Source organism: Nicotiana attenuata, unplaced genomic scaffold (assembly GCF_001879085.1).
Source record: "Nicotiana attenuata strain UT unplaced genomic scaffold, NIATTr2, whole genome shotgun sequence".
Classification (NCBI taxonomy): Eukaryota; Viridiplantae; Streptophyta; class Magnoliopsida; order Solanales; family Solanaceae; genus Nicotiana; species Nicotiana attenuata.
The window spans coordinates 64,610-136,698 of record NW_017672315.1 but is presented as its reverse complement, the minus strand read 5'-3'; the positions used below and the strand labels follow the sequence as shown (position 1 = coordinate 136,698).

At 38.8% G+C, this 72,089-nt stretch overlaps 2 protein-coding genes across 3 annotated transcripts; one reads left to right on the top strand and one right to left on the bottom strand.

The window, feature by feature from the left end:
- Positions 1 to 23,473: 23,473 nt before the first annotated feature.
- LOC109212702 lies at positions 23,474 to 27,824 on the top strand. 2 transcript variants are annotated; one of them, XM_019376372.1, is made up of 6 exons: positions 23,474 to 24,047; positions 25,018 to 25,108; positions 25,213 to 25,373; positions 26,216 to 26,243; positions 26,403 to 26,511; positions 26,634 to 26,818. In XM_019376372.1, exons 1-6 carry the CDS (start codon positions 23,781 to 23,783, stop codon positions 26,677 to 26,679), a joined length of 702 nt encoding a protein of 233 aa, XP_019231917.1. In that variant the 5' UTR covers positions 23,474 to 23,780; the 3' UTR covers positions 26,680 to 26,818. The 2 variants fall into 2 exon arrangements, with proteins under 2 accessions (XP_019231917.1, XP_019231916.1); XM_019376371.1 differs by lacking the exon at positions 26,634 to 26,818 and adding an exon at positions 27,478 to 27,824 and having other exon boundaries at positions 23,476 to 24,047.
- Positions 27,825 to 29,021: 1,197 nt separating this feature from the next.
- On the bottom strand, positions 29,022 to 45,127 carry LOC109212700. The gene is made up of 23 exons (XM_019376370.1): positions 44,934 to 45,127; positions 44,775 to 44,838; positions 43,889 to 44,524; positions 42,119 to 42,360; positions 41,917 to 41,991; positions 41,698 to 41,832; positions 41,471 to 41,589; positions 41,084 to 41,389; positions 40,759 to 40,846; positions 40,531 to 40,636; positions 40,334 to 40,447; positions 39,629 to 39,792; positions 39,408 to 39,528; positions 38,966 to 39,190; positions 38,697 to 38,887; positions 34,597 to 34,764; positions 34,406 to 34,511; positions 32,868 to 33,005; positions 32,075 to 32,236; positions 31,798 to 31,998; positions 29,784 to 29,978; positions 29,642 to 29,713; positions 29,022 to 29,536 (listed from the first exon to the last, which is right to left on the bottom strand). The coding sequence occupies exons 2-23, from the start codon at positions 44,820 to 44,822 to the stop codon at positions 29,384 to 29,386; spliced, it is 3,765 nt and encodes a 1,254-aa protein (XP_019231915.1). The 5' UTR covers positions 44,823 to 44,838; positions 44,934 to 45,127; the 3' UTR covers positions 29,022 to 29,383.
- Between the last annotated feature and the right edge of the window lie 26,962 nt (positions 45,128 to 72,089).

The window sequence follows — 72,089 nt, the reverse complement described above, 5'->3', positions numbered from 1 at the left end:
ATGTTGATTTAACGCAAACCGTGATCGGGGAGCACGTTGCGCCTTTCGGGAGGTACTTCTTCTTCCACCGGGTTACCAGCATTTCCAGCAACTTCTTCTTGTACTGGAGAAGAATGAAACTCTCTTCTAGACACCGCGACGCAGCATACGTTCTCGGGTAGAGGAACGTACTGAGGAGGAGGATTCGCCGATAGGGGTGCAACCACTAGTGGAGGCGCATCCGGCCTCACACTACGGGGTTGGTTGGCCGCACCGACGGATCGTCCCGCTACTAATGATCCTTCCCCCGCAGCCAACATGCTACTCTTGCAGTATTTTGGGAGCAGGTTCTTTTTAAGGTTTTGGACAAGCATGTTAGCGTTTTGGTCTTTTTCAACCTAATTAATTAAAAGAATGTACATTAGCTTGTTACGCACATATATTATTAATTTAGAGAAAATGACTCACTTTAGTATTTTAAGAAAGTAATTAATCGTCATCAATGATAAAATAATGATGAAATTATTAGAGCACTTTAATCTATGGGCTAACCAGAAAGGAACCAAAATCAGCAAAAGTTGAATCAAGCATGTTTTGATTATTATTGTTGGTGCTTTCTTATGAAAATGCTTCTCCATTCGACATTTTAGTTCCAAAAAAATCCTGTATATTATGTTGGGGGTCACAAAATAGAAAAAGAATTAGTAATGTCAAGCAATTTACCATGTCACAAAAAAAAGCCTATAGTAAGCATATTTAATCGAATCAACAGAAATTGTTCTTGCTTGTAATATGCTAATATGGAAATATGAAAATAAGGATACATATAGAATCTATGTTAGGATTACTGAAATTAATTAAAAATATAAAGTAATCACTAAATTAAGGTCCACATTTCAGTTTAACTACTATTAATTTTCTGACATAGCTGTTCCAGAAAGAAAAAACGCATTATTCAAATTTATAGAAAAACTGTTTTATATTATATGGAAGGTTTTGGTGGTTAGTCCCTTTTTTCCCAAAATTTTTTATACAAATTTGGAATTATAGAATTAATTGATTAAGAAATAAAATATAATTCATGTAACAATATACCTAACAAAAGAAGAAGTGTATGAACTGCTTCGATATGCAATAAAGAAATACTTAGCAACCTTAAGTGGAGCAAGTTCACGTAACAATAACTCCAACATGGACCTATAAAAAAAAAAAGGAATATTAGAACGAAGGTATCAATCAAGATCATCTAATAAAATAAAATCAAAATCAGGAAATATAAAATTAAAATGTTACTTTTAATCTTTGGAATTATTTTTCCAAAAGATTTTCTAATTCAAAATGAGGAATGCCACCTGAAATGTGGAATTTTTGGATAATCTGTGCTCCGTTGTCTATATTCTTGCTCAACAACTTCTCTCTGCATTCATTCCATAAAAATGGAAAACTAGAAACATGTTTTCTTTAAGAAATAAATTAGAAATATGTTACTTACACGTATAAACCATTACATATATAAATCTACTGATAACTATAAATTCAAATAAAAAATGGTTAAATTACTGAAAATAAATTAAGGATGGCATATACTTGAACGAGAAGATGATTGACGCAACTTTCTTGCCATTTTTTGGTATGCATAGTTAGCCTGCATTTATTTAAATAAAGAAAATTGACTATTCCTGTGATGACCCAAAAGGTCATCACTCGTTTTGAAAGTAAATTCTGTATTCCGAGGCCTTAAAACCTCCCTTTTTGTCTCACATAGATTTGCATGCGCAGTCCGTGCGTGTATCCGGAAAGCCATTATGTCAAAATCTGTGAAAAATAATGAATTTTGCCTTTAAAATGAATTTAGGTTGACTTCGGTCAATATTTTGGATAAACGGATCCGGACCCGTGATTTGACGGTCCCGGAGGGTCCGTAGGAAAATATGGGACTTGGGCGTATGCCCGGAATCGAATTCCGAGGTCCTAAGCCCGAGAAATGAATTTTTAAAGAAAATTATTTTTTGGAATATATATGAGTTTTTGGAAATGAAATATGTTTGAATTTGATGGTATCGGGCCCGTATTTTGATTCGGAGCCCGGTACAAGTTTGAAATAATAATTTGGTTGAATCTGTAAAATTTGGTAAAGATCGGGATTGGTTTGGTATAAAATGGACTTAAAGTTGAGAAATTGGAAATTTTGGTGTTCTTGGATGATTGCATGAATTTGGGGTTTAATTCATAGTTGTTGATGTTATTTTGATAATTTGATTGCACGAGCAAGTCCGTATGATGTTGTTAGGGTGGTGTGCATGTTTGGTTTGGAGCCCCGAGGGCTCGGATGAGTTTTGGATAGGCCACGGAGTGAAATTCGGACTTAGGAAATTGTTGCAGGTCTGGTGCTGGCCTCTGATCTCGCAATTGCGAGATCAGGGATCGCAAATGCGAAGTCTGAGATCTTGGGAATTGCGAGGGGCTCTTTGCAAATGCGAAGTAAGCCCTGGCCAGCCCTTGCTCGCAATTGCGAGCATTTCCTTCGCAAATGCGAAGTACTTAGAACTCCCCAGCTGTCGCAAATGCCACAATACCTTCGCAAATGCGAAGGAAGCAGAAATCCTTAAGGTTCGCAAATGCGAAGAATGCAGGTTCCTTAAGGGTTCGCAAATGCGAACCCTGGTTGCAATTGCTACATCAGAGACCTGCTAAATGAATTTCAGACGAGATTTCAACCATTTTTACAATTTTTTCAAAACCTAAACTCTCTTGGGCGATTTTCTGAAGAAAAGTTCTTCTCCAAACCGATTGTAAGTTATTTCTAACTCGTTTTCATTAATCTTTAACATCTTTTCTCATGATTTCAACTCAAAATCAAAGGTTTTCATGGGGAGAAATTGGGTGTTTTGGGTAGAACTTAGGTTTTTCGAATTTTGGGGATTTGGGCCTCGATTTGAGGTCCGATTTCAAAAAAAAATTATATATTAGAGTTCGTGGGTGAATGGGTAATCGGGTTTTGGTTCGAACCTCGGGTTTTGACCATGTGGGCCTGGGGTCAATTTTTGACTTTTTGGGAAAAACTTTAGAAAATCTATTTTCATGCATTAGAATTGATTCATTTAGCATTTATTGATATAGTTAAGTAACTTGTGGCTAGATACGAGCGAATTAGTGGTGGAATCAAGAGGTAAAGCAGTAGTTGAGGCTTGAATTTTGTTCGTGGCATCGAGGTAAGTGTTCGGTCTAACCTTAGCTTGAGGGATTAGGAGTGGTGTCTTATTTTCTATGTGTTAATTGTGGAGTACGACATATAAGCATGGTGACGAGTATCTATACGTCGGTGTCAAGCATGCCTGTGAGTCTTGTATTGTAAATTGTTGTGACTTCGTCGTGGTTTATTCATGCTTAATATGATGATTATCATTATTGTTCCTTTGCCGGGATGTTGTTGTTGTATTGTTGTTCCCTTGCCGGGATGTTGTTGTTACATTATTGTTCCCTCGCCGGGATTCTTTTTATGATTGGTGTTGATATATGAAATGGGAGCGGGTTGCACGCCTGCAACGAAATATGTATGAAATGGGAGCGGGTTGCACGCCTGCAACGAGATATATGAAATGGGAGCGGGTTGCACGCCTGCAACGGTAATATATGAAATGGGAGCGGGTTGCACGCCTGCAACGGAAATATATGAAATGGGAGCGGGTTGCACGCCTGCAACAAGATATATGAAATGGGATCGGGTTGCACGCCTGCAACAAGATATATGAAATGGGATCGGGTTTCACGCCTGCAACAAGATATATGAAATGGTATCGGGTTGCATGCTTGCAACAAGATATATGAAACGGGATCGGGTTGCACGCCTGCAACAAGATATTTGAAATGGGATCGGGTTCCACGCCTGAACAAGAAAGAGATGAAAGTGAATACTGTGTTTGTTTCTCTTATTCTTGTTAGCAATTGAATTTCGGTTTCCCTACATTCCCCTTTGGTATTCTGTTGTTATCTGATACTCCCCGCAGTATGTTTTCCCCCTCCCCTCTTTAACTGTAAATATCTGCCTTTATTTCCGATGTATATGATTTAATTGCACAGGTTTATTTGGTAGTCTGGTCCTAGCCTCGTCACTACTTCGCCGGGGTTAGGCCAGGCACTTACCAGCAGATGGGGTCGGTTGTGCTGATGCTACACTCTGCACTCTTTTGTGCAGATCCCGATACTATAGTTTTCGGACCGCAGTGAGGTTGCTGCTTCCAGTTCACCAGGCGACCCGAGGTAGTCCTGCAGGCGTCCGCAGGCCTTGGCGTCTCCTTCTATCCTTTCATTCTGTTTCTTTCACGTACTCCAGAGACAGTGTTGTTTTAAATCTTTCAGACCTTTATTTGTAGTATTCCTAGACAGTCTGTGAAATTGTGACACCAGTTCTTGGTAGTTTTGTTATGGATTGGTATTGGTGGCATTATTAAAACATTGTTTTTCAGACTTCCGCTTATTAAATTCTGTTGTTTATTAAATGTTGGTTCTTAATTGTTAACGGATTAAAATGAATACAAGGTAAATGATTCAATTGGTTGGCTTGCCTAGCTTTCACTAGTAGGCGCCATCACGACTCCCGAGGGTGGGAAATTCGGGTCGTGACACCCTGGATGGTACACGATAGTAATATCATAGTCCTTTAGCAGCTCCAACCATCTCCGCTGCCTCAAATTGAGATCCTTCTGCTTGAACAAGTGCTGGAGGCTACGATGATCAGTGAACACCTCACAAGACACACCATAGAGATAATGCCTCCAAATCTTCAACGCGTGAACAATGGCAGCCAACTCTAAATCGTGAATAGGGTAGTTCTTCTCATGGGGCTTCAACTGACGAGAAGCATAAGCAATCACTCTACCCTCCTGCATCAACACACACACAATACCAACTCGAGAAGCATCACAATATATCGTATATAAACCTGAAGCTGATGGCAAAACTAACATTGGAGCTGTGGTCAAGGCAGTCTTGAGCTTCTGAAAGCTCGCCTCACACTCATCCGACCACCTGAAAGGATCACCCTTTTGAGTCAATTTGGTCAAGGGTGATGCCATAGATGAAAATCCCTTAACGAACCGGCGGTAATAACCCGCCAAACCAAGATAGTTGCGAATCTTTGTGGCCGAGAACGGTCTGGGCCAACTCTGAACAACCTTTATCTTCTTCGGATCAACCTGAATACCCTCACTAGACACCACGTGCCCCAAGAAAGCCACTGAACTGAGCCAAAACTCACACTTGGAGAACTTTGCATAAAGCTTCTCCTCCCTCAACCGCTGCAATACAACTCTCAAATGCTCAGTGTGCTCCTCCCGACTACACGAGTACACCAGGATATCATCAATGAACGCAATAACAAACGAGTCGAGATAAGGTCGAAACGCGCTGTTCATCAAATGCATGAACACTGCTGGGGCATTGGTCAGCCTAAAAGACATCACAAGGAACTCATAATGACCATATCGGGTCCTGAAAGTTGTCTTAAGAATATTCGAGTCCCTGATCTTCAACTGGTGATACCCCGACCTGAGATCAATCTGGGAGAACACCCTCGCTCCCTGAAGCTGGTCAAATAAATCATCAATACGAGGAAAAGGATACTTGTTCTTGATTGTGACTTTGTTCAACTGCCTGTAATCAATGCACGTCCTCATCGTGCCATCCTTCCTTTTCACAAATAGAACAGGCGCACCCCAAAGCGACACACTAGGCTGAATAAACCCCTTTATCAAGGAGTTCCTGAAGCTGCTCCTTCAACTCCTTCAACTCCGCCTGTGCCATACGATACGGTGGAATGGAAATGGGCTGAGTGCCCGGCACCAAATAAATACCAAAATCAATATCCCTGTCTGGTAGCATGCCCGGCAGCTCTGCAGAAAATACATTTGGAAAATCTCTCACTATCGGGACTGAATCAATGGAAGGAGCCTCTGCACTGACATCCCTCATGAAGCCAAATAAGAAAGACAACCCTTCCCAACCATCCGCTAGACCTTCAGAAATGAAATCACCCTACTGGCACAGCCAACGTCACTGTCTTAGCATGACAGTCCAAAATAGCACGACACGGTGATAACCAATACGTGCCCAATATTATATCAAAATCCACCATCAAAGCAACAGAAGGTCCACTTGGGTCTCCAAACCCCCAATAGTCACCACACACGACCGATATACGCGGTCCACAACAATAGTATCGCCCACCAGAGTAGATACACGAACCGATGAAAGAAGAGACTCACAGGGAGAATCCAAATAATAAATATGATGACACATATGAAAAAGTGGAACCAGGATCAAATAACACAAAGGCACCTCTGTGGCAGACTGAGACAATACCTGTAATCAAAGCATCTGAAGCAATAACATCTGGTCTGGCTAGGAGTGCATAAAAACGGGCCTGACCATCGCTTGATCGACCTCCCCCTCTAGGGAGACCCCTAGTTGACTGTCCTCCACCCCTAGCTGACTGGGTGGGTGGTGAAGTAACTGGTGCTGAAGTCGATGGCTGACTCCTCTGCTGAGGCGGACCCCCATGACGACAAGGACACTGCCTCCACATATGCCCTAACTCTCCACACTCATAACAACCCCTGGTGCTGGAGACGGGGACTGAAGGGAACCCCTAGCATCGGGATGACTAGCAGAAGAACCCGGCATGGAAGAGCCCTGAACTGATGGAGCACGGGACGAACTCTGGCTGGAAGGGCGCTGAGTGATGAATGGCCCTGATGAGAACTGTGAGAACCATGGCCCAATGGTGCCCCACGATAAACTGGGCGAGCTGACTGAGCATGGCTGAATGGACGGCCTCTGCCGTGCTGAAACTGACCCCCATGAGGAGCACCACTGAATCCACCCTGACCACGAGGCCTCTTGGCCTCTCTCTCAACCCTCTCCTGACCATGAACCATCTCAATCTGTCGAACTATGTCAACAAGCTCATCAAAAGTAGCACCAGATACTCTCTCTCTCTCTGGTCATAAGCAACCGAAGTTGGTAACCGAGGCAATCTTTAAACCTCCTGAACCTCTCTCGGCTGTGGAAACCAACCAGACTGCATGACGAGCCAACTCAGAGAACCGCATCTCATACTGAGTAACAAACCCATCACCCTGACGAAGCTGCTCGAACTGCCTGCACAGCTCCTCTCGACGAGACTCAGGTACAAACTTCTCTAGAAAGAGAACAGAGAACTGCTGCCAAGAAAGGGGTGCTGCGCCAACCGGCCTACCCCTCTCGTAAGCCTCCCACCAACTAAGTGCAGCCCCGGAGAACTAGAAAGTAGTGAATGAGACCCCACTGGTCTCCAAAATACCTGCGGTCCGAAGCATCCTCTGACACTTATCCAAGAAACCCTGTGCATCCTCACCCTCGGCACCACTAAATGACGGAGGCTGGAGTCTACCAAACCTCTCCAATCCGCACTGCTCGTCCTCTGGCATAACAGGAGCTACATAGTCCTGAGCAGCTGCAACCGGCTGGGCTGGAGGTGCCCTCGGTGTCTAAATTCCCTGTACGACTGCTCAGGTGTGAGAGCGGCGGGAGTCTGATTGCCTCCCCCGGCCTGAGAAGTAGCTGCGGCCGTAGTAGCTGAGACCGCCTGGGCTAGGCCAGTGCACACTAATAGAATCTGGGCTAGGGCCTCTTGAAGGCCTGGGATAACAATAGGCACAGTCGGTGCCTGAGCTGGTACTATTGGAGCGTCCACAACTGGGACCTGATCATGAACTGGGGCGGCTGGTGGATCTGCAGGTGCCGCCCTAGCTGCTGTGCGGGCTACACTCCTGCCCCTACCACGGCCTCGACCGCGTCCTCGGCCTCTAGTGGCCCCAACTGGTGGTCGTCCGTCCTGACCAGTAGCACGTGTCCACACCATCAGTGAGAGAATGGAATAACAGAAGTTTAATTTCCAGAATCAACAAATTCGCGCGATAAGAATTCAAGAATGTGAAGTTTTTCCTAAAGGTTCTGCAACCTCTCGAAGCTAAGTACAGATGTCTCTGTACCGATCCGTAAGACTCTACTAAACCCGCTCATGACTCGCGAGACCTATGTAACCTAGGCTCTCATACCAACTTGTCACGACCCTAAAATCGACCTGGTCGTGATGGCGCCTATCATGAAACTAGGCCAGCCAACACAAATCCCAATCAAACTAATATTTCATAAAAAGACGTTTTAAGCTATTAATTAATAAAATTCCATAACATGAGTCTAAATAACAAGTGCGGAAAACAACACAAGCCCGACATCGAGGTGTCACAAGTCACGAGCATCTACTAAGGTCTGTCTAAATACAACGAACACTGTCACAGTCTGGAAATAAGATACTAAAACAGTCTAAGGAAGATAAGAGGGAGGAGAGCAAGGCTGTGATCGCCATGCAGCTACCTTGCCGACTCCGGGTATCCGCGATGTATGATGGATCAACGCTTGCTATCACGTCCCGAAACTCCTAGATCTGCACACAAGGTGTAGGGAGTAATATGAGTACACCAACTCAGTAAGTAATAAAAGTAAATGCAGGCTGAGCAGTAAGAAATACATAAATCCACGTCATAACACCACAGTAAGTACAGTATGTTTCCAAAATAGTAGAGAAATCAAATTATCTCGTTAAAATCCAATTTCAGTAAAAATCTTTTGAAAAATGTCTTTCTAACAATTTCAACAGAGAATCAATGAAGTTTAGAGTAAAATAGCAAAAATCATAAATAGCCCCTCGGGCAAAACATATATCATAAACCGCCCCTCGGGCATAATATCAATCAGAACCAGCCCATCGGGCAACCTCACAATCACTCGAAATCAACCCTCGGGCACAACATAAATCAAGAACAGCCCCTCGGGCAACATCATATCACTCACTCTGGGTACCCGCGCTCACTAGGGGTGTACAGACTCCGGAGGGGCTCCTACAGCCCAAGCGCTACCACAAGCCATCTCGTGGCATAATAAATCAGGCCATCGGCCTCTCATATATCACAAAATAGTACAACATGCTGCGGCGCGCAGCACGATCCCGTGATATCCTCACAACACAGACCCTCGGCCTTACTCAGTCAGAAACCTCTCAAGCCACTCGGGCTAAGAGTAAAAAGGGTGCTCAGCCCAAAATATCATTTTATATAACAAACGGGGTAAATTAGACTGAGTTATGAAATCAGTAAAAGCATAGCAAAACTGAGTACAGATATTAAATCAAAACAATGAGGAATAGTAGTAAAAAAGCCCCTAAGGGTCCAAGCAACTTGGCACGAGGCCCAAATATGGCATTCAACCCAAAACATAGTAATACTTTCTAACATACAATAGTATCAAGTAGTTTCAGTCAAGTATGCAACTTAATAGTTGCTACGAGATGGACCAAGTCACAATCCCCAACGGTGCACACCCTCACGCTCGCCATCTAGCGTGTGTCACCTCAAAATAGTGAAACGATGTGAATTCCGGGGTTTCATACCCTCAGGACAACATTTACAATCATTACTTACCTCAACAGGACCAAACTCTAACCCGCGATGCCTTTGCCTCTCGACTCGGCCTCCAAATACTCCGAATCTAACCAAAATTAGTATTACATCATTAATACACGCTAAAGGAACAAAGCCCATGCGAAAATTATCAAATTAAATCACAAATCCCAAAATTGGCCAAACCCGACCCCCGGGCCCACGTCTCGGAATCCGACAAAAATCACAAAACCAGAATCTTCATCCTCTCACGAGTTCATACATACCAAATTTACCAAAATCTAACTTCGTTTGACCCCTCAATCGCCCAATTTTAACTCTCAAGTTCCAAGCCCTAATTCCCCAATTTTCACCCTTAAATCCCACAAATTTCATGCTTAATCCACTGAAAATCACCATAGAATCGAGTTTTAGGTTAAAAAACATTATCTCAACGAGTTTCCTCTTGAATCCCTCTTCAAAGTCCCTCAAAAGCTTCAATCCTGACTTCAAAAATGGTGGAATGGGCAAAATTTCACGAAGGGGAACTTATATACTTTCTGCCCCAGGGATTCCGCACCTGCGACCCCATAAGCGCACATGCGCTTCCGCTTCTGCGGATTTCACTTAACTTGCCAGACCTCGCATCTGCGGTCGCGTTACCGCACATGCGGCATCGCAGATGCGGTAGACCAAGCCGCACCTGCGGTCCTCCACGCACCTGCGGTCTCCAATCCGCAGGCGCGGATATGACGGAAGCAGCAGCACCAGCTGCAATTTCTCAAGTTCAAACTTTTCGATGGCCATCCGAAATCATCCCGAGGCCCTCGGGACCTCAACCAAACATGTCAACAAGTCACATATCACCATTCAAACTTATTCCAACCTTCGGAACACTCAAAACAACATCAAAACACCAAATCACCCTCAGATTCAAGCCTAAGGATTTTCAAACTTCCGAATTCCGCAAACGATGCCAAAACCTATCAAACCTCATCCGAATAACCTAAAATTTTGTACACACGTCACAAATGATACAAAGGACCTACTCCAATTTTCAGAATCCCATTCCAACCCCGATATCAAGATTTCCACTGCCGATTGGAAAATGCCAAATACCAATTTCGCCAATTCAAGCCTAAATCTACCACGGACCTCCAAATTACATTCCGAACACGCTCTTAAGTCCAAAATCACCTAACGAAGTTATCCGAACCATCAGAATTCACATCCGAGATCTTCTACAGATAAGCCAACATCCGGTTAACTTTTCTAACTTAAGCTTCCAAATAAGAGACTAAGTGTCTCATTCCACTCTAAGACCACTCCGAACACAACACAACCAACACGATATGATGAAATACAGCTGAACAACATACAAGAAAGCAGAAACGGGGTTGTAACTCATGAAACGACCGGCCTGATCGTTACACTAGTATTATCATATAGAGTGATTAGGTTTTAGGGTATTTGCTAATTGCTAGAAGAAGTAGTGCAAGCAATATGCATTGAATGAAGATCAGAAACCTTATTCATATTAGAAACGGTGGCAACTCTTCAAAACAACCGTGTTGGATTCTGTTCGTAGGCTTTGATTTTTTATATTTAATAAAATAGGTTAATAAGAAGGATATTTTGGTAATTTAACTTTTAAGTTAGGGGATTCTTATTTTTAATATAATACTAGTCTCTCGGCACGTGTGTTGCACGTGCATGCCTAGTTATGTAGTACACAATTTTTTAGAATAATATCAATATTATTAAAGCAAAATTTTGAATAAATAATCATATATGAATGAATAAAATATAAGTCGGGCGAATGACCAATGTGGATTATCGTATAGTCGCTTATCTACCGAGGTCAAGATGATTAGATATTGTGACTGACTTATTTTTTATTAATTTTAATTTTATAAGGTATAAATATACATTCCTAGTGTATGTTACTATCATCTGTTTTGGTTGCGCTGTCATGATCATGATTCTCATTGTCGACATTGATATCTCTTTTAAGAGTAATGTAAAGTTGGCTATGTGAAGATGCGATCTGGTAGAGACTGTCCGATATTGGGATTTGTTTGACGTATGTTTCGTTTATCGTCGTTGCAAAACATAAAAGTAGACGAAAATATTTTCTGATAAAATTGAAAGGATATCCTTCATTTTTACGGAGGAAAATAATAAATTCTTGGAATAAACACATGCTTGGTAGCATATTGACCGATTATAATTTTTGCATGTGTACATTTTTGTCATATCCTCTACAAATAATTCATGTACTATTGTATAAGCTTTTTGAAAGGTCCAAAATTTAAGTCATTTCCTCGAAAATTTAGTTTATGAGATGAAAATGTAGTAATTGTTCAAGTGCTAAAATAGTTATTAAAGAACGACCAATATCCCTTTGACATATTTTAACAAATAATTAAGTGTTACAAATTTAAAACTATTATTTTCAAATTACAAATTTTGTAGGAGTTTTAATATGTGTCTTTTATAATTTGAGTTTGAATATGCACGACTTTTGCAATAAATATGACTCGATAGTGCTTATTGACTATTCCATTCTCTCTTAGCTTGTCGCCCACTTCAATGTAATTTAACAAAATAAACATTTTGAATCTCATTCTTTCTTTAAGGTTTAATTTCTTTAGCATTCAGTACATTTAATTTTGTGGACAAAAAGTAAATTATTCCTTCATAAAATAAACTAATTTATTAGTTTATAATACCAATCATAAATACCACATTGAATAATTATATAAAATAGTACTTATTATATTCAATGATATTATCATAAAATAAACATAGATTTATCTTTCTCTCCTAAAGAGTTGTGTCTTTTAATAAAATAACTAACCTTTATTGTCATTCTCTCGTGTTCAATAGAGTTCCATGAACCAGAGATATTCTCAAAGTTTGGACAAATTTTGATACCGTTGTAGTCTCTTTCACTGAATGGTCTTGCGAGTGCATACTGTTATGCAGAATTATATCAAATAATAAGTCATCTGAATGAATATATATAATCGTATAATATTAATGATTCATGCGCTAATTCTGAAAGGCCAAGATAATAAACAAATGGAGAAACAAAAAATTTATGAACTTCAAATTGGGATCCATCAACGGCGGATCTACAACACTCTGGACTTGCTTTCTTTCATGAATCTTCCTTTCGTCAACGTGTGTCAGTGTTGAACACTTTATTTTTCATCATTTTTTTCTTTTTCCTTCTCAATTGGTCGATTACTCCTACGGTTACTCTAGCACGGACATGTTGGTACAACTTGCAAAGCAAACATTACTGTTCTATAAATATTGAAAAAGAATCTCACCACTAGAATTCCGGGAAAAAACGACCAAAATTTAGCGACCAAAGTTGGTCTGTCACGAAAAGCGACCAAAGTTGGTCGTTAAATTGGCGAAAATAATAAAATAATTATTTGAAATAAATTAGCGACCAAGGTTGGTCGCTAATTTCGTCAAAATGTTGACCGGACTGGTCAGACTTGCTTGGTCAAAGGTATACTGAGATTAGCGACCAACGTTGGTCGCTACAGGGGGACCCATTTATAAAATTTTAATTATTATAATATTATTTAAAANTGGTCGCTAAAATGGGCCCAGTTATAAAATTTTAATAATTATATTTTTATTTAAAAAAATTTATAAAATATAAAAATATAATTCAAAATTAGCGAACAAAGTTGGTCGCTTACTGCAATAGAGACCAACTTTGGTCGCTAATCTGGGACCCAGTTCTAACGTTTAACAATTATATTATTATTTTAAATATTATATAAAATATAAATAAATCTGATTTAAATTTAGCGACCAACTTTGGTCGCAAATTTAAATTTATGTATAATTAGCGACCAAAGTTGGTCTCTTTTCAGGTCAACAATGGTCAAAATTAAAAATCACTTTTGTATTTACTATCTAAATAATATAAATGTAAGCCGTTAACACTTTTGTGATACAAGGGATGAATAGACTAAAATATACTCTAACATGCTATATATGCAGTTAAGTTACTACGAAGCGTGCGTGTGTGTCTATATATATATATATATATATATATATATATATATATATATATATATATATATATATATATATACACACACACACACATACTTACACTATACTATGAACTAAGTATCAGTGCATTAGCTATATTCGATATAATATTAGCTAATGCACTAATCCAAAGAAATATCACCAATCCCATTAAGCTTGTACGGATCAGACTTGGAAGAAAGTTGAGAATAAAACTTCCTTTCGTCTTTGTCATCATAGAGTCTTATGATCCCCGTTTTATGTGAACTGCCATGAGCAACGGACAACTTTTNTTACCATCAACCTTGTCACTCTCAATTAAACTTCTTTTTCTCTTGAAAAATGAAGTAGAGAATTTCTCTATAACCTCTTCTTTTATCTGCTTAGGAAATATTAAATTCCTACCTACACCATCACTGTTTGAAACACATGCCATTGCCTTCTCATCATCATTGTCGCTAATGAGAACAACAATTGATCAAAGACACACCCTGTCAGGTACTGTATCCAAGTTATTCTCTATATGCAAGTTCATCCCGAGTAATAGTACCACGAGGATAATCACCAAAGCCACCAGACAGCTTTATGATGCCAATGAAGCAAGATGAGCTATTCAATGAGACTCGTATTGTAAAGAAGAAGAAAGAGACTGATCCAGAAAGGTGGGTCGAGGACTGAACCTCGACTATACATGTAAGTTTTTTACTTTTCATTAAGTATTTTTATTTACTTTTATATAAATTTTGAAATACTAATTTAATATAATTTTTCTTATAGGTTCGCTTCACAGCTGATGTGGAGGAATTCATACACAGTCAGCCACGAGTCGGGCGAGGCAATCCAACTTTCGGATGAGGATGCTGAAAGAACACTCCTTGAGTACTTTATATACTTTGAACTAGACAATAGAACCAGTTTGCGAATGGGCTTGTAATAAGCGTTAACTTAGTTTTGTTAGCTTAATGTGTTAGTTCTATTGAACTTTATACTTTGTTGGTTTTAATGTTGTTGTTGTTGTTGTGTTGTTGTTGGTATTGTTGTTGTTGTTGCTTGTAGTAGGGATTTGGTATGCTGGCAGGTGGTGTAGTTGCCAAAACAGGCAGTTTCTGCCAAAATAATACCCAGAAAAGCGACCAACTTTGGTCTATTTTTGGTCGTTTTTCATTTAAAAAAAATAATCTTCTGGGCAACAGCAACAAAAGTTGGTCGCTTTTTACCCAGATTTTTAAAAAAGCGACCAACCTTGGTCGCTATTCCATTAAAAAATAACAATTTCTGGAAAAATAGCGACCAACTTTGGTCGCTTATATTTATAAAAAAAAAATTCTTGAAATTAGCGACCAACTTTGGTCGCTTATTTTTTAAAAAAATTAATAAAATAGCGACCAACCTTGGTCTCTATTTTTCAGATTTTAAAATATAATATTCGGATTAGAGACCAAAGTTGGTCGCTTTTTTATGATTAATAATAAATAAATAAAAAACGTATTTTACATTGAGAGACAACTTATCACGACCCGGATTTTCCATCATCGGGAGTCGTGATGGCGCCTACTGTTGGAGCTAGACAAGCCAAACTTTTAAACATTTTCGGATAACAACATAACAATAATAAAATGACGAGTCTTTAAATAAATGCGGAAGTCTTTTAAAACATAAATAACTGAAAACCCAAAATGCGGAAGTCTAATATTTCACTGCCCAAGACTGGAGTCGCTGTCTCACGAACCACTAAAGAGTGCTACAAAAAAGTCTGAACAGAAAAATACATAATGTCTGTCTCGGTACAATGAAAACAAACAGAAAATATGGAAAGGGACTTCGGCCTGCGAACGCCAGCTAGGCTACCTCGTAAGTCCCTGGGCTGAAGAGGGCTCCCGATCAACTACTGTTGTGGTCCAAGAGCTGCTCCGGTACCGTAATCTGTGCAAAAAGCACAGAAGTGTAGCATCAGCACAACCGACCCCATGTGCTGGCAAGTGCCTGGCCTAACCCCGTCGAAGTAGTGACGAGGCTAGACAGGACTACTAAGTCAACCTGTGCAGTTCAATATATATATATGCAATAAAGGAAAGGATACCGAAATTAAACAGTTAACTAGGGAGGAAAACATGCTATGGGGGAGTACAAACCGGATATAAAGTCATCAACTTAAGTAAGAAACAGGGCAATAACAATAATTAACAAAAACAGGAGAATCAACAATTGCACGGCATCAACCTTCGTGCTTTTACTCTCATTCTCACCAAAACAATCAAATAGAATGCACTGCATCACCCTTCGTGCTTTTCTTCACATAACTCTCATTTCATGGCACGGAATGATCCTTCGTGCAATTATAGTCAAATCAGAGCACGGAATGTCCCTTCGTGCATAAATAATCAAAACATTGCACGGAATGACCCTTCGTGCAAATATAATCAAAACATGGCACGGAATGACCCTCCGTGCAAATATAATCAAACATAACACGGAATGACCCTTCGTGCATTATCACTCTTCCTCACCCAACCAACAATCACAACCAAACGGGCGAGGGAATGAGCAAATATTAAGAAATGTCCCGGCAAGAGAAAACACAATTAAACAGCTAAATCCCGGCAAGGGAGTAACAACAACAACTTTCACATTCCGGCAAGGGAGATAATCAATATACTAAAACCATCCCGGCAAGGGATTAATCATATCTCTTTCCATTTCTTTCATTTCTTACTCAATAGTATTTTTATTGTTCGAGCCAACGCTCCAAAGAATTTACAATTCATAACCAATCCTCAAACTCTTCACATTATGTAGAATTCATCAATTAGCATAGAAGAGTCTCAAAAATATCAGAAATACGTGCAAACAAGGACCCACGGTCATGCTAGACACCGGTGTATAGATACTCGTCACCATGCCTATACACCGTACTCGATCATTTAGCAATTAGCAATTAATAACACTCTAATCCTATTCCCTCAAGCCAAGGTTAGATCAAACACTTACCTCGGTCCAAAGAATAGCAATCAATCCTCAAATACCGCCTTTCCTCTACAATCCGACTCCGAAACAATGATATCTAGGCATAATTAATTCAATAATATCAATTAGGGCTCAACAACATAATCCCATAGCCTAGAAATGAGTTTTCTAGCATTCTTCCAAAAATACCAAAATTCGACACCGGCCCCACATGGTCCAAACACGAGACTCGGACTAAAACCTAGTCACCCATAACCCCACGAGTTCAAATATATAATTTGTTTTAAGATTCAACCCCAAATTGAGGTTGAATCACCCAACATTCTCAAAACCCTAACTCTACCCAAAACCCTTAATTTCTACTTTGAATTCATGATTTAGGGCTAGGAAATTAGTGATTAGATGAAGAAATTAAGAGAGAATGAAGTTAAGAACACTTACCTAAGAAGCTATGGAGGAAAAGGCTCTTCAAAATCGTCTAGGGGTGTTAGGGAGAAGAGCTCGTGTGGAAAAATGAGGAAAGTCCCGAAGCTACTGTTTCTGTAATTTTAACAAAATCACTGGGCGTTTTTGACCTTCGCGTTCGCGACAGGGGTGTGGACTGGGAACATCGCATTCGCGGAAGACTTATCGCGAACGCGTAGAAGGGTAAAGGCTGGGTCCAGGACTTGTACTATGCGAACGCGAGATGGGGTACGCGAACGCAATGAAGAAGAGGCTGTTACTACGCGAACGCGAGGACTAGTCCGCGAACGCGATGAAGGAATTACTGGGGGTCCTGAGTTGGCTTACGCGATCGCGTATGGGGTAACGCGAACGCGATGAAGGGAAGGCTAAGGCTATGCGAACGCGGGCTGAAAGACGCGATCGCGAAGAAGGAAAGCACTGTGTAAAAATTGCAGGAAATCTGCTACTTTTTCTAAGTTCAAAAATACCCCGAACACCTCCGAAAACACTCCCGAGCCCTCGGGGCTCCCAACCAATCACACACACTAACTCAACAACATCCTACGAACTTACTCGAGCGATCAAATCACCAAAACAACATCAAAATCAATGAATCAAGCCTCAAAATCATCATTTTTCATTCTAACTTCATAAATTTCCAACTTTAGATAATTAGGTCCGAAATACGTCAAATGACGTCCGATTCTTACCAAACTTCACAGAAAGCGCTTAACACATATTTAAGACCTGTACCGGGCGTCGGAACCAAAATACGAGCCCGATACCATAGTCTTTTAATCAATTTTCATTTCCATTTTCCTTAAAAATTAGAAAAATAATTAAACAGAAAAATTCTTTTCCCGGGCTCTAGACCTCGGAATTCGACTCCGGACATATGCCCGAGCCCGAGTCCCATATTTTTCTACGGACCCTCCGGGACCGTCAAATCACGGGTCCGGGTCCGGGTCCGGGTCCGTTTACCAAAAAAGTTGACCGAAGTCAACTTTAATCATTTTAAAGCCACATTTTGAAATTTTTCACAGAATTTAACATATAATATTTCCGGCTACGCGCCCGAACTGCGCACGTAATCGAGGCAACTAAAGGTGAGGTTTTCAAGGCCTCGAAAGCACGAAAAAAGAGAGAAATCTGGTGATGACCCTTTGGGTCGTCACACAACTTTGGTCGCCAAAATTATATTATTAAAATAATAAAGCGACCAAAGTTGGTCGCTATAGTCAATAGCCGGAATATTTGGTCCTTTTACCTTAGAGACCAAAGTTGGTCGCTAATTAACGACCAACTTTGGTCCCTAAAATAAAGGGACCAGCAATATAGCGACCGTGCCTGTTTGGTCGCTTTTAGGCCTATAAGCGACCAACTTTGGTCGCTTTTTACCGGATTTCTAGTAGTGCGATCTAAAAGAGCCAAATTGTGCCATCATTTTTGAATAATGAATTATTGCAAGAGATTTGATGAAATTATGAAATCGATGTTAGGCAAAGGGGTTTTAGGAAGTTATCATTAGTATTTTATGCGCTAGAATATAATGGCTACAAAAGAGGCCGAAGTTGAACTCTTTAATATTTTTTTACTACAAGAATTTAACCCAACGAAAACAAATAAGACTACTCCTACGAATATAATAAATATTTTTCATCATTTTTTTCTTTTACTATTGGAGTACAAGACGTATGAAAAATGAATGTCAATATTTCTGAACGTTGGTTAATAAGAAGAATTGGTCGATGATTAGAAAAAATGACTCATCTGTGTGCATTTGCTGCAACAACACAATAAGTCTTTAAATAAGTGTGGCATTTAGAATTAAAACAGCCAACAATTTAAACTGAGTTTCAAAAGGTTAGTTATCAACTGGAGCATCACAACTTTTGGAAATAGACATGTTTAATTGGTTGCCTTCTTTCACGTTAAGTATTATTTTTAGTATAATATTTTAGTAATTAAATGATATTTCTACGTATATTTATTAGAAGGATATTTTGGGATTCAATTTTTTAGTTTTGGGTTCCCACTTTTATAATAATATAGATAATGTCACATAACAACCATGATACACATAATTTTTCGTAACACAAACATTAAAAATTGGACTCACCATAAATACATGGTTATATATTTACATATGTACACATTTATATATAAACTTGTGGCAACAATAAAGTTACTAAACAACTTTGTAACTTTAATATGCTAGGTTAATTGTCAGTATCTTTTTAAAACAAAGTAGATTAGCCAACGTGAATAGTTGTTGGCTTTGACTAATTTTCATGAATGAATGCTAATCAACTGACACATTATATTATAGTAAGTATTACTTTAGTTGATAAAATCACGAATTAAAAAATAGTATTGATACGACTAAGCAAGTCAATAATAATCATACGAATCACCAGCCAATATTCAAGGAAAATAAAAGGATTGAAAGAGTCCATAGAAACTTATCTGCTAAGAAGGTCCTGTACACAAATAGATGTGAACCAAAACCATGAACTTTTTTCTTTTTTAATCTCAATTGCATTTCTAGAATTTTGGCTTTAAGGTTATTTTCTTATTTATAATTTCAATTGAATGCCCACCAAAAACGTTTGCCCTTAGATTTAAAGATTGTGAAGAGTCATCACTTTTACTAATGTGAAGGATCACATCCCTTCAAATAAATTTGGTGTTTATTTAAAAATTTTGGTAAAGTAAAGTATTTAAATTACTTAGAAGGGCATTTCGGTAATTCAACTTTTTAGTTAAGGGCTTCCTACTTTTATACTAAAATATAGATAGATATAGATAGATAGATATAGATAGATATGTATATGCTTTAAAATAAACAGACAGTCATACACTAAGCTTCCGTTATGCCCAGGTTTCGAAGAAGAGCCAAATCACAAGGGCAGTATACAACCTTACCCTCTTCGTGAACTCCTAGCTACGTGTACAGGTGTTAAACGGGTGGGTGGCCGGGCTGGGTTGCTATTTTTTGGACCCGTACGGGTTACGGTCCGGGCGGGTTCGGGTTCATCCGGGTAAAAATTGAACCGTAAGGGTTACGGGTTGAGGGGGCCGGGCCGGGCCGGGTTTAGTATTTTTTTTTTTTTTTAAATATTTTGTATAACTATTCTAAGTTATATTAATACAAAGTATTAACATAAAGAGTACAAGGAAGATGGGAAAAAATTGCACTTATAAATTGCAAGTGGTACATTTATTTCAAAATTCAAACTTACAAATTGAAAGGTTTACATTTAACAACAAGTAAATTAACCAAAAAAGAGTAAATTCAAAGGTTTTGCATTGCCTTGGTAAGTTCTTCATAACCAATATGAACTGAGTGACCTTCTTCTAGAGTGTTAAATTCGGATGGGTTACCATGTGTTAATATATCTCCAAGTTCCTCGTCTTCTGGGCTATTAACATCTTCACGTCCTCGATTTCTTCGTTCCGATCTAATCCAATCTCTGAAACATACTAAAACTTCCAAAGCATTGCTTCCCAATGAGTGACGGGTGTCTCCAAGTTGTTGTCTTGCTTGGCTAAATGCACTCTCCGGTGCAACAGTAGAAATTGGCACATTCAACACGTCCCGAGCCATAGTGAAAAGAACAGGAAATTGCTTTCCATTCTCATGCCACCATCCCAACGGTGAAAATTCCTTTGTGCGAGACTCTTTTTGCTTCTGCAAGTAGAATTGAAGTTCATCAATGTTCCTGTTACTGGTTTGAGTGTTAGAAAATATAGAAATAATATTAAAACTATCAAGGCCTTCTTCATCATCCACAGTAGCAGAAGTGCTACAGTGCATAGTGGGATTAACATTGCCTACAGTACGAGCAGCATCATCAATTACATTTGCATAATAATTATATAATTATTGTCAATAATCATTTAGCTTGTTCATAGAAACATATAAATCTGGGGTTTCAGTTGGTCCAATCTCCATATAAGTATATAAAGCATTCATTAATTGGTGACAATCAGACATCTTAATGGAAGGATTTAAACCAGCACCAATTAAGTAAATCGGAGGAATTGGAAAGAAATATTTTTTGAATTTTACTTGCATTTTTTCCACAACATCTTTATATTATTCTTTCTTCTTAAATTCAAAGAGTAGAAAAGAAATTTCAGCTATATGTACTAAAGCCATAGTAACAGTAGGGTAATATGCTCCAGAAACTTCAACAGTATCTGTATAAAATTTATGTAAAAATTTAACAACATCATTAATGACCTCCCAAGTACTAGTTGTTAACATACGGTTTGGATCAGTACAATGCGCATTAGCAACTTCAGTTATTGGGAATCTATATTTGTAGCAATATTTTAAAAATATATATATGTATAATTCCATCTAATAACAATTTCGTCTGGCATGAATCTGGGTTTAAGGTTTTACTTGACACACTTATTCTTAAATTCCTTTATTCTAGATTGTCTATTATTTCCTTGAATAACACCAACTGCTCTTCTAACATGAGTAATCTCAGTTGAAGATAAATCAAGGCCACTTTTAACAATTAAATTATAAACATGACATGCACACCTAACATGAAAAATTTTCATCAAGAGGTGGTTGCAAATGCAGTTTTAATATTGAAATTGCGGCATTATTGTTAGAAGCATTATCAAAAGACATACACAATACTTTTTGCTTGAGATTATAAAATTCAACAACTTCACAAATAGTACTACTTATAAACGCAGCAGTATGACTCTGATCTTCATCATATCTAAAAGCGATAATACGTTTTTGCATACAAGTAGTATCATCTATCCAATGACATGTAATTGTCAAATAATCATTTCCATTAACAGCATGCCCAATATCAGAAGTTAGAGAAACTCTACAAGGAAGGTGGCTAAACAAATAACGTATGTATGTTTGATATTGTCCATGAAGTCTAAAGATATTAGCTCTACAAATACTTCTAGGAATACCTTTAAATAAAGGATTGTAAATCCTTTGAATATACATAATAAGATATGATGAAGAAGCAAAAGAAAAAGGTAGACATCCTAAAGCAATCATTTTTGCTAACTCCTCGGGTTCCTTCATTTTATCATAGTTCAAAAGTCCTCCAGTAGTAGGGTTAATAGTTGTTTGATTTTCATCATCATCAGAGCCCCATTCTATGGGATGTGCAATTCTCATATGTCTACTAAGTGTCCCAGTCCCCCCTAAATTTTTTCCAGTCAAATGTTTAAAATCATCTTTACAAAGTTTGCATCTAACTCTGTCAGTACCTTCAATTATTTCACAAAAATTCCAAACCTTACTTCTTTTTCTACGATTAGTAGTCGGAGCCACAGGTGGTCTACTACTAGTGCCACGACCACCACCCCTTGTAGCAACTCCAACACTACCAGCTTCAGCACTAGTAGGTGTAGCTGGTATCTCATCTTCCATTCTTAATTCATTATCTTCTATTCCAAAATCTTCTTGTAATTGTTCATAATCTATATTATCATCAGGCGATGTTTCGGTAACATGTGTAAATGGGGTATTACTATTACTACCAGATGCTGAAGCACTACCTCTTTTTTTATTTCCCCTACCGGTAACTTTTCTACACGCTCTTTTAGCAGCATTCAACATATTGTAAAAATTAAAGTATAAGCTAAAATTAAATATGCAATTAAAATAGTAAATAAGATAAAGAGTTGGAGGGAGTGCACCGAATTCGACAATAAATTGAGCACTTGATTACACAATTCCGATGTTACCACGAACAAACATCAAGCAAGTATTTCAATTTTGAAGTTCAATTGTTCAAACTTCAAAATCCGAATGATAAAACACGATAAATTAAATTCAAGAAAAAAGAGCCAAATAAAATTAGAAGATGAATTGAAGACTTGAAGTCTTGAAAATTGGAGAATAAGAGAATGAGAGAAATTGAGATTGAGAAATGAGAGTTGAGTGAAGAAATGAAGAAGGGGGGGGGGGTATTTATAGTTTTTGAGAAGGTTAATTTTGTAAATTGAAAAATGGTTAAAATTTAAATAAAAAAAAGGCTATTTATGCAATTCTCCCGTTGGCTAACAGATCAATTCCAGGTCTGACCGTTGCCAACGGTCAGTGGGCCTCACATAATTCGAAAAAAAAAAAAAAAATTATAGCCGTTGTACCTGGCCGGTTAAACAGGTAAGAGTTACTGTTCACGTGGACCGGGTTTAACCGTCCGGTTAACCGTTTAAAAAAAATAAACGGACCAACCCCCTCTACCCCTCCTACCAAACCCACCCGGCCCCCTATGTACCGGGCCGGTCCGGTTCCGATTTTAACCGGTCTGGGCCGGTTCGATTCCGGGTCAACCCGGCCCGTTGGACACCCTTAGCTACGTGACACTAACTTTTACAGCCAAGGCTTCCCTTCATATACTAAAAGAAAAATGAAAAACCGATATTGACCCGTTTCTCCACCACCTGGGCAACATCAAAATAAGCAACTAAAAATATCAGAAAACGCCCCACGCCCTGCCCCCCCCCCCCCCGTCCCCTCAAACACCTCATACTAGGTGCACCTCAATAGGGGCCCTTAAACGCAACCAAGGTTTGTGACAAAACGCAGGCGGCTCACGCCACCACTTAGAATACAGGAGAGTACAATATCCCCACGCTCCTCCCTTAATCATTGTTCGCCCAAATATTTTTTTCTCCAAAACTGGATTCTGACTCATCAATGGAGGATTTGCATCATTTTCTGCAAACATAAAACTAAATTTATACATATACTCTTTTCACCTTTTTCCTTCACCTCCTTTTCTCTCTCTATACACGCGAAACACGTTTTAGGTGTTGTGTGTATATGTGTATGTGTTTGAATTGTTAGGGTTCATGGAGGTAGTGGAGGAGAACGGTAAAAAGCCGATCCAGTTAGTGAGAGCGAAATCTGACAAGGATCGGATTAAGGTAAAGAGGAAGACGCTAGAAGCTGTGCTTCAGGAATGCCAAATAGCTCTCGAATTGCTTAGTGCTACTGGTTCCGTTGAAGATGAAGACACCGACGACTCCAATTCTAACAGTGATGTTGACCGCGATGCTTCGGCTGATGACTCCGGTCAAAGCTCCTCTTCTCCAGCTCATGTCACCGAGACCGATGAGGTCAGCTTCTTTTGAAATTTACGTTTTTTTGTATAATTGTTACTTCTGTATCTGTAGCTGTTAAATACTTGTTAGTTTCTTGTTTGACTGAATTCGCTGTAAAGTATTTTGTATATATGCTAAATTTTATAGTGTTTGAATTGATGTAGTTGCATCTTTTAACATAAATCTTTGTGTTGAGCTAGAAAAGAACTTATAGAGCTATTAATTGTGGCTTAGAAATCTGAAATTATATCTATTTGATTGAATAGAGTTTCAAAATACAAAAGCATTCGGTTGAACACGTGCTTTTGTTTGAGCCTGTATATAGGATAAAGCTTCGGAACAACAATCTCTGATAGATTAAGTTTTAGTAGTTTCATTTGGAAATTCAGTTGAGCTTGAAAGCTGTGCTTATAAAAGCCAGAAACAGTCTGATTGCCCAATATTAGGTTAGGTCTGGAGAACTAGAGAAATCAGGCTGTGTAGTTTTGGAGAATGCTCTGGCGTTCCCTTCATCATAGTCAGAGAACTGGAAAATGCTTTTGAATACCACTGATATCATAATTGCATGTCTTAAATTTGGTTCTATGTTGAAACAACTTTGGTGCTTTAGTGCTCCTTAACCCAAAGGTTTTTGGTTTCGGAATTCGCGCTTATGGACTGAAGTAATGCACATTTACCCATGTTAATTTATTTGAGTGGGTCACCGTTATTATGTTTTTAGAAGTTGGAACACATACTGCAATTGCTTTGCAGATAGGTTGGGTTCTCATTTGACTGTGAGATGTAACATCTTTATTTCTAAGGATTATTGATAGCTAGTGACTCAAACAAACAATGCCAGTGTCCAACTCCATTATTTTAGGTAGATGGATTTAGGGAATCAACTGACTAAGTTTGATTTCTTTGAACTAAGTTTGATTTCTTTGAACGTGAACCACGGCAAAAGGTTTGAAATCCTGTTTTGTGCATCTCATTTGTTGTGCAGCTGCGAGATCTCCTGAAATCTAGAGTTGAGTGTCCAGACTTCCTTCAAAAGCTAGAAAAAGCTCAAGCATCAGTTCCGCAAAACTTAGCTGGTATGTTTTCGTAGAGTTGGTAACTATATGACTTCTGATATCTTTTTAGTTTCCTTCTCAAGTGGAATTATGGTAGTAATAATTACATGTTAATTGTGTTGCAGAAGAAGGAAGTTCATGGGACATGGTCAATGAAAATGACCTTTGGGAAGGTGGAGATCCCGAGTTAGACAAAGAAGACTATGTTTTAGTTAAGCAAGAAGATATAGTGGATGGTATAGCTTGCTTCATGGCTGCATATCTGTTGTCTCTTAAACAGACTAAGGTGTGGACGCTTCCGTAAAGCAGACTTGATCGTTTTGCTCCTTAAACTGTTCTTTCTTTCCTTTTTTCTTTAAGTTAACTGTAGAAACATAGCTCAATGCAACATCCAGCGTTTTGGTTTTTTATGCTTGTTAACGTGTTCATTTCAATTTATTAAATTGCTTACCTTTTGACTTCGTAAAGAAAATGCTCACCTATTTTAGATCATCTTTGTTATTTCCTTGTGTTTGCAGTCTGTTTGTACTTTATAGGACTCTAGACGTGATCTTAAAAAGAATGATTTATAGTTGTTACTTCCTCATTTAATTTACTCCCTCGAAGGAACAAACAACTTGACATTAAAAAGTTAGACTTTGTGGAGTGGGTCGCAGTAAACTAAGTGAAATTAAAATATGATATGATGTTTTCTCTATTAAGTTGATTTGTCAATAACCATTTTAATATGGTTCCATCAATAGCAATATATTACAAAACTCAGATTGACATCTCTGATTCTGTACCTTATCAAATTATGTCACATAAAGTGAAACGGAGGGACTATCTCTTCCTCCAAAATCTGCCCACTTGACTTGCTGAAGGTTATTTCACAGGCTTTTCTGTTTTGATCAGAAAGGACCTTGATATAAGAGTATTAGTTGATTAATCGATTAGTTTTGGTTGATAAGATTGAAAATAATTTTTCGATGCCAATTGTGTCTGAGTTTGCTGTGACTAGTTATGATGAATAGTTTTATGGCACTCATATCATCATATAGGATGAAGGGTAATCTCCATTACTGTTCAAAATTACTATAGTGTCTCTTCCTCTGTATGAGATTTAATTCTATGCACTAATTTGTGCAGGATTTGACACCAAATCAACTCCAGGAAGGTCAGTTGATTCTTGCTTTCCAACATTTTTTCTATGGACGGATAATTCTTAAAAAGAAAACACTTGTGTGCTCGTTCATGCTGGCATGTTGAATCTCTCTCTGCATTGCCTTCTTCAATTCATTTTATTGAGAAAAGTGACATTAGATTTTCTTCACAGCCCTCAGCAAGACATTCTCGGTGAAAAAGAGGAAAGGAAAGCTCCGAAAGGCATGGGATGGAAGTAAAGTAATTTACAACGTAGCATCTTGGGGGGCTACAGCCATTGGGTAAGCCAACCTATTTGATTCAACAAATTAGTTCTTCTCCCTTCTATCTCATATACTCAGAGTTGACAATGTTTATGTGTAAAATGTATTTTAAGAAAAGACTTCTCTTTCCTGGTCTACAGTTGTACTCTCAAGGTTGACCTTCAAAGCATGTTTTGCCTATTGTAAGGTGGAAACATAGTAGAAGTAGGTCCTCTGATGGCATTTGAGTATAATTTTCTTCCCATTGTCCCTGCTTTATGCATTTATTTTTTAAATTTAAGTTAATCTCTGCTTTATGCCGACATTATCAAAAAAAAAAAAAAAATAAGAACCTCTGCTTTATTCATATCCTTCAGAGGAGAGCGATGGCTCAACTAGTGATCATAGTTTAATAAGTGCAGAACAATGTCCAGACACTTTAGCAAGGAAATCTGTCAGCTGTCATGGATGAGCCTGTAGTCATTCAGCTCCACGTATTTCCTCGCTTTTCTTGGCCAGAAGCTCTCCATCTAAAGTTATTGCCTCCTTAGGTGATGTCATCATAATGGTTTATCACTAGGTGTAGCTGCCCTCCCAAACCCAAAGGTCAAATAGGAGGACAGAAACTGTAAAAGGATATAAGCATGCTACACTTTGAGTTGTAACCAAGTTTGTCAAATGTGCTCATTGCCAAGGAAAAATTGCAGTTCTTGTCCTCAAAACCGATTGTAAGGTTTAAGTTAATGATTGAGGTGAAAGGGACTGAGTGTTCATTTAGAAAGCTCTAGTCCTGGTCTAGTTCGCATAGCAAAATGCATGAGGTGTTGCCAAATCAGAAGTTGATGTTTACGTTAGCAAGTTATTCTGAACACTACCTAGCTTATGCTCAATTTACTTGTTTAACCTGATGTTAATGCCTCCTCAGAAGATTGAACGATGCTAGTGTATCCTAATGAATGTGAGTCTTATTGATGTTTTTGCCTGAATTTGTGCGCTTTAAACCAGGATATACCAAAACCCAGCTATTCTAAGAGCTGCATCAGCAGCATTCTGGACTTCATGCCGTGTAATATCAAAGCTCTTTTAAGCAGCAGTTATGGCTTGGCTGAAATTCCGAGGCTTCGCCTGCACATTGTATGTGTGCTTGTGCTTAGGTTGTTGGTTCTTTAATATGTAATATAAATGCCATTCTTTTGTTCAACACACCGTAGTGTTCTCTGTATTTAATCCTGTAAATATTTCTCCAATTGAATAGCCTGTGTGCAGATTGATTGGGCTAATCTGATGTTCATGTTTGATTATTGATTCTCTGCTGATCGCAGTTGATCATGAAGCCTTCTGAATTAGTTTTCCCTCGGCCTTACTAAACAATTAAGGGTCAGTTCTGTCTGGTTGCGGAATGCGACAATTGATTATTTTATTTCATTAGCCCGAATGCTTAATTTCAAGCAGCCACATTGGACGTTGACTCCAAGTTAAGAAAACACACTAATGTAAGAATATTGATTGACCATTTACTTCCATCCACTTTTAGTACAGAACCCTCTTCTTTGAGTTGGAAGTGAAAACAAAAAGAAAGCATTGAAGTTAGAAATCTTCTTTGAAAGTTACGTTGTGTTTGGACATGAAATTTACTTGAATATTTTTGGTTGAAGTTTAAGATTTGTGCGTGAAATCAGTGTTTCTCTTGAAATACACACAAAAACCAGCATATATTTCACTTGACATTTAATTATTGAAGTTCCGGATCTGTTGTTTCTGATGGCAAAACAGTATTTGTAAATACTGAAAGAGTGATAAGCTCAGATTGGTTGCTGGAATAATCTTTTTTATTTGCAAATCTTAATTCAAAAGTTAACTACATAAGATGTGAAGAAAAACATTTCAAAAAATCAGTTGGGATGAGATGATGAAGTTGCTAAACGCACTGTGGCGTCTATACGTTGGTGTTGTACCGATAAGTGATAACCAATACCTGGAGTTTAACCACCGCACCCTTTGCGTTTGCCTGTCTGTACAACCTGTGCACGTTTGTCTTTGATGTATCGTCTTCTTTGGTCAAAGATTTTTAAAATTTATAATTATAACTTGTACGACACTATGCCGTTTAAAATGGTTTTTCGTTCTGTTCCTTTGCTTAAGAAATACCAATCAATTTTAAACTTGCTTCTATTACAATTCTCGCTTGTATTAGTGATTGTCTCTTTATATAATCTTGAAACAATACATCCCTTTTAAGCTAGCCTTTAAGGTCGAGTTAATAACAACATCCATTTTCTTTATGTGAAATCAAAATTTGATCTATCCTTGCTGTTGAACTATTCAATGTTGAGCCACTCATATCATGTTCTTTCACAATCCAAATGTCCAGTCATTTGTACGTGGGAAGGGTTATCATCTCCAAATGGTTAAGTAGATAACATTTTTTTAAAGTATAACCTTGGAAGTCCTCGTCGCTCAGCTAATTATATGGTTGAGTTAGGCAGTACCTGCCGCTTCTCTTAAGTTTGTAATAAACAAGGAGAGCTGCATATTAACTCTTACTCGAAGGCAGAGAAATCTGGTAATCTGTAATTCAAGACCTGGAATAAAATGTGAATTGCCATACGTCTTTTATATCGCTATTAATACAGCAGGAGCAGTAGAGTAACCTGCTTCCACAACAAAAATGGCTTTGTGTGAGAAACTATATCCTATTCTTCTGTAGCAGGCCTAAAACACCATAAGCGAGCACATCTTCTCATGAAATGTATCGGCACCAACGTCTCCCCCTAACCTGAGGCGAATCCACCTATAGGCTATCGGCTATAGCTACTACACCCCTCTTTCTCTTTTCGTTGTCAAAACCAAAAAGAAACGAAAAAATGAAACTGAAAAGTAAAATGAATAGGACATCTATACATAATTACATCTAGTAATAATAAGTTGGTCCTTTGTTATTTGTTGCATCTCTACAAAGCATTGATCGCACTTCAAGAATGGATCTTGGAGGCTCAAGGTCTTTCTCTTGAAGCGAATTACCTAAAAGCTGTTGCATCTGAGAGGCAAATGTATCATCTAGGATCTGCAAAAGCCAAATACACAAAATGATAAAAACGGATGCACTTTGTGCTAGAATGTTGTTTTAACTTTATAGTTGGTAACTAGCAAAACGGATGTTGCTACTTACAGAGACTGCAATTCGTGAGCCCTTGTACCAAGCCCGATTCTCTTTCCTGCTTTCCAAGAAACTTAGCACGTCCTGCAGCAGAGTGAAATTAGTAATTACACAAAAATGAACACTAAGCTATCAACCGTAAGTTCAAACTAACCTGTCCCATCCTGTCCCAGTAGCCTCGACAACTTGCGATGAATACATTAGGCTCAAATATGGTGTAAAGGTGATTTATGGTACTCGCAAGTTGCTCCTTCAATGGCTGCATCTTACTTCTAATGTCTGATTCTATGACACTCTCCTTGGAATCTTGTAAAATTTTCTTCAACTTTGTGTTGCTCTGCAACTTCGTCTGAAGCAGGAACAATGATATTTGTTTAGTAGTCCGTCTATGGATTGGTTTGAAAGAGATAAAAATGCAGAATCTGACTGGAGCTACTTATGAAATTTCAATTATGGGCATCAGTTACGAGTTTCTTTTAATGAATGAAAACACTGCTAAATCAGCAGCATAATCTGCATAACAGACAGAGCCCACTAAATATACATCATGTGCACTTTACTCTCCCCTCAATCCAAAATAGGGAAAACAAAAAGGAAGAATTATTTTAGATGATTGACTTTATTCACACCTTGTATTTAGTTTCGGCCAAATACATATGCAGCCCCTCAAAGTTGGCACCATTTTTCATTTGGACACTAACTAAGGCAAGACAGAGCCCACTAAATACATCATGTGCACTTTAGTCTCCCCTCAATCCAAAATAGGGAAAACAAAAAAGAAGAATTTTAGATGAAGCATTGACTTTACTCACACCTTGTATTTAGTTTCGGCCAAATACATATGCAGCCCCTCAAAGTTGGCACCATTTTTCATTTGGACACTTTAACTAAGGCATGTACCTATTGACCACTCTAAACCCAACAAAAGCGTGCCAATTAAACACAATAGGCTAATATGGCAAGAAATGTGTTTTTCACATCTCTTGAGCGCGTGAGTTGATCCAAAAACATATTATTATTATTTTTTTTAAAGATCATTTTTTTTACAAAAACATCACCAACTTTAATCTCCGAGCCGCCTTTAACCATCCCTGAAGAAATCACGGATCATCTCATTGGAGCCATTGCAGACAACTCTTGCCGACAAGCTTAACATTCATCTTGATCTCAACTTCTGTTGTTTAGTTCTAACAACCTTTCACAAACAAAGGACCGCTCTTTTTCAACCCCAAAACGCCACCTTCAACCAGATTATTACACCGGCGTTCTCGTCAACTCAGTCAAGTGAAACCACACCGGTTAATGCCCATCTTATGAAAATTTTGATTCTTTATATATCGAATTTTACAGTTTTGAGTGGCCTTAGTGTGACTGTGTAATTCCTGGTCGTGGTAGTTACATGTGTTATTTTGTATTGTTGTCATCTCACCATCAATATTTCAAAAGATTTATATTAAAACCAGTAGAATACTGAAATAGCAAATGAGCTTAATTTTTTACCAAATAAAAATGGAAGATAAGTGTTGGGTGATGAATGTGATCAAGAAAAGGGGAAATGGGTGTTCTGTAGTGTGAAATATATATTAGAAGAAAAAAGGAAGAAGGTAAAGCTCCAGATTTTGGACGTAGATTTAGAAGAAAAGAAGGAAAAAAAGAAATTGTAGAAGAGGAAGAAAGAAGAAAACGAAAAGCAGAAGACTGAAAGAACAAAGAACGAAGAAGAACGGAGGGGGGGGCCCGGACAGGGGATCCAGAGTTGTTAGGATGATGAGCTCTTTTTAATATTTCCACGTGGCTTTCGATTATGTCTGATTTGCCACGTCAGAGGTATTTGTTGTCACGCGCCTGAACTTATTTATGCACATTGTGTGAAGTATTTAATTGGCATACTTTTGTTGGGGTTGAAGTGTACAATACGTATAGACTTTAGTTGAAGTGTCTAAATGAAATATAGTGCCAACTTTAAGGGGCTGCCTATGTATTTGGCCTTTAGTTTCTGAAAGTGTCATAGGATGCATATATTGATAAAATCTCCCATCATCAGAACAGTCATGTAATCAATTGAAAGGTTGTTTCAGTAATTAGCAACAAAAATAATATAGAGAAGTGCATTATCTGGGTGGATTCCTTTCAATCTTAGATTTAACCAAAATGTAGAGCAAACTTACATTTTCTGCGAGCTTCTCGATGACTGCTTGCACATAATTTCTGAATTTAGAGCGAAGCATCACAGTCACCTCACTCAAGCGCTCTCCAGGGGCGGTGTTCCCTCCTTCGGGTATACATGAACCCCAGGACTTAAATTGCTGCTCTATTTTTGGGCGCAGAATGTCAAGCATCCTCTTCATTGAATTCAAAAGAATACCCAGCTGAAAGAAGGAACATGTTTCAGGCCTAAATATATGAATAATAAATGATGAAGGGCAGAGCTACGAGGATACGTACATCATCTGGCACAATATATGGGCAAACTGATCTTTTGGCAAGTTTTTGCACATATTTGAGGCCAAACTTCTTGGGTGTCAAATTCTCCTTTAATGGTGACAAGACATCTGCATATTGCTTCTCCAGTGCATCCAAAATTGCTTTCTCAATATCAGCAATGGCCTATGACATTAAGAAAAAAAAAAAAAAAAAAAGAAGTGTTAACTATAAAACAAAATAGTAGTTATAACAAAAGAAAAATGAATAAAATGTAACATGAACGCAAAGTGCAACAGCAGCTCGTATGCTACCATCCATTCGATTCCTTTTATCTCAAGCAAGCAACAACATGTTCACTCCCAGAAGAAAAAGAAAAATGAAGCAAAAAAGGGAAAATGAAAAGGAAATAAAAATCCCTATGTAACAAATTCCCTTTAATACGACATCCCAATGGGGAAGTCTACAATTTCCAGGTTTTAGTAAGACGGGCAGAAACAGAAGAACCAAGGAAAAGGGATAATGAGTACTGGGAAATTGGTATTCAATAACTACTGTTTCACTATCAATCATTCATTGATCCGAGATCTAGATGTGTGAATTGAAAGGTCCGGATGATCGACTGTGTAATCAGTTGTTAGAATCAATAGGTCTTCAAATTGTTCATTACTTTAGTCAGTCAATGAACTCTTTTGAATGACATGGTAAAAAAATGCAACAAGCTTCAGAAAATTGTAAAAATCCCCCTTGTTTTGCCTACAATAGAATATTTTCATGCATTGAGTAGTAAAGAAAAACAAGAATAATCAGGGCATACATTCTCCAATGCAAATGTGTATTCCGGCCAGCGGCAGATGATGACCTCATAGTCAGTTAGAGTTTCTTTCAGGCGCTCGTACATTTCATCAACGAATGGGGTTGTTGAATGCTGTGTTTTCACTCCCGACCATTTCACCTGTGAGATAATGAGTTTATTCAGCACCAATCAGGAAAGGATGAAGGATAGAATAGATCACCAGAAAGTGCAAACCAATGCTAATTGAACGCCTATATTAACTTGATGCAGAACTACGAAAGCTCTGAGTAGTGTAAAGAGTCAAATTTTCTTTTCCGTGTAAGCAAGCATATAAAACTAAGATTTCCCCATTGCTATATTGATAAGAATGAACCTTGGGCCTAACTCAACCCCAAAAGCTAGCTTATGAGGTGAGGATTGCCCAAGCCATATAAGGAGACCAAGGACCTCAAATCCCTCCGATGTGGGACAACTCAACACCCCCCCTCACGCCCAGGCCTCTGGAGCGTGGGCAACATAAATGGGGGCCTGCCCAAGCCATATAAGGAGACCAAGGACCTCAAATCCCTCCGATGTGTGACAACTCAACACCCTCCCTCACGCCCAGGCCTCTGGAGCGTGGACAACATAAATCGGAGCCCAACATCGGTAACAATAATTGGGATGGGCCTGGCTCTGATACCGTGATAAGAATGGACCTTGGGTCTAACTCAACCCCAAAAGCTAGCTTAAGAGGTGAGGATTGCCCAAGCCATATAAGGAGACCAAGGACCTCAAATCCCTCCGATGTGGGACAACTCAACATATATGAATCGCCCCGTCTTAAAAAGAGTAAGCAAAAGCAATAAATCTAGACCTTAGTAGTTTCAATTACAAGTTCTTTTTAGTTGCTAACATTTTTGCATTGCATCTGGGTAGCAGTAAGTGAAAACTTCCACACACTTTCCTCCAAACCTGCAAAAAGTGCAAGATTTACAACATCTTATATTTAATTTTCCTTTCAGAACGCGTGCAAGAAAAAGAATCTGGTTCTCCTTTACTTTATTGTAAATTTTTCAAGAAAAAGCTTTCAAGCAACTATCTTGACATCGAAATGAAGACTCAATATTTCAAGCTCCTCCTGTCCTTCTGTTAGGTTACTGAAAATTAAGAAGCCTAATCTAGATTTTAGGTTCTCATCCCTTTATATCCTGGATCCACTTGAAATCTATATCCAGCCTCCACTTACACTGCAAACTTACATGCAAAACTCATAATAATAAGGAAGCTGCAAGCACGTTTCGGGGGGGGGGGGGGGGGGGTCAGACAGATTGACTGGCTTAATCCAAAAGATTAAAACGCAAATAATAATAATAAAGCACAGTGCAAGATAATATAATAAGTGAGACGTGCTGGAACGAAAACGAGTTTGATGCACACGAATTGCTGTCGGGGAAAATAATCACACCAAACACGTAGATCATATGAAATGCGGTTCATCATAATGCGGGGATACTAGAGCCAAGTCGAGAGAGTGCAGATAAGGGTTTAAACAGTGGCTGGTAAAGCCTCAGTAGTACCTTGTCCAGCTTGCAGGATTCCAGCAAAGAGAGACGCTTATCCTGGATCCACAGGATAATATACAAATGGAACAACTCTTTCGCATCAACTCCTCCTTTAACGGGCCTGCACAGGTTGTTTCATTAAAAATTACAGCATTTAGAATATAAATCTTATGTATCAAAAAGTGCACCTATGAGGCAAGAATTACTTGATATTCCAGCAGGCAAGATCCCTCTGAAAATCTGCTGTTGCAATGACGAGATCAGTCACATGAGGAGAAGGGCCAGCAGGGGGGCATGCAATCAGGAATGCACGCAATCTACAGCAAAGTTCTGCACTATATATGGCTGAGGAAAGATTCGGCAAGTCTATGAAGCTGCACACAGAGAATTGAAAACATTGAAACAGTTAGGAGAGCTACAAAAACTGACAACAAATAATGAGGAAAAAAATTGGCATTGGACTCGTTGATTGTCAAACAAGAACATGCTTAGTGGTATTATGCATGAAAGAAGAAATGCAGATGTAATGCATAAGCACAAGAGAGAAAGGAGGCTAAGAAGAGGCGGAGGGGGGAGGGCGGAGGGGGGATCATATCTGTTAAGAAAATGGAATTTGGTCCTAACTCAACCTCAAAAGCTAGCTCATTATGTGAGGATTTCCAAACTATATAAGGAGACAATAGTCCATTCCTAGCCAATGTGGAACATTTCATACCCTTCTGCAACCCCAGGACTAAACGTCTTATGCGTGGATAATATAACACGGGGCCCAACGTTAGGTAAATTAAGAATATGGATGGGTTTGGCTCTGATACCATATTAAGAAAATGGACTTTGAGTCTAGCTCAAGCTCAAAAGCTAGCATAGGAGGTGAGGATTCCTCAAGAAATGTCAATGTTTGTTTTATCAAAAAAATCAATTCACTTTACCATTTTCGCATATATGATTTGAGTGATGTGCGTAACAGCTTGTCCTCATTACTCATCAATCTAAAAGGGCCAAATACATAAGCAGACCCTTAAACTTGTCCAAATTTTTCAATTAGGCACTTAAATTAAACATTGTTCCTATTAGAAACCTAACCCAAGTCAAAGTATACCTATTAGACACCTCATGAACAATTTTCCACAAAACAAAGTGCGTGACTTTCAGATGTTGTGATATTACAAAACAAGCGAATCACTATGTGACACGTGGAAAATTGAAAGAAAAAAGAATTTTTTTTTATTTTAGATTCTCGGGCAACACCCCTCTTCGTCTTGTTCGTGCCCCTTCTCCACCCCCCTCCGTCGGCCCCAACAGTTCTTTCCCCAAATCCCCGCAAACCATTTCACTATTAAAAATGTTTTTATCAATTTTAACATCCAAAATCTTAAGGCAACCATAAACGCCGGCCCCAACAATGCCACAAATCTTCCAACAAAGCTCAACAAAAATCTATTGAACAAATGCCATGATTTAGACCAGTTGAATTCTCCTTGTTTTGCGAATTTTCACGGAGCTTAAGTACTCATGGCTTTCATATCCAAAGTAAACAAATCCTCCAAGTGATCACCTAATTAATAATTGAAAAACAAAAACAAATTCATAATTTTTATTCTAGTACTCTTTTCCTTATAAGAGTCATATTTGGTAAGGATTTTAACGTGAAGTTGAAGGGGCACTTATGCCTGTGGTGGGTGGGCAGTGTTGGTGGGGAATGTGGAGAGAAGAGAAGTGGACGGTGTGATGCAAGATCAAGAATGCTAAAAATCCAAGAAATTCAAGAAGCTTATTTCTTGTTTCCTAGTAATTTAATTCTTGTTTTAGTAGGGTTATATTTATAGTTCTAGTCAAACTAGGATTGTTAGTTGGTATCCCATTCCTACTAGAATTCTTTTTCCTATTTTAGTTAGGATAGGTTTTCTAAGCCTTATTCTTATTCTAGTCTAATTAGGATTAGTTTTTCTTAACCTTACCAATTTTACTCATTGTAAGGCCTATTTAAAGGGCTTAATATGCTGAAAATAAACATTGGTGATTAGTTTTTCTAAGCTTTTGCTTCAAAAACGTGATTAATCTTTTATTTCATTCTTCTTCCTTTATTCAACGCTTCTTGCAATCTTGCGGGATTGAGGAACGTGTGGGTGAGGTTTCTTTCCATCTTACATTCTTCTAACGTGAATTTGAAGAACGCTTTCGCTAGTTTTGTGAAAAACTTTAGCGGGGTGCTTTTGTTTTTCTCTCATCTTTGTACTTGAGAGGTGCAAAACCTTGAAAGTACATCAATTTGGTATCAGAGCACAAGTTCCAGGTCCGAATTCTTGATTTGCTACATTGTTCATCATGTCACCAAACAAGAAAATACCAAGTTCGGGATCCTCTTCAATAGATCTTCAATTAAGAGTTCATAAATTAAGAACTAGAATCCTTGAACGAGACAACGAAGAAATTAAAGTACAGCTAGATGACTTGAAGGAATCAATGGAGAATCTGACTAAATTAGTTGAACGTTTGGTGTTTCAAAATCAGCCACCAAATCTATCACAGCGCCTACTACCTCCACTAGCACGACCACCTCCATCACCATATAACATACCAGTGCTACCGCCATGTCTACCACTTCGATATCCACCAATTCAACATCAAAGAACAAGATATATTGAGCAAGCTGAAGAGGTTAAAGCTGACCAAGGCACAAGGGTACCAAGGCACCATGCCCAATATGATAATTATTCAGATAATCAAGGGATTGAAGAGGACAAAGCTGATAAAGACCAATATCAAAGAGACGAGGAACAAGCATTGGATCCACTAATTAAGGAGTTCCCACCGAAGTTTTATGATGATCCGAACCCAACTATATGTGTTATTGATTTTCCACCTTTTAGAGATGCTCAACACAATATTGACTTGATTGTTGACTCTATCAACCCAAACAAGGCAACATTTTGCGTTAATCCCAAAGTCCATAAAAATATGCATGAACAAGAGGAAGGATTACCTATAAAGGAGTGGATAATGGAGAGTTTGAGTCCATATATTGGAGAAACAAGATGTCTTAACGTCATAAACATATATGACTATCACCAAAGTGATTGTTGGTGTACAAAGGGTACAATGGATGCATTCTCAAGAAGAGCGTTGACCTCCATGCTTAAGTCAAAGCTAAACATAGAAGTGACGAAGTTTCATAAACCTCCAACACCAATAACTTCATATCGTAAGTTGAATTTTGAGAGTCAATATAGAAAGATTACACGGAGAAGACTTGGTAGAAAATTGAAACTTGAAAAGTGGGATTTAGTTCGACCACATGCCCAATTTGCTTACAACGTGGAGAAGCTCTATGATAAACTAGCAAAATGTAACTTAAAACTCGGTGAGCATCCGGTCCCCCCCCCCTTTTTTTTTCCCTTGGGTTCTCATTCTTATTATAGCAAATCTTGCGCCATCTATGGAAGTTGTTAGACTCGAGGACGAGTCTTTTTCAACCAGGGGAGAATGATGCAAGATCAAGAATGCTAAAAATCCAAGAAATTCAAGAAGCTTATTTCTTATTTCCTAGTAATTTAATTCTTGTTTTAGTAGGGTTATATTTATAGTTCTAGTCAAACTAGGATTGTTAGTTGGTATCCCATTCCTACTAGAATTCTTTTTCCTATTTTAGTTAGGATAGGTTTTCTTAGCCTTATTCTTATTCTAGTCTAAATAGGATTAGTTTTCCTTAACCTTACCAATTTTACTCATTGTAAGGCCTATTTAAAGGGCTTAATATGCTGAAAATAAACATTGGTGATTAGTTTTTCTAAGCTTTTGCTTCAAAAACGTGATTAATCTTTTATTTCATTCTTCTTCCTTTATTCAACGCTTCTTGCAATCTTGCGGGATTGAGGAACGTGTGGGTGAGGTTTCTTTCCATCTTACATTCTTCTAACGTGAATTTGAAGAACGCTTTCGCTAGTTTTGTGAAAAACTTTAGAGGGGTGCTTTTGTTTTTCTCTCATCTTTGTACTTGAGAGGTGCAAAACCTTGAAAGTACATCACGGTGGAAGGGAGAGAATTTGAGGAAGGAGAAAACTTCTTCTTTTTTTTTTTGGGAAAAAAAGTGGCCTCGCTTGCTCAAAGGTGGTGTCTCACACACATTGCGCCATGTCAGCAATGTGTGTTTAATAGGTACACTTTAACTTGAGTTCAGGTGTCTAATAGGAACAAGGTTTAGTTTAAGTGACCAGGTAAAAAATTCGGACAAGTTTAAGGGGCCGGTTAAATATTTGGCCATCTAAAAGTAAGTAACAGTCTCGGTATAGTTTGAACTTATACATACCTTGGAAGTATATTTTGATTGTGGATCTCCATATCAGTAAAAATTTCATTTCTGATGTTCATGCAGAGTGACTTCATTTTTTTATAAGCAGTAGACACAGTAACAGCATCCATCAAGAGTCCTTCATTATTCCCGCTGACATATTCATCTGTCTCTGTCAAGTGCCGCCTTGATCTTTTCTTAGCAGCGGCCTGTGCAATCAAACATTAATGCCAAAAACTGAATATAAGAAACAGAAGATATAGGAAGATATGTGCCGGCTTCCAGACCTGGAAATAGCTGTACAGTGTGTTCTGAGCTTCAGGAGATAATATATCATGAAGTAGAGAATATAGTTTAACAGCAGGCTCCAATGCAGGTGGTACAACCCCCGTAGCGGGTTTGAAAACATCCATTATCCCTGATGGTGTTGACTCATCCAATGACTTGTAGTTTTCAAAAACCAGCGCAAAGATCTGTTCAATTTGGTCCTCAACTTCCCCCAAAATACGATTCTGTAGGTAGCAAGCAAACATTGTGCAAAGTCAGTACTTAGGAGAGAGATGTGAGCAAATTGTAGGCCATGCTTTTACCAAAAAACACAGACGTCGAATACAACTTTGAAGACAATGAAGTCACAGAATAACTTGGAATCTTAGAGACACAAGACAGCATCAATGTCCAATCTGCAATATGGGATATATCAGATTCAATTCGGTTTACAAGTGCTACCTCTTGATGACTGAGGGTGCTCTTAGAACGGCCCTTCATTATTACAGGCAACAAAAGATCATGCACAATTGTAAGACAATCAGCAGTTGGTGTTGCGACATCCATGACATATGAAAGGTACCTGAACAGTTGATGTTGCAAAATTAATGCAAGCTAGCACAGAATAAGGAGGCGTACAACTCCTCCAGTACCTAAAACAAGCAAATGTAAATGGATTGTACCTTAATCTAGTATATGCATCAGAAACTCCATAGTATGATGCAAACTCAGTGAGTAACCATTTCCAAGGACCATGTAGTGTCAAGTTTCTTTGTTGGAATTGCTGAATCTTCATTGCAACTTCAAGTGCTAGGTCATAAGCAACAGTTTCTGCAACCGAACCACACTATGATAGGACGAAACCAAAAAAGTGTCAGATTATAGAAATTCGTTATCTAATTGTTCTTTCATTTTCTCCGCATAACTTTTTTGAGCAGGGGATTCCAGCAAATCATTTAATGGTCAGAGAATAAAAGCACATTACACATTTCCACAGAAGAACTCCACCAAGATAACAATAGATAATAAGATGGAATGCATTATCAATCGTGAGTCCGATTGCAAAGAGGTCCTTACAAATATCATTTGAATATGCTAAGAAATGAACAAGTCAGCTTCATATTTCAAAAGAGTCAGCTTCGTATCATTGTAATTAAATGAGGGGAGGAGTGAAATGACGAACAAGACAGGCTCAGTATCTACGGAAGTCCACAAATACTGATTTAAAAGTCAGAAATGTGTTGCATTCTTATCTTCTTTTTTCCTCTCTCTAAACTACATGTTTGGAAAGCAATTCATTAAGCAAAATTACATGAGCCAACGTAGATAAATAATTCTTTTACTCTTCTTTTAGTTGTAAAAATGCTTGAAAGCATGACAAAACTCACCTTAAGATGACTATTTTCATCAAATGTAGCTGAGTAATTTATAAAGAGTTGTACTTTGCCAACAAGCTCGTGCTCTGGTTCACGATAGACAGACCACCATCGAAGTTTCTCACCCTGAATGAATCTTTATGTAAGCATCACGAGCTACTGAAGCAGTTATGATAGTTGATGACTAAGTAGAATTCAGACAGATTTACCGGTTCTTCAGCAATGGTGGCAACTTGAGCAAGGACACGGCCATAATGCTTTCCATTGGAATCCAGGACTTCAACAATAAGGTCATCTCCAAAACTATCTGGAAAGCTGTAAAGATGTTCACATCACAATCCAAACATCATAGCAGTTCGCCAAAGATAAACACATGCATTTAACAAACTCAATAAAATGGAAGTAGGATGAAGCATGAAGGACAAAGAGAAACTTACAAAATGTGGGTTTCGCCTGATCCAGGTTGCATTTTTATAGCATCCTCTTCCATTGAACTTTTTAGTCGTAATAAACAATAGTATGTCTCTGATCACATATAAGGTCTCTTGGGTGAGATAACATTTAGCAAATAGAATCATTACCTTATAAATTTTTTTTTAAAGAAAAAAATGCCTCTATGGTCACAGAGTTTTTGTGCCTCTTAGGTCTTAAAGTGATCTAAGGTGAATGAGGATAGAGAAAGGTCAAGTATAAAAATTTCCCATAACACCAATTATTTTAAAGCTCCCTATAAGTTGGTATGTTTTACATGAACTTCTTTACCTTGAACAACTTCATAAGACGATGGACTACTGCGTAGAGATGTTACACCAATTTTCAGGAGTCCAGAAACTTGCTTTATATATTGGGTGCTCGCCTGCATGTATGCCAAACTCTGGCGCGAGAATGAACCATTTGCAGGCATACGAGGAGCAAAACGGACTTTGCGAACTGCTTGCCATCCTGAAGAGAATGTTGACCGCAAATTTGATAGGTGATATCTAACAGATTCCATCTTTATTTTTGGTGTCTTCAAGGAAGAAAAACTGCAGCCAGTAGGTGGGTCCAGGCCCATTTTAACCTTCCTAACTGCAAAATCAGAACAAGGTCAATGAGAGATTTCTTCGGTAGTATTACCCTGAAATATTGCAAGTAAATATCATGGATTACCTTGGATCTTCATCTTTCCAACCATTTGCTTAGGTTTTGTGGCAGCCGCCTCTTTAGGAAGCTCTGAAGAGCGATTTGCCATTAATTCCTCCTCTGATTGTAATAGAACTTGTTGTAACCTGTAAATCCATATAGGAGACAAGATTAATTGGGTTCTTCATTTACAAGGGCACGAGAACTCTATGAGCATGCATGCTCAATAACGTGGAACAAGAAGAAAAACTGACCTAAACGCATTCCTTAGTAGTGCACATTCACTCTCCAAGAACATCGGAGCTTCCAAGCAACCCCTAGCCCAAGCATGCAGGCAAAGCCTAACACAAGCATCATAAGCAAGCACACGATGCCATGGCCCTAGTGCACTGTATTGGACAGAAAATCATCACTGATAATACCTGAAGAGTAACTAGACAATGGACATTTGTTCGCGTTACCAGTAAAGATACCTGGCATGAAAAGTTGGAAGGCGAGCAGGATAAGAACCCGAAGGTCCTCCACTTTCTACAGCAGCAGCAGTCGTCCTGGAAAACATATGCAAGCAGATATAAGCTGAAATTCAGGAAGTACTGTTCTTTCAAAGAAGGAAAGCACTAAGGCCCAAGCAAAAGATATAGCTTTAGGTTTTGCAACTGGTTTGAGAACACTAACCTCACAGGTGAGTCAGAATGATTTGGAATTTTGACCTGGTCGTTTAAGCCAGAAGGAATGTTACTATTTGCCTTAGTTGAGAGACCACTATCTTCTGCTGTAGATTGCACATTAACTGTTCTAGAGGCAGGGACCCGTTCATCAACTTCTTTGATTTCGGCAGTAGAACTACAAAATGGAGGTGCACTGGGAACCTCTTCATCCGAAGCGGCCTTCTTCTGTAAATTCCCAGAGGTCATATCCTGCAAAGTGATTGAATTAGCTTCACATGAGCGTGTCCAATTTCTCTAGAAAGTACAAGGAACCATGTGATACATGACGAAAATTCCGCTGCACTAGTAGAACAAATTAAATTCAACAGGCAAACATTCTGCAAAATGGAAAAGGACAATGTAGCCATCAACAAGAGCTAATCAGACTATTCATCCATCAACTATTATTCTTATTCCATTAGAATGACGCACATGCCTAATAAGCAGCAAGTTCAAAAGTTTATACTAAACACAGATCCTCATCAACTTACAGCGGTCGAACATCTCCTAAGCTTACTAGAAACATCCTTGAGATATATGGCAATCAATACATCCAGCTGATCCAATAGTTAGATCTCATTCAAGATATGATGCTATTGATAATCCATTTGACATACTCTAGATTGAATTTATTTTCACAGTGGGGATAGAGCCGGGAGAAAAAAGGAACTATTGTGCTTTACTCCAGAATGAAAATAAGGAATAAGGGAAAAAAAAGGTAGACAATATCAATAGAAGTATATCAGCTTATCCTTAGTCAACCTCAAAAAAAATTCCAAAACTAAGTGACTAACACAATACTGGAAACATGTAGCGACAATAGAGCATTCAACTGGCCACTCATGCCAGGGACTGAGTTCTTTCTGCTCATCCATTAGGGTGTACATTGGTCGTTTTTAGCCATGAGCAAATTTAACTACTTTATATTATTCAATATCGCCACTACAGAAGTCTTAGTTTATTCCACTGAAAATACCTAAAATGGTCAAATTATAATTTGAATAATTATATTGCATAAAAGCTGGATAGATTGAACATTCTGCTCAATACTAATCAATGATATCGATCAAAAACAAAAGGTAGTACTTAAAATTCTAGATTTTACACAGCACTAAGGATGATAAAATTAAAGAACTGCAATGCGGACCACTAGAAACTGAAGATAAGTGCATCCATAAAAAAAATAAGGACATGATTGAACATGTTCATTGGGACATAAGAGTTAGAAGAATCTTCAGGATTGGGAAGTAGCTAAATTCCAAGGCCTGGTTGAAATGTTAGTGAGGACTTATGAAAATGGGATGCGGGACGAGATGGTTCGTTTTTAGTATAGTCATGTTATCATCAGCTCTTGGTGAGGAAGTAATCAAATTATCCACATTATCAGTTTGGATCCGCTCTGTACCAAAAAATGGTGTGCGTTTTTACTTGGCTAGCAACAAGGGGAGCTATCCTAACAACTGGAAATTTGAGAAGAAGGAGGATTATAGAAATGGCAATGCACAGAATCTGAAGTAAGAGTGCGGATGCATACATCATACAGGAGCACATTTAGGCAACTTTTGACAACCATTAATGAGGAGCATCATTCCTAAAAAAGATATTTTTAAATGATTGCTTCAATTATGGATAATAACGTCGTAGCATAATTCTATGTAACCAAGTTCTACAGCTAATATCATTTTCGATGAATACAATTAGAAACTCAATTCAGAACATAGCTAACGCAAATTAATACCTTCTGAGTCTTGTTTCCTGTATTCAATCTTGACGGAATGCTGGACGCATACCCCTCAGATGCATAATTTGTTGATCGTGGAACAGTTCCATTATTGGTCCCAACTTGAGTCGAAGAAAACTCAGAGCTTGCAGCAGAATCAGAAGATTCCTCCTCAGTATAAACACTACTTCCAATTGGATATCTATTAGCTCCTCTCATCAATCTATCGGCCACATATCCACGACCTCTCCCCAACGTCTCCACTGACGAACTAACATCATCAGAGTACACACTGTCACTTGCATACAGCGCAGTAGCACGCCTTTGTGGGAGATTGTAATATCTTTGAGTGGCTGCAGTAGTGCTAGGAATTCTATCGTCGTGTGGTGATGAATCCAGTGAGTATCTTCCCCCATAAACCTCCTCTTCTGAGTCAGTGATCATGTCATTATCAGAAGCTGATGCACTTTCATCTAAATTTCCAGGAATAACTCTAGATACCGGAATAACTCCTGATAAATGGCCACTCCGGAATTTGGAAGGCGGTGGAAGTCCAACATTGCGGCCACCATTTCTCATGCTGCCAATAGGATCAATTCTTGATCTTTGGCTTGAAATAGAGTAAGGAACTTCCTTTGTCTGCTGCCCAGAACCCTGAATTATGGGTTCAATTTGTCAAATAATGCAACAAAAACTAATGAATCAACAACTCCAAAACTGTCACTATCACACACTGAATTTCAAAATCAAAGTTAAAATCAGTCACACAACATGACAAAGATAATCTGATATCTTAAATTCAGACTTCAAAATTTGAAATTTCAAGAATATTAGATAGAAACAAAACCCAGATAGAAATTAGAAGAAAATTTGCAGAAAATTGAAGGGAATAGAGAAAAGAGACCTCTCTAACCCACTTGAGGGCGTTATTATCAAGACCCTCAGTGAACATCTGCTTCTGAAATCGCCTGTGTTCACAGAAACAAGAAACTCCAGTAAGAGAAAATCACAATGCATCACTTACATAAGAGCAAAAAACAAAACAAAAGACTATCATATATACCAGAACAGACAAATACCAGAATGTGTGTTCTCTGTGTGTGTGTGTGTGTGTGTGTGTGAGAGAGAGAGAGAGAGAGAGAGAGAGAGAGAGAGAGGAAAAAGTAGTAAAAATCTGATCCTGAAAGAGAGAGGATAGAGATCAGTGGAAACAAAAGACTACTCAAAACCCAGAAAAAAGCTCACTCCTCACTGCTAAAACACAAAAAATAATGAAGAAAATACAATGTGGTCGGTTCTCATACCTTAAACGGTGTCGTTTTTTCAAGGAAGCAGGTCACAGAGTAGTGTTACTTCATCGTTAGTTAGGTTCGAATTAAGAGAAGTTTTCTTTTTTTTGTTTATTATTGTAGTTGTTTCGTAGGAAAAAAGAAAAACAAGAATGGCAGAAGAAAGGGGGAAATTTTGCCGAAAAGTAGTGAGCACGTAGGAATGGTGGCAACAACAAAAACAAAAGAGGAGTCGAACGTTGTAATGGGAACTACCTTTATTGCGTTGTTTCTCTCTTTTCTGTTTTCCGGCTTCCTTATGCGATAAACAATCACTCACATGTTGTGTGGGTCCCACAGTTTGCTCTTTTCCTCTCGCTTTCTGGTTTTTTTCAAAATTTTTGGACACTTTTATGATTTCATTTCCCTATTTGCCCCTTGAAAATTGGATTTTGTAATACAATCAAACCTTTCTAATACAATTGTGTTTGTTCTGATATTTTTTGGATAGCTATAGTGAATTGTTGTTATAGAGGACATATATTATACATAACATAAGAAATCGGTTCCGAAAAAATAACTTTTATGGTAAATGATTATTATATAGGAATATTGTCATAGATAGGTCTGACTGTATTTCTTTATTCTCATTGGGAGACACATCCTTCAAATTCGTATTATACCTCACAACTAGTATAATGTAACGACTCGGCCGGTCGTTTTAAAAATTTACGCCCCGATCCCCAATAAACTGTATTTCCCGTATTTGTTTCTGCTATTTTGATTTGCCGGGGTGTTTTATTTTGAATTTCGGAGTGTTTTGGGACACGTAGTCCCTAAATGAGAGTTTAAGCTTTAAAATCTGGACCGTAGTCGGAGCAGTATGAAGACGGCCTCGGAATAAAATTCCGTTGGTTCCGTTAGCTCCGTTGGGTGATTTCGGGTTTAGGAGCATGTTCGGATTGTGTTTTGGAGGTCCTAGCTTAATTAGGCTTGAAATGCCGAAAGTTGAATTTTTGAAGTTTCCAGTTCGGTAGTGAGATTTTGATATCGGGGTCGGAATAGAATTTCGGAAGTTAGAGTAGGTCCGTTGTGTAATTTGGGACGTGTGTGCAAAATTTCAGGTCATTCGGATAAGGTTTGATAGACTTTTTGATCAAAATTGGTATTCGGAAGATTCTTGGAACCTTAGGCTTGAATCCGATGTTATTTGGTTGGTTCGATGTTGTTTGAGGTGTTTTGAAGATTTGTATAAGTTTGGATAGTGGTATATGACTTGTTCGTACTTTTGGTTGAGGTCCCGGGGGCCTCTGGGTGGTTTCGGATGGTTAACGGGAAGTTTGGAGTTGGGAATTTGCAACTAAAGCTGCTGAGTTTGCTGTCATAACCGCACCTGCGGTTTGGGGACCGCAGGTGCGAGCCCGTAGAAGTGAAAGGGAAGCCGCAGATGCGGCCAAGAGGAAGAAAGGCTGGAACCGCGGAAGCGGCTACTGGAGCGCACATGCGATAGCGCAGGTGCGGGCGTTTTGTCGCAGATGCGGTAATGGGCTTTTAGGTGAAAACCGCGGATGCGGTGCTTTGGCCGCAGATGCGATACCGCAGGTGCGAAAAGCCTGGGTCAGAAAGTATAAAAGACTTCCTTCGCGATTTTTGGTCATTTTTCTCAATATTTCAATTCGGGGTGTAGCTTTTGGGAGCAATTTCAAGGGAGATTTTCAGAGGGATTCATTGAGGTAAGGTCCTTGGTTCCTAAGCTCGCTATTATGGTGATTTGTATCATTTTAAGCATGAAATTTGAAGGAAAATCAATGGTAAATTGGAGTTAGGGCTTGGTTAATTGGAGAGTTTGGAGTGGTGATTTGAGGGACCATTTGAGGTTCGATTTTGGTAATTTTGGTATGACTGAACTCGTGAGAGTGTGAGGATTTCGAATTTATAAATTTTACCCGATTCCGAGACGTGGGCCTGGGGGCGTTTTGGTCATTTTTTCTAATTTCGCGTATTAGCTTAGAATTAATTGGTTGAATTAGTTACTTGAAGTGTTATTTACATTATGCAATTACTTTAATAGATTTGGACCATTTGGAGTCGGATACTCGTGGCAAAAACGTGGTATAGACTTGATTGAGCTTGTTCGAGGTAAGTGGCTTGTCTAACCTTGTGGGGGGGACATTCCCCCTAGGATTTGGTATTGTTGTTGTATGAATGCCGTGTACGTGAGGTGACGAGTGCATACACGTGCTAATTGTTGGAAACCCGTTTTTCATTAAGTAAATTAACTATGTTTCTTCTTCTTGAACATTTCTTGTATTTTAAGCCTATTGCGTAGTTTAGGGAAGCATGCTTAAGTGTATTAATTGTCCTATCTGCTTAAACTGTTTATGTGAACTCTGTCCAGCATGTTAGAATAGAAATCTTTGTTTCTTGGTACGGACTTGAATGAAATTGTGGATTCTTTCCTTGATATTGTTGTATTTTTATTTTGGGACTACGGATGAGTATTCCGGAGATCCTCTGCACATATATTGATTTTGATTGTAGTGCGGGATACCAAGAGATCCCCAGCACATATATTAGGATACCAAGGGATCCTTGGGATACCAAGAGATCCCCGTACATATATTGAGGATACCAAGAGATCCCTAGCACACATATTGAGGATACTGAGAGATCCCCGAGTATTTACGTTTAGGACTACGGGACGGGATCCCGGGAGATCCCCTGGCGATGTTTCTGTGTACTGAGTGTATATTTGTCTCTGATTTCTCCTCATTTTCTGATATTGTTTTGATTATACTGTTGCACCTTACACTGTCTTACTTTGCTTTATATTTTATAACCGGTAGGGCCTTTACCTTCCTCGTCACTACTCGACCGAGGTTAGGCTTGGCACTTACTGGGTACCGCTGTGGTGTACTCATGCCCTTTCCTGCACATGTTTTCTCGTATGCAAATCCAGGTACATCGACTCAGCCATATCATTAGCGAGGCGAGGCGATCTCTAGAGACTTTAAGGTATATCTGCCGCGTTCGCAGACCGAGAAGTCCCTATCTAATCTTTTTTAGTTATAGCCCTTCTGTACTTTTCTTTTGTTTAGACACTCTGGAGTTAGAACACTGTAGTTATTCCACAGCTTGTGATTTTATGAGATTTCGGGTTTAGGGAAATGTACTTTCAGTTTGAGAAGTTTGTATTGTATATGTCGAGCGGCATCTTAAATGTTTCATTATGTTATTCCGTAGTTTTTGGCTAGTTTTATTCTGTTATTTCTTTTTCTGTAATTTGTTAAGCTTATCTAGTCGTAGAGACTAGGTGCCGTCACGATAGTTTACGGAGGGCGAACTGGGGTTGTGACAAGTTGGTATCAGAGCTCTAGGTTCATAGGAGTCATGAATCACAAGCTGGTTTATTAGAGTCTCGCGAATTTATACGGAGACATCTGTACTTATCTACGAGAGGCTATGTAACTGTTAGGAAAATTTTACTTCATTTGATTTCCTTGTCGTGCGAGATTTTTGATATCACAATTCTAAACTTCTGTCTTCTGTTCTCTCACAGATGGTGAGGACACGTGTTACCCGAGATAATCAGGCACCCGTGCCCCCTACTGGAGCCGTCAAAGGCCGGGGCCGGGGTAGAGGCCGAGGATGCGCACGTGGTGCAGCCAGAGCACCCGCGCGAGCTGCCACCAAGGTGCCACCAGCAGTTCCAGCCGAAGTCCAAACACCTGATACGCCTACTGCTACTACTACTCCAGCTCCCTAGGAGACCCTGGCGCAGTTTATGACTATGTACACCACTCTAGCTCACGCAGGGTTGTTTCCCCTTGCTGCAGCCACATCTCGAGCCAGGGGAGGAGCATAGATTCCCGCCGCCTGCACTCCTGAGCAGCGAGTGCATGCTGAGCAGATCCCAGAGATTGTACCGGCATAACCTGTAGCCCCAACTCAGCCCGAGGAGAGGGCAGTAGCTTCAGAGGAAGAGCAGAAGAGGCTTGAGAGCTTCAAGAAGTATCAACATCCTACATTCAGTGGACTAGCATCAGATGATGCTCTGGGATTTCTAGAGGAGTGCTACCGTATCCTCCGTACCATGGGTATATCAGGATCGAGCGGGGTTTCCTTCACTACCTTTCAGCTTTGAGGAGCCGCCTATAAGTGGTGGCGTGCTTATGAGTTAGACAAACCGGATGAGGCAGCTTCCCTGACTTGGACTCAGTTTTCAGATATGTTCACGGGAGAGTATGTTCCCTAGAGCCTCAGGGACGCTTGGCGCACAGAATTTGAGCATTCGCGCCAAGGTACTATGACTGTCTCAGAGTACGCTGTCCGTTTCACCGACTTGGCTAGACATGCACCAGCTTTGGTTTCTACTATTCGCGAGAAGGCTCGCCGGTTTATTGAGGGGCTCATTCCCAGCATCAGGTCTAGTATGGCTCGGGAGTTGGAGATGGATATTTCTTATCAGGAGGTGGTGAGCATTGCTAGGAGAGTAGAGGGTATGCATGCTCGGGACAGAGAGGAGAGGGAGGCCAAGAGGTCTCGAGAGTCGGGTCACTATTCTGGTGCTCGTGCCCCAACTTCAGCTCGTCATGGTAGGGGTTATATGAGTCGCCTCATTCATCAGCTCTTCCAGCAGCCAATGGTATTCCAGCTCCTCCTAGGCCTTAGGAGCCTTATTATGCACCTCGAGTATCCAGTGCGCCTCCTGCACGAGGTGTTTCCAGTGGTCAGTCCAGCAGACCTGGCCCGAGCCAGTCACAGCCACCACGTCCTTCCAGAGCTTGTTTTGAGTGTGGTGACACACGCCATGTGGTGAGGGATTGCCCTAGACTTGGGAGGGCTGCACCTCCACAGACTTCTCAGCCACAACGCACCCCGCAAAGTTCTCAGGCTATGATCACAGCACCACTTGCTGCCCCACCTGCTCAGCCAGCTAAAGATGGAGGTTAGGGAGGTAGAGGTCATCCTAGAGGGGGAGGCCAGGCTAGATACTATGCTCTTCCTGCCCGTATTGAGGTTGTCACCTCCGATTTTGTCATCACATGTACTATCTTGGTCTGTCATAGAGATGCATCGGTTCTATTCGATTCAGGCTCCACTTATTCTTATGTGTCCTCTTATTTTGCCCCGTATTTGGGCGTATCTCGGGATTCTTTGAGTTCTCCTATTTATGTTTCTACTCCTGTTGGAGATTCTCTTGTTGTGGACCGCGTTTATCGTCGTGTTTGATTGCTCTTAGTGGTTTTGAGACCAGAACTGATTTGTTATTGCTCAGCATGGTAGACTTTGATGTCATTCTGGGCATGGACTGGTTGTCGCCCCATTATGTTATTCTTGATTGTCACGTGAAAACCGTGACACTGGCTATGCTAGGTGTACCGCGAGTAGAGTGGAGGGGTACCTTAGATCATACTTCCAGTAGAGTTATTTCATTCCTTAAGGCTCAGCGTATGGTGAGAAGGGGTTTGACGCGTATCTAGCTTATGCGAGAGATATCAGTATTGATACCCCTACAGTTGATTTTGTCCCAGTAGTACGGGATTTCTCTGATGTATTTCCAGCTGACCTTCCGAGCATGCCGCTCAATAGAGATATTGATTTTGGCATTGATCTATTGTCGTCCACTCAGCCCATTTCTATTCCTCGTACCATATGGCTCCTCCTGAGTTGAAGGAGTTGAAGGAGCAGTTACAGGAATTGCTTGATAAGGGTTTCATTCGGCCCAGTGTATCACCTTGGGGTGCTCCTGTCTTGTTTGAGAAGAAAAGGATGGTTCCATGCGTATGTGTATCGATTATCGCCAGTTGAACAAGGTTACAGTGAAGAACCGTTATCCTTTGCCTCGTATTGGTGACCTGTTTGATCAGTTACGGGGTGCTCGTGTGTTTTCTAAGATTGACTTGCGTTCAGGGTATCATTAGTTGAAACGGGAGCCAGATATCCCGAAGGCTGCCTTCAGGACTCGGTATGGTCATTACGAGTTCCTTGTTATGTCATTTGGGCTGACCAATGCCCCAACAGCCTTCATGCATTTGATGTACAGTGTATCCCGGCCATATCTTGATTCACTCGTCATTGTCTTTATTGACGACATTTTGGTATATTCCCGGAGTCGGGAAGATCATGAGCAGCATCTGAGGACAGTGCTCCAGACTCGAAGAGAGAAGAAATTATACGCTAAGTTCTCGAAATGTGAGTTTTGGTTGGATTCCGTGGCATTCTTAGGTCACGTGGTATCTAGCGAGGGAATAAAGGTGGATCCGAAGAAAGTGGAAGCAGTGCAGAGTTGGCCCAGACCATCCTCAGCTACAGAGATCCGCAGTTTTCTTGGTTTGGCGGGTTATTACCGTCGATTTGTTCAGGGATTTTCATCTATTGCAGGCCTATGACCAGGCTGACCCAGAAGGGTGCTCCGTTCCAGTGGACGGAAGAGTGTGAGGAGAGCTTTCAGAAGCTCAAGACATCTTTGACTACAACCCCAATTTTGATATTACCTACCGGTTTGGGGTCTTATACTGTCTATTGTGATGCCTCGAGGGTTGGCCTTGGAGCGGTATTGATGCAGGACGGTAGGATGATTGCCTACGCGTCCAGACAGTTGAAAGTACATGAGAAGAATTATCCTATCCATGATCTCAAGTTAGATGTTATTGTTCACGCCTTGAAGATCTGGCATCATTATTTGTACGGTGTGCCTTGTGAGATTTATACTGATCACCGGAGTTTGCAGCATCTGTTCAAGCAGAAGGATCTTAATTTGCGCCAGAGGAGGTGGTTAGAGCTGCTGAAGGACTATGATATCACTATTTTGTATCACCTAGGCAAGGCCAATGTGATGGCCGATGCTTTGAGTCGTTTGGCGGAGAGTTTGGGGAGTTTTGGCTTATTTGCCAGCAGCGGAGAGGCCCATGGCGATGGATGTTAAGGCCTTAGCCAGTTAGTTTGTGAGATTGGATCTTTCGGAGTCCAGTCGAATCCTTGCTTGTGTGGTTTCTCGGTCTTCTCTATTTCATCATATTCGGGAGCATCAGTTTGATGACCCTCATTTTCTTGTCCTCAAGGACAAGGTTCTGCATGGTGATGCCAAAGACGTGACTATTGGTGATGACGGGGTATTGAGGATGCAGGGTCGGGTTTGTGTACCCAATGTTGTTGGGATTCGGGAGTTGATTCTAGAGGAGGCCCATAGTTTGCGGTATTCCATTCATCCGGGTGCCACGAAGATGTATCAGGATTTGAGGCAGCACTATTGGTGGAGCCGAATGAAGAAAGATATAGTTGGGTTTGTAGCTCAGTGCCTCAATTGTCAGCAGGTAAAGTATGAGCACCAGAGACCGGGTGGATTGCTTCAGCAGATAGAGATTCCGGAGTGGAAGTGGGAGCGGATCACCATGGACTTCGTAGTTGGGCTCCCATAGACTTTGAGGAAGTTCGATGCCATTTGGGTGATTGTGGATCGGTTGACCAAGTCCGCGCATTTCATTCCTATGAGTACTACCTATTCTTCGGAGCGGTTGGCGGAGATTTATATCCAGGAGATTGTCCGTCTGCATGGTATTCCAGTTTCCATCATTTCAAATAGAGGTACTCAGTTCACATCACGGTTCTGGAGGGTCGTACAGCATGAGTTGGGTACTCGGGTGGAGTTGAGCACAACATTTCACCCTCAGACAGACGGACGGTCCGAGCGCACTATTCAGATTCTTGAGGATATGCTCCGTGCGTGTGTGATTGAGTTTGGAGGGTCTTGGGATCAATTCTTTCCATTGGTGGAGTTTTCCTACAATAACAGTTATCAGTCCAGTATTCAGATGGCACTGTATGATGCTTTATCTAGTAGGCGGTGCAGATCTCCGGTAGGTTGGTTCGAGCCGGGTGAGACTAGATCATTGGGCACAGACTTGGTTCAGGATGCTTTGGAGAAGGTTAAGGTGATTCAGGATAGACTTCGCACAGCATAGTCCAGACAGAAGAGTTACGCAGACCGGAAGGTTCATGATGTTTCCTACATGGTTGGAGAGCGGGTCCTGCTTCGGGTTTCGCCTATGAAGGGCGTTATGAGATTTGGGAAGAAAGGGAAGTTGAGTCTGAGGTTTATTGATCCTTTTGAGATATTGAGGCGTGTTGGGGAGGTTGCTTATGAGCTTTCCTTACCTTCCATCTTGGCAGGGGTTCATCCGGTATTTCATGTTTCGATGCTCCGGACGTATCACGGTGATCCGTCGCACGTGTTGGATTTCAATTCAGTCCAGTTGGACAAGGACCTATCTTACGTTGAGGAGCCAGTGGCGATATTGGATATGCAGGATCGAAAGCTGAGGTCAAAGAATATTGCATCAGTGAAGGTTCAATGGCGGGGTCAGCCGGTCGAGGAGGCGACTTGGGAGACCGAGCAGGATATGCACAGTCGTTACCCTCATCTTTTCACTACTTCAGGTATGTCTCTATGCTCGTTCGAGGACGAACGAATAAGTGTGCAGGATGTAACGATCCGGCCGGTCATTTTAAGAATTTATGCCCCGATCCCCTAATAACTGCATTCCTCGTGTTTGTTTCTGCTATTTTGATTTGCCGGGATGTTTTGTTTTAAATTTCGGAGTGTTTTGGGACACTTAGTCCCTAAATGAGAGTTTAAGCTTTAGAATTTGGAACGTAGTCGGAGCAATGTGAAGACGGCCTTGGAATAGAATTTCGTTGGTTCCGTTAGCTCCATTGGGTGATTTCGGGTTTAGGAGCGTGTTCGGATTGTGTTTTGGAGGTCCGTAGCTTAATTAGGCTTGAAACGCCGAAAGTTGAATTTTTGAAGTTTCTGGTTCGGTAGTGAGATTTTGATATCGGGGTCGGAATGGAATTCCAGAAGTTAGAGTAGGTCCGTTGTGTAATTTGGGACGTGTGTGCAAATTTCAGGTCATTCGGATGAGGTTTGATAGACTTTTTGATCAAAAGTGGAATTCGGAAGATTCTTGGAACCTTAGGCTTGAATCTGATGTTATTTGGTTGATTCGATGTTGTTTAAGGTGTTTTGAAGATTTGTATAAGTTTGGATAGTGGTATATGACTTGTTCGTGCTTTTGGTTGAGGTCCCGGGGGCCTCTGGGTGGTTTCGGATGGTTAACGGGAAGTTTGGAGTTGGGAATTTGCAGCTGAAGCTGCTGTGTTTGCTGTCATAACCGCACTTACGGTTTGGGGACCGCGGGTGCGAGCCCGCAGAAGCGAAAAGGAAGCCGCAGATGCGGCCAAGAGGAAGAAAGGCTGGAACCACAGAAGCGACTACTGGAGCGCACCTGCAATAGCGCAGGTGTGGGCGTTTTGTCGCAGATGCGATAATGGGCTTTTAAGTGAAAACCGCAGATGCAGGTGCTTTGGCCACAGATGTGATACTGCAGGTGCGAAAAGCCTGGGTCAGAAAGTATAAAAGACTTCCTTCGCGATTTCTGATCATTTTTCTCAATATTTCAATTCGGGGTGTAGCTTTTAGGAGCAATTTCAAGGGAGATTTTCAGAGGGATTCATTAAGGTAAGGTCCTTGGTTCCTAAGCTCGTTATTATGGTGATTTTTATCATTTTAAGCATGAAATTGAAGGAAAATCAGTGGTAAATTTGGGGTTAGGGCTTGGTTAATTGGGGAGTTTTGAGTGGTGATTTGAGGGCCATTTGAGATACGATTTTGGTACTTTTGGTATGACTGAACTCGTGAGAGTGTGAGGATTCCGCATTTGTAAATTTTACTTGATTCCAAGACGTGGGCCCGAGGGCATTTTGGTCATTTTTTCAAATTTCCCGTATTAGCTTAGAATTAATTAGTTGAATTAGTTACTTGAAGTGTTATTTACATTATGCAATTACTTTAAATAGATTTGGGCCATTTGTAGTTGGATACCCATGGCAAGAACATGGTATAGACTTGATTGAGCTGGTTCGAGGTAAGTGGCTTGTCTAACCTTGTGTGGGAGACATTCCCCCTAGGATTTGGTATTGCTGTTATATGAATGCCATGTACGTGAGGTGATGAGTGTGTACACGTGCTAATTGTTGGAAACACGTTTTTCATTAAGTAAATTAATTGTGTTTCTTCTTCTTGAACATTACTTGTATTTTAAGGCCTCATTTATTTTTTTAAGATTAAGACGTCTGAATCTGAATACACATCTGAATATCAAGATGTGTATTAAGATTAAGACATCTGAATCTGAATACACATCTGAATATATTAAGATGTGTATTAAGATCTGAATACTATATAATTAAGACTGTTTGATTTTTAACATCTGAATATATAAAATTTATCTTTATTTGAAAATTAATAAACATAAAATTCAAATGAAATACTAACTAATCTAATATTCTATCAATAAAATATATAATTTTTTAAAATTTGATAGTTGTTGGTGGTGATGGCTAACGGTTGAATGCCGACTAGAGGCGGTAGTTGGTGGTAGTATTAGTTGATGGTGGTGGTTCATGCTAGTAGCTAGTAGTAATTGGTAGTGGTGGCGATTATGATTGAGGATGGTGGTGGTGATAGTTAATATGGTGGGTGGTGGTAGTAGTTATGACTGAGGAAGGTGGTGGGTGGGTGGTAGTAGGTTATAATGATGGGCAGTGCCACATGTGGTTGTTGATGGTGATGGGGTGGTCAGTTGTGGTAGTTGAAGTGGATGAGTGTTGATTGTGGGTGAGAATAATGGTGGTTGGAGTGGTGGGGATAGTGGGTAGTGATGGTCGATAATGATGGCGGCTATGATTGAGGATGATGGTGGCGTGGTGGTGGAGGTGGTGATGGTAGGGGTGGTGGTGGTGGTTGAGTATAGTGGTGGCAGCGGCATGTGGTAGTTGATAATGGTAGGCGGTGGCGGCAGTTAATAATGAATATATGATAGCATCTTAATGAAATAAAGTCTCTATTATAGATCTTAATCATACAGACCTATTCAGACCCATTAAGTGGTTATGAAGTAAAAAAATAAATACACTTAATGATTAAGATCTGAATAATTAAGATTCAGACTTTAAAAACAAACGAACTTAATATCTGAGATCTGAATGATTAAGATTCAGACCTCTATTAAGTGCAAACAAATGAGGCCTAAGCCTACTGCGTAGTTTAGGGAAGCATGCTCAAGTATATTAATTGTCCTATCTGCTTAAACTGTTTATGTGAACTCTGTGCAGCATGTTAGAATAGAAATATCTGTTTCTTGGTACATACTTGAATGAAATTGTGGATTCTTTCCTTGATATTGTTGTGTTTTTATTTTGGGACTACGGATGAGTATTCCGGGAGATCCTCTGCACATATATTGATTTTGATTGTAGTGCGGGATACCAAGAGATCCCCAGCACATATATTGAGGATACCAAGGGATCCTTGGGATACCAAGAGATCCCCGTACATATATTGAGGATACCAAGAGATCCCTAGCACACATATTGAGGATACTGAGAGATCCCCGAGTATTTACGTTTGGGACTACGGGACGGGATCCCGGGAGATCCCCTGGCGATATTTCTGTGTACTGAGCGTATATTTGTCTCTCATTTCTCCTCATTTTCTTATATTGTTTTGATTATACTGTTGCGCCTTACGCTGTCTTACTTTACTTTATATTTTATAACCGGTAGGGCCCTGACCTTCCTCGTCACTGCCCGATCGAGGTTAGGCTTGGCACTTACTGGGTACCGCTGTGGTGTACTCATGCCCTTTCCTGTTTTCCCGTGTGCAGATCCAGGTACATCGACTCAGCCATATCGTTAGCGAGGCGAGGCGATCTCTAGAGACTTTGAGGTATATCTGCCGTGTTCGCAGACCGAGAAGTCCCTATCTACTCTCTTTTAGTTATAGCCCTTCTGTACTTTTCTTTTGTTTAGATACTCTGGAGTTAGAACACTGTAGTTATTCCACAACTTGTGATTTCATGAGATTCCGGGTTTTGGAAAATGTAGTTTCAGTTTGAGAAGTTTGTATTGTATATGCCGAGCGGCATCTTAAATGTTTCATTATGTTATTCCGCAGTTTTTGGCTAGTTTTATCTGTTATTTCTTTTTCCGTAATTTGTTAGGCTTACCTAGTCGTAGAGACTAGGTGCCGTCACGATAGGTCACGGAGGGCGAACTAGGATCGTGACATATAAGAACCCGCGCGATGCGTGGAAATTTGACAGAATATTAATCTTATAAAATTATGATCTAATATATCATATTAATTTAATATATATTAGTTGTATTTTATTATTTAATATAGTGTGCAGAAGTATAATACAATCTATAAAAAATTAAAGAATACACATCATATTGTAATCAAATAAATTATTTGTTTCTTTTTATTTTTATTATTTAATTAGCAAGTATTGAATACTATTGATACTTTTCTTGAGTGTTATTTATTTATCTTTTATTTTTTAATTAATTCAAAATATAAATATCATAACATTATCTCCATCCCCCTCTTTTCGAACATTCCCTTCTACTGTAATACTTATTTGATTAGTTTTTAGATTTTGTAGTTTATTAAAAATTTAAATAATGTAATATTTTTTTTACTAAATTATAATTTTGAGTTCATCAAATAAAGAGATAAGTATAAGTATAATATATATATATATGATATCCTAATAGTATCTTTATAATTTTGTATCTTTCATTTGAATTGAAAGTTTCTTTATTTTCTATTTTCTTTTTTTTTAATTTTAAAACTCCAACTTGAAACTACTCCCCAATTTGAATGGATATTTTTTTATTATATATTTTCATTTTTCTATTATAGCTATTTTTTTGTTTTGTTTTATTTTAAAATATTTGTAAAACTACAACTTGAAACTACTTCCCAATTTCAATAGGTAGTTTTTCCTTTTTTTTTTTGTTGTAGCTAATTATAAGATATCTTTATTGATTAATTCATATAGAGTAACCAATTAATTCAAAATTTAAAATTCTAAGGTTTTTTTAGTTAGAAAGGGAGTAATCAAAACTACACCCCAACTTGAAAAGGTAGCTTTTTTGTTTTTATTTTTTACTATTTTCGTCTTTTTACTGTAGCTAATTTAATTTTTTTTTATTTTCTGGTTTTTAATTTTAAAATAATTTTAGAACTCTAACTTGAAACTATTCCCCATTTTGAATGCCACTTGAAACATATTTTGTCTTGACAGTGCCACTTGACTTTTTGTGTTTTTCATTTGCATTGAAAGTTTTTTTTATTTCTTTATTTTTATTTTTTATTTTTAAATAATTTTAAAACTCCAAATTGAAACTACTTCCCAATTTGAATGGGTATTTCTTTTATTTATATATTTCCACTTTTATTATAGCTAATTTTATTTTTTATTTGTTTTTATTATTTTAAAATAGTTTCAAAACTCCAACTTGAAATTACTCCCCAATTTGTGGGTAATTATTTTTTTTGTTTTTATTATAGCTAATTATAAGATATCTATATTTATTAATTCAAATAGAGTAACCAATTAATTTAAAATTTAAAATTCAAAAGAGTTTTTAGTTAGAAAGGTAGTTTATTTTGTCTTAAAACTCCAACTTGAAACTACTCCCAAATTTGAATTTGCAGATTCTTTTTATTTCATTTTTATTAAAATAATTTTAAAACACCAAACTTTGTTGGAGATTTGTCCTAAAAAACTGCACTTGGCATCTTATGGTTATACCACTTGGCATCATGTTATTATTTGCTTCTCTTTTTTTTTTTTGTATATATATATATATATATATAAAGACTACTATATTAGAAAGAAACTACTCCCAAATTTAAATTGACAATTTTTATTTCTTTCTTTCCGTTTTTTATTTTAAAATAGTTTTAAAACTCCAAATTGAAACCACACCTGTCACGACCCCAACCCCGGTCGTGATGGCGCCCAACACACTGTTAGGCAAGCCCGACCAATTCAACAACCTTAACCCTTTTTATACAGTTCATGATTCAATTAACACAAATAATTACTAAGTCATAATACTGACACTCAGAAATATAATTAAAACATGCGGAAAACCCAAGTAGAAATACTACTACACAACCCGAAGAATCCGGTGTCACAAGTCTGAGCCTCTAATACATGAGTATCAACCTACTACATATCGTTCTCTAGAAATGCGAAAATAAAATAAATAAGATAGAAGGAAGATCAGGACTGCGAACGTCAAATGCAGCTACCTTGAAACTCCCAAATATGATGCTAGGCAGAGAAGTCCTCACTCAGCCTCAGTAGTACCTGGATCTGCACGCGAGGTGCAGGGAGTAATGTGAGTACTCCGACCCAGTGAGTAATAAACATAAATAAAGGCTGAGAATAAGAAATCCTGAATAGGCACAAAGTAATTCCATAAATACAGCAACTTGAACCCAGTAGCATAAAATCAATAAATCAGTGAAAACAATCATAGAAATATCACAACAAATAAATAAGTAAATGACAATTATTTATTTACCGTCGACAATTATTTATTTACCGTCTGACCAAACCACAACGAATATGTCACATTATGCTATAGGATCACTACCCAATCGAAAATAATCGAAAAACATCAATAATCCTGAAATTGACAAAACCCGAGCCCCGGGCCCACTTCTCGAAACTCAAATTTTTTTACAGAAAAGTGTTCTTCATCTTCTCACGATTCCGTACATATAAAGAACACCAAAATCGAAGTCCATTTGACCCCTCAAATCGACCCCTAAAGGTCTCATAATCTCAGGCCCCAAAATCCTATTTTTCTACTATTTTTCATGAATTAAAGGCTGGGATTATGGTCTATAATCACCCATAAACGAGTTTTAATAATCAAATCACTTACCTCTGTGATACCCACTGATTTTCTCTCTTAAAAATCGCCTCAGAAGCTTCTTCCCGTTCAAAAATTGGAAGAAAACTCGACCTGCTCATTATAGGTATACTGTTCACGCGTTTTACTGCTCCCAATGGATTCCTTGTGAAATTCTAATGAATTTAGGATTTTGAATCACTCAATTTGACCTTATAATGAAGGAGATATATAGGTTTTAAGATTTGCAAATAGTGCAGGTTTTTTATACGCCGTCAGGGGCAATTTCGTCATTAACCTGAAAATTTTGGCAACCTTGGTAAAATGGCCATAAAATCCTCATACGATGTCCAAATTCGACGATTCTTTTTGCTACGGGTCCGTAGTTACGATGCGGATCTAATGCTTCATTCAAAACAGTAATCGGAGCTCATTTGTTCAATATGATATCATTTATGCTTGAAGAAACGACGTCGAAGCATAAGAAAAACGAGCACAACGCAGCCTAAACCTATCCGAAACTCACCCGAGCTCCTCGGGACCGCATACGAACATACTAACACGTCACATATGATCATTCAAACTTTGTTGCACTCTCAAAACACCAAAACTAACATCAAAACACCAAATTTACATCCGATTCAAGCCTAAGTTCTTCTAAAACTTCCGAAACACGCATTTGATCAAAAACCCAACCAAATCACCTCCGAATAACCTGAAATTTTGCACACACATCCCGAATCACCTAACAAAACTACAGCAACTCTTGGAATTCCATTCCGACCCTCGGATCAAAATCTCACCTATCAACCGGAATTCGCCAAAATACTAACTTCGCCAATTCAAGTCAAATTCTACACCGGACCTCCAAAATCACTTCCGATCACACTCCTAAGTCACAAATCATCCCCCGAAGCTAACTGAATCGTCGGAATCCACATCTGAGCCCTCTAACTCATAGGTCAACATCCGGTTGACTTTTCCAAAACAAGCCTTCCTTAAAGAGACTAAGTGTCTCATTTCCTTCCAAAAATCAACCCAATTCAACTCGTTCACACAAGATACTGATAATGAAGCATAACAAAGCAGGAAATGGGGGAAACGGAGCGGTTCTCATGAGACGACGGGTCAGGTCGTCACAACACCCCAATTTGAATTGGCAATTTTTTATTTCTTTATTTTCGTTTTTATTTTAAAATAATTTTAAAATTCCAATACTCCCCAACTTGAATAGGTAGTTTTTTAAATTAATATTTTCTTTTTTTATTGTTGCTAATTTAATTTTTTCTTATTTTTTATTTTTTATTTTAAAATAACTTTAAAACTTCAACTTGAAACTACTCCCCAATTTGATGGGTAGTTATTGTTTCTTTTTATATTTTTCTTTTTTAAGTATAGGTAATTATAAGATATCTATATTTATTAATTCAAATAGAGTGACCTTTTTAATTCTAAATTTAAAAGGTTTTTTTTTTAGTTAAAAAGGTAGCTTATTTTGTCTTAAAAATGCCACTTGACTTTTTGTGGTTGTATGACACATTGTCAAAATAATATGTTTTTGCCTCTCCTTTTATTATATATAGATGTGTACACTTACGTTTTACAAAGTTGATAAATCTTTTGGATTGACTGATTTAGAAATAAGTTATGTAGGGATTGTAATATATAAATTAAAACATAGAATTGGTAACACGAAATAGTATTTTGATCTCTTATATAAATTAAAAACATAGAAAATTTTAGGATTGACTGATAATGTTGGAATCTTTTAGTGTTCAATCTCTGTATATTATTATTTCATGTTATATTAGGAATATATAATATACCAATCGATCGATTTAGTAAATGATACCAATATTATCAGGGCAAGATTCAAATACAATCAAATACTGAATAAAACAATATCTTTTTGAACGACAAGGAAGCATATATTAATAATAGCAAAAACTTACATAGAAACAACAGTCTCGTAGGACATTACTGTTGTTTAAAGCTACTAGACTATTACAAACACTGGTACTTAATTGCTTAATTCCAAAACAAAGACCTTGCATGTCTTTTTCCAAAAGAGAATCAACAAAAAGAGGGGGGCGTGCAATGTGATAGCATTTATCAGGGTTGAAGTATTTGATTGCTTCCTTAGCTAAACGATCTGCAACTGCATTGCCTTCCCTAAAATTGTGCCTGATCACTGGGATTTTCAGTTAGTGCATCAATAACCTGCAATTGAGTAAACAACTGTTAGTGGGGACATTATCTTCTGTAATCATTTTTATTATGTCTGTTGAATCTGATTCAATTTCTAGAGCAGGTAGTGACATATCTAGAGCTAACTTGAGGCCTTGCTCCAGTGCTAGTAATTCTGCCTACAAAGAGCATGTTGCATAGCAAGATTTATAATATCCCATAATCCAGTTACCATTGCTATTTCGGAAAACCCCTCCTATACCTGCAAGAAGCATTTCCTTTAAGAAAGCACCATCAATGTTAAGCTTGATAGTGTTTGGAGGGGGTTTTGGCCAATGGATTTCAATTTTGATTTTTGATTGTTATAGGGGATTTTTTTTCAATGAAGAAAAGATATACCCATAATTGATGGAGAACTTGGTTAGCATTAAGATCCAGGTCCAGATTGTTCGCATTATTGTTATTTCTATTTTTTCAGAGATTCCAAATCGCAAATGGGAGAATATTTTCCATTTATAGTGGTGGTCACTGCCTTGAAGATTAGAATTCTTTAGGATAGTTAACCAGTGAGTTTCAACTTTACTTTGACTCAGAAATAGACCTGTTTTTTACTAGAAATGGGTAGCTATGGGGCACTTAATGAAGATGTGAGTGGCGTCTTTTGGCCCTTCTTTGCAAATAGGGCAGCTGAGATCAATATTAATACCAATATGTTGGAGTTAGGCTCTACTTGGCATTTTATTGTGCATACATTTCATATAAAGAATTTAAATTTATTGGGGAATTAGAGATTCCAAATCCAATTATAATTAGGCAATTTTTCCGAATTGGTCAAGTAGTTTTCTTTTAAAATCTTATACAAGACTTGGAGGTAAACAAGCCATTGCTATTCATATCCCAAGTCACATGATCCTTACCATTTGAGCATAAAGGCATAGGAGTGGGTTTGATATTTTTGATTAAGTTACTGGGAAGATCAAAAGATATATTTGAAGATCCCAGTGATCACCATATATGAGGTGTTGAAGAGAGATGGTATGATCCAATTTTTGGAGAGGTCCTTCTATACTACTTCTAAGGCTAGGGGCATTATGGATCCATCTAGAGGTCCAATATTAATATTAGAATTTTTACAAGGATGCCACAAGGTTCCTTGCATTAAGATTTTATAACCTTTCACTAGAGTTGCCCAGATAAAGGAACAATTTATGGAGGATTTTTTATGAGCATATTTACTGACAATTAGTTGAGCCCAAGGATTTTTAGGAAAATTGATAAGTCTTCAACTGAGGCTAGTAAGAAGAACACTATTTTTTTAAGGCTGAGCGAATTCCTAGCCCTCATTCCGATTTATCATTAGTGATAGTCTTCCAATTCTCTAAGTGAAGTTTTTTCTTGGTGTTAGTGGTGCCCCATATGAAATCTCTTTGGATTTTATCTATTTGGCTCAAGACTTTTGTAGGGAGCATTGTATGTCGCATTACATGAGAGGGTATGGCACTAAGATTGGAGGATGCTAAAGTGGTTCTATCCGCTATATTAAGAAGATTAGTTTTCCAAAGAGAGAGTTTAGCCCGCATTTTATCGATGACAAATTGAAAGTCCTTGGGCTTAGGTTTGAAGTTTAAAATGGGGAAACCAAGGTATTTCCCAAACTTAATACTTGACTTCATATTGAATAAGTCAGCAAAATAGGTAGTAATGTCTCGAGGACATTTTTGGAGAACACAAGCCTGGATTTGGCATAGTTGATAGACAAGCCAGTTTCTTCCATAAACAGATTTAGGCAGAGCTTAATATAATTACCCGTCTTTTGGTTGGCTTTACCAATTAAGGTTAGATCATCCGCAAAGAATAGATGAGAAAAATAAGGCCCCTAGGGTTAATTCTCACCGGATCCCACATCATTGTATCTACTTGATTATCTATTAGCCTAGACATAAGTTCCATACATAGTATAAATATGTATGGAGACATAGGATCACCTTGGCGAATTCCTCTACTAGGGTTGTAGTATTTGGTCTTGGTTCCATTGACAAGAATTCCAATTTGACTCGTGCAAATGCAATGCATAATGAGTTTAGAGATTTTTGGGGGAAAGTTAAAAAATGAAAGAGTTTTATGAAAAAAATCCCATTCTAACTTATCAAACGCCTTCTCAAGGTCAATTTTTAATAACATATCATATTTAGAGCTATTAGAGGTGCACATATTATTGATAATCTCTTGAATAACAATTGCATTGTCGCTAGCTCTCCTATTTTTTAAGAAACTAGATTGAGTTGGGCTAATGATAGCAGGAATGAATTGTTTTAGTCTATTAGCAATAATTTTGGTAATTATTTTATAAACCGTATTACAAAGCCCGATAGGTCTAAAATTTTCTAGATCAGTAGCATTGGCAATTTTGGGGATAAGGCACAAGTGAGTGTCATTAGTGCCCATAAGGAGGGATTGTGATTCAAAAACCTCTTGACAGAATTTTATAATAGAATCACCAACTATATTCCAATATCTTTGGTAAAAGAAGGGGTGAATTCCATCCGGGCCAGGTGCCTTAAAGGGTTTAAAAGAAAAAATAGCTTTACTGATTTCTTCCTTAGTAAGAGGTCTATCAAGGATAAGTAAATTATTTTTTGGAAAATTATTGTCATGATTTTTAAAAGCAGTCATCTTACTAACAGTTTTAGAAGTCTTGTAGGAATTTTCAAAATAGTTGAGAGTATGTTCTAGAATGGATTTAGCATCAGTAATCCATTTTCCTTCTATATCCTTAAAGTACATTATAGAGTTAATACGTTTCCTATTAGTAGCCAATATATTGAAGAAACGAGTATTTGCATCTCCTTCATTGCACCAAGACATCCTTGAACGGAGCTTCCAGAAGCCTTCTTCCATTTTTAAGAGAGCATTATACTCTTGTTGGAGAGTTATTTCCAGATTCATTAGGAAGGAACTAGTTTGGTAACTGGGAGAATTTTGAATCCCATCATGACGGGCCAGAAGTCTTTTTTTCTTCTTAAAAATATCTCCAAAAGCGTTGTTTTTCCAAGGAATAACTTTTTCTTTAAAAATCTTTTGAGCTTTAGTAAGATCATTTGTTTGCCAACTAGCCCGAACTATATTAACAAAGTCAAGATGCCTACACCAAATAGATTCAAGTCTAAAGGGTTTTTCATTGTGGTAAGTATTGCTAGGGAATAGTTGGAGTAACAAGGAGTTATGGTCGGAGTGAGTTTTTCGAAGGTGGAGAACAATAACCTTAGGGAACATACTCATCCATTTGTCGTTTACAAAAATTCTATCTAAACGTTCCATGATTAAATGGTTAGATTTCCTACGGTGGTTAGACCAAGTATATTTACATCCTTTAAAACCAAGATAAAAAAGATTGATTGATTAACACTAGTCCACAATCGAGCTACGTCTACGATTAATTTTTTCCCCCCAAACTTATCATCCATACAGAAGGTGTCATTAAAATCCCCTCCCAGAAGCCATGGTCCTTTGTAGGTTTCATAAATACCTTCAATATTACTCTAAAGATTATTCTTGTTTCCTATCTTAATGCTAGCATAAATTGAAGAAAAAGCCAAGAAATATTTAATGGACGTACCTCAACATTAGCATGTATCTCTTGGTTTCTTTTCGCAAAATCCTTCACTGTGACAACATCTGATTTCCATAATATCACCATCCCTCCAGACTATCCCTCTGCTGGGACTTCGATCATTTGGGTGAAAGGAAAGTCATTGAGAAGAGAGATGTGGTTATCCATACGAGTCTCCAGTAAGGTGACAACACTAGTGTAAAGCCCCAAAAAATTTTGCTAAGAAATCTAAGATTTCGTGGTGCCTAGGCTAATTATTTTATCTTGTGTGCAAGTGAGGGTTCATGATAGAATGGATATCAATTGGATATGTTAATAAGGGTATAAGTCATATTATAAGTGAATTGGGGTCTAAGGAGAGGCCTAAGTCTAAGCCAAGTTGGAAAAATTGCATAATAGTCTAAAGTGGTAAATGAATACGCACAAGACCTCACTTTGGACAAGCATATCTCCAGTTATATAAGGTGTTGTGTGATGCACAACCTAACAAATTAAAGTTCTTTGAGTCTAGTTTCCAACTCATCAAACCGTTCGTCATTTGGAGGTGTATACAGAAAGTTATGACCATTTTACCGGACCTGTTTCAGACGCGCGTCCGCGAGAAAACTGGGTGTTTCTGCCTCCGAGCGCGGCAAACCGCGGTAAGACCGCGGCCACCGCGTCCCGGTGCGGTTTGACCGCGGTCGCGCGCCTAGCAGCCCTGTAAATACCCCAAGATCGGGCATGGGGCGTCCCTAAGTCATTTTTTTGAGCTAGGGCTTGTTTTATCAAGGGGAATCCGTCCCATACTTCCCTCCTATGATCCAAGGTAATGTTTTTGGAGTATTTTGAGTTGATTACTACTCCTAAATACTTACATTAACAAGGATTAATCTTGAAAATCCATACATCCCCATTCAAATCCCTAAATTGATCAAGAACTCTACAAGTGGGGATTCTCAAAATTCTTACTACAAGAGGTATGTCATTCATCTCTAAATACTCTATGGTGATTATTTATGTATGATATATACATTAGAACTCATGGGATGGTGATTGGAAGCCATAGGTGCCTAACCTAGGTTGTGTTGGTGTTGTAGAGATTGTGAGATGGGTTATTGAGGTATGATTCTTGGGTGTAATAGTATTACGTATACATGCATGTACAAATTAGGTTTGTGGGAAGTTTGTTGAACATAAATAAGTAAAGATTGGGTTGGGGAATGAAGGAAACCTTGTAAAAGAGATTTGAAATCAAGATGCTCAACTAGTATTTGATAAAATGCTCAAATGAGCTGAAACCATGAATACTTTCCTAATTTGTGTTCAATTTTGTTATGTCTCAAGTAGATTGGGATTGCTAGAATTTCCGGAACATCGTAGTAATTTAAGGAAAGCTCAATCGAGGTATGTTGGCTAAATTTTCTCTCTCGGAAGTGAATTCCATATTGTCTTAGTAAGTTTGAGTGTGGTTTGTCTACCAAAATGGTATAGCCTTGAGTCACTTTAAATGAAGGTTAGTATCTTAATTGGGTGAGAGGAACTGAATTTGTTTAATGCCCCTAGTTGCCCTTATGTGTACTAAATGCCTTGATTGAATGTGTCTATTTGCTGATAAATTGTAAAGATGTTTGGAAATGAATCGAATGGGAAAATGTGAAACAAATTGTGAAATAAGCCTCGACCCAACTATTATGAACTAACTTCAACAATAGAATGACCTAAAGGTCTTGTACCCGAACTAAACCCATAAATGGTTGTTCTAGATATTACCTTGCCCTTTTAAATACATACATTACAATGCGAGTCCTTATACATTCCGATGTTGAACTTGTACAATTCTTAAAATGGAAAAGGAATAATTTAAGGATAACTGAGGTGATTGCTTGCTTATAATTCCAATGTGTATTTCAATTGTTGGTTGACATGCTTTGGGAAGAATCCTTTGTGCTAGATGATTCTATTACTATTGAATTCGAATATATATAATCTCCGGATTATTTAGCACATTGATATTGGTTAGCGATCCTTGGAAATAAAGGAGATGAAAGTGTGGAAAACCATATGCGGCCTTCGTGCCATGACAAGATAAACCTTGTGAAAGGCCAAAGGGCCAAAAGTGACCCTGTTATCGAGAAAGATTGAGAACATTAATAAAAACTATAAAATATGAAAGGTATTGAGGTAAGCATGGTTGCATTTATGCTATATTTGTATACTTGTATTTATACTACAGTTGTATGCAATATTAAATCGAATCAAAATGTTTTTGGGAGTATCATTAGTAATACCGAGGAAGGGTGGGACATAAGGCCCACACCTGAAACTACACGTGTCGGTGTAGGGGTGGAGTGTGACTTGGGATGAAACTAAAATATTGGTGAAATTGTGACTATTTCCCCCAAAGTGGGATGACACTAATACCTGTTAATTGGAAAAGAGAAAGCCAACCCACACGGCATACGTGGGAAGGCAGCTTAGCCGATCGGGCCGTGATCGGACGCCATGCCGCACACATGGTGGTATTGTGCTGGGAATCATAAAAAACTGGAAATTTGTTGTTGTGGTACATGTCTCTAAAGGGACGACCTAGCCGATCGGGTCGTGATCGGACTCCGTACTAACAAAGACGGTGGTATAACTTATATCGGTGCTAGTGATCTCCTAACCAAAAATTATATATATTATTTTTAAAAACTAGAAGATTTACATGTTTCAAGTTGGATGCTAGTATATTGTTGACTTTGGCTAACTGCTTTGTGTTTTCTTTTCTTGTATGGTTATTCTATTCTGAAAGAGGATTTTTAGCCTTACATACTAGTGCTATTCGACGGCACTAACGTCCCTTTTGCTGGGGGCGCTGTATCGTTTTATGATACAGGTTGTTCCACAGCGAGCGACATCGGCCAGTGATAGCAGTACTCTCTTCCCAGCAGACTTGGTGAGCCCCACTCTATCCCGGGGTTCATGTATCTTTTGTTCATTTTCTCATCATATTTTGAGGTATAGCCGGAGCCTTATTGCCGACATTTCCCTATTTCTCTTCTATTGTACTTAGAGACTTCGTAGACTATTTGTGGGTGGTGGTTGATGTTGGGAGTCCGGATTAGAAAGGTTTGTACTTGATAAACATGTTTTCATTAAGCTTGTAAACCTGTAATATTTTGTAAACTATGAATGAAGTCATTAACAGAAATGAAATGAAAGTCGCTAATGGAAGATTGCCTAGTGTTTGATAAGATAGGATAACATTCCCTCTTTGTTCATGATTAGTTTGGGTAGAAGGAAACCTAACAGGCTTGCTCAGTCGGGTTTATTCGGTTGAGCGCCGGTTGCGCTCCTCGGATTTTGGGGCGTGACAACTAGGTTAGTGAGTATCGATCATTTCCCTAAAGTTTCTTCTAAAAGCATCATTATTACCACCCCTTATGTTCCAAATGATAAAGTTTATTGGATGAGGCATCATATTTAGTAGATTAGGGTTGTGCATGTTTCCATTATCCCTTATTCTCTATGGAAGGGAAGTTGGATTCCCCCTGATCGAAGGAACCAGAATCATTGCATGGCTCCTAACAGTGGGATCTTGTGGAGGTCTGACATCCATCAAGAATTTGTAGAGTGTTGGGGGGCAACTGAGAACATACCTCTTCTCTCGCATTTCCTTGAATATATATACTTTTACCTCGTTTAGACTCGAAAACTCTAGGATTTGTTCTGACCCCAGCAGGTTCAATTCCTCTACCTCCTCTATTTGATGATCTTTTTGTTCTGGTTGATTGGGAAGTGGGTGTTGTTTTGGAGAATTGTTTTGATCGTGCAGAGCAGCATGATGGGGTGCATTTTGTTGGACATTGTTTGCACAGGGAGGATTTTGCATTTGGTTGGTCATCTGGTTCGTTGCATGACTGTTTGGAATTGACCAAGGCATGAATATGGGATTCATGTTCGAGATCTCCCCAGGTGGGAAGAATGGGAGATCCATTTGCATATCTATGTTTGTATTGGATTGAAGTGGGGTGGCAGACTCCATTAGTTTCTCATGGTTTGGGCTAGGTTTGAATTTATTGAGGAGCTAGAGGATGTAATATGTTGTTCATCGAGACATGATTGAAGTAGTTGCTCATTGCCATATGCATCCCTTCCGACACTAATTAGGCTAGGAAGTGGGAGTTTTGGAGTACTATCACAGTTTGCTGGCCATCCAATATCATATTGAATGATAATGCATGCCCTATTAGCCCTTGTTCTATCCAAGAGAGGGGTTGATGATCTTGAGGGAGTGGTGGTTGAACAAATAAGACTTGATTGTTCGTTTGTGATGACTGGGGGAGTGGAGGATTGGACATTGTGTGGGCACGTTGGTGTCTTAGGATTTGAACTAGGAGATATCTTCTTCGTTGAGATATGGGAATTCTTGGCATGGTTACTAGTTGAGTGTTGGTTTATATTAAGGGAGTTGAGGGAGTCTTCTGTTGGAGTAACTAGGTTTTCTAGTGTTCTAGGGGGGGGGGGGTTATTACCTCTATTTGCATGCTTTGAGGATTGCTTGAGCCGATGGGTTTAATAGGATTTTGGTGAGATTTTGTCCCTAGCACGTGTTCAATTTCTTCATCCATTTGTGGGGCAATGAGAATTTCTTGGGACATGTGTTGTTCTTGTATTTTATTGTTCATGCAAGGGCTAATTATATTGGCGGAGGGGTTTAAGTAGGTAGAAGAGATTAGGGTGTCTTTGGAAACTGTTTTTGGCGTGATAGTAGTGGTAATTAGATTAGTTAGGGGGCTACAATGAGAATTGTTACCATGCATGTGATTTGGTTGGTCATTAATTGTATTTGCCATGTAGCTATCTGAGTTGGGAGATGGGGCCACGTCCAATTCCATGCAATCCAACTCAGGCGGATCTACCAAGGGCTCGAATTTGTTTCCAGTCGTAGGGGTGATTGTTGGGCTAGGATTTTTGATAATATATTTGTTAGAAGAAATCTTGTTGGTTGCATTATGAGACTGCAATTTATCAAAGGATTTAACAATTAATGAGGGAGAAGGGAGTATACCTGACATGCGGATGTTTTGCTCATTGGTTTTACCTGATATGTGCTTGTGATTGGCTTTCTTTCTTTTTGGGAAGCTCACCGTTTGCCACACTTCTTCCTTGGTGGATTGTGTAGCATCTTCATTGTGAACCTTGGATTGGTTGGCAGGAGAGTCCAATTCAGTCGGAGGAAAGGCATTAACAATAATTTTATACTAACATTTAGACTGGGCATGCCCTAGCCTTCCGCATTTTGTACAAAAATTCCCATCTTCATAGTGTATAACTTGTTCGTGTTTTCCAATGAAGATAAATGGTATTACTAGGACTTCCAAAGGAAATTCAATACATAATCTTGCATATCTTCCTCTAAGAGTTGAGGAAGTACATGCATCAATTTTTAAGAGCATGCCAATTTTGTTTCCAATTTTCTTTAGGATTAATACATCATAAAATTCTGTTGGTAATTAGGAAAGACGTATCCATACTGCAGTTTGAGATACTCTTGCTTCAGAAGCTAGAAAATTCGGCTCCCATTTTTAGACAGATAGGAAATGACCAAAGATGAGCTAGGGTCCATTATGAAGGGCTTTTAGCATGTTTTCCTCGTTATTGAATTTAGTGATATAATAGTCACGCCCTAAATCAATTAATGGAAAATTCTCCTTAATTTTCCACAATTCTTGTAACTTCCTTTTCAGCAGATGGTGTTGGATTCTTCTCCCTTGTAGCTTGAGTATAGTTGAGAATTTCCATGGTTGGTATATCCGCTGGAGATCCTCTTGAGTTAATTGGACTTGTTGGTTGTTTGTAGAGCAGATGAGATCTTCTTTCTCAATTGCTTGTGATTCAGTTACGTAGTGGACGTTAGTATCAATAATCATATTAACTGAAGCATCTTGATCACCTTGTACTAACTTATCTTTGAAGCTAGGGGTGGACAATTTTTGTTCATCAGTTGTTTGATTGGTATTAATGTCTGGGGGTTTAGAAGGAGGAATTAGGTGAACTTGATTAAAGTCCATTTGATTGCTAAGGAATTCCTAGAGAGAACGGGAATTCTTAGAGAGAGAACGGGAATATCAAAATTCATATCAAGATATTTCTCAAACCAAAAAAAATATTTACATCAACGTCCAAATTTGATCTAATGTCTTTTAACCATGTCACTTAACTTTATTATTACTAGTATGATACAGTTACCTGTATAAGGTCGAAATCAGGTATGCCCGATTTCCCGGGCTCGAGGGGTCGCTTTAAACCCGAGTTCAGATAAGGTCGAGTTCGAGCTCGATGGACCAGACTGGAGCTCGAAGACAGAGTGCAATGCTGGAAGATTGAAGTACGATGGATACCGAAGCCGAGT

What these genes read in the sequence shown, in the direction of transcription:
- LOC109212702 (XM_019376371.1), top strand. Translation starts at nt 23,781, where the DNA reads ATGGAGGTAGTGGAGGAGAACGGTAAAAAGCCGATCCAGTTAGTGAGA. An exon ending in ATGTCACCGAGACCGATGAG is followed by an intron (nt 24,048 to 25,017) that starts GTCAGCTTCTTT and finishes TTTGTTGTGCAG; the next exon opens with CTGCGAGATCTCCTGAAATC. An exon ending in TGGGGGGCTACAGCCATTGG is followed by an intron (nt 26,512 to 27,477) that starts GTAAGCCAACCT and finishes GCTTTAAACCAG; the next exon opens with GATATACCAAAACCCAGCTA.
- LOC109212700 (XM_019376370.1), bottom strand. Translation starts at nt 44,822, where the DNA reads ATGTTCACTGAGGGTCTTGATAATAACGCCCTCAAGTGGGTTAGAGAG. An exon ending in CAGGAAACAAGACTCAGAAG is followed by an intron (nt 42,361 to 43,888) that starts GTATTAATTTGC and finishes ATCACTTTGCAG; the next exon opens with GATATGACCTCTGGGAATTT. An exon ending in AATCCTGCAAGCTGGACAAG is followed by an intron (nt 33,006 to 34,405) that starts GTACTACTGAGG and finishes ATTATCTCACAG; the next exon opens with GTGAAATGGTCGGGAGTGAA.